Here is a 72089-nt window from a genome sequence, read left to right as displayed (position 1 = left end):
TGAATGCAGTGAGGAACTCTGGAAGGCAGGAAGCCGTGGGAAGACTTGGTGGGTTGTGCATTTAGAAGGACCTCAGTGCTGCTGCATGGCGTGCGGGTGCATCTGGGAGGATGGAGCCAGGAACAGAGAAAGGCAAGGGCTCTTGCATTAATTCGGACTAGACAAATGGTTCCCTGGACTGTGATGGGCACAGCTGGGATGAAGGGAGAGGCTGTGCTTGGAGGAAAAGCTGGGGGCAGCCTGAAGAGGTACGGTTTACTTATCACTGGATGTGGGGGTGAGGATGCGATGGCCAATCACCAGTCTTGGAGCGGGGACAGTGAGGCCACCCGGAGGCCCCTTAACTAGAGCACCATTCGTCTCTTAAAGTGGTCCAGTCTGGGGACCGGGAGCCACAGTACAGTCCAAGTGATTTTCATCCCAAGATGACCCCGGCAGGCCATCCTGACAAATAAGGCAGACAATGGCCACCGCAGAAGCCTGGAAATTGTCCAGGTCCCCCGTGGCTCCCTCCTTCCTCCCACCCCCACAAAGCAAAGAAAAATTCCTTTGAAAATGAAAGTTTGGCTTGAAGTAAACAGATTAGTAATGGTGATAATGCTAGCACTGTATTAATTACATGTCCTCAATTCATTTAAACCTAGGCCTTTAATTTAGATTTATAGGGATAATTTAGATTTATAAGACTAGTTATTATGCATTAAGTAGAGAAAATGCCAATTGGTTTTCACAGGCAATATTTATTGAAGTAGAAAAGTGAAAATATGTAAAATCTAATTGCCCTTGAGTTTGGCTTCAGAACTGACAGGGGAGTCTAGGGGTGGGGTGGATACACCTCAGCTCACAAGGCATTCTCATCTCTCCTGGGTCATAATTCTGTCCTCCCCACGCTGTTCATTTAAATAAGAACCAGACATCACACCATGACTGAGACACATACCTGCCCAAGATGGAAGATGCCATCTGGGGCTGCGCCTACACCTGCCTGAGAGCAGTGACAGATGGGGAAAAGGGGAGGCATGGTGGGAGGAATCCTGGATGGGGAGTCCAGGGGAGGAGGCTGGATGGGGAGTCCAGGGGAGGAGGCTGGATGGGGAGTTCAGGGGAGGAGGCTGGATGGGGAGTCCAGGGGTGGAGCCCCAGATGTGGAGTCCAGGAGAGGAGGCTGGATGGGGAGTCTGGGGGAGGAGCCCTGGATGGGGAGTCCAGGGGAGGAGCCCTGGATGGATGGTGAGTCTAGGGGGAGGAGACCTGGATGGATGGGGAGTCTAGGGGGAGGAGGTTGGATGGGGAGTCCAGGGGAGAAGCTCTGGATGGATGGGGAATCCAGGGGAGGAGCCCTGGGTGGGGAGTCCAAGGGAGGAGCCCCAGATGGATGCAGAGCCCAGGGGAGGAGGCTGGATGGGGAGTCCAGGGGCAGGAGACCTGGATGGATGGGGAGTCTTTGGGAGGAACCCCAGATGGATGGAAAATACAGGAGAGGAGGCTGGATGGGTCCAGGAGAGGAGTCCCGGATGCAGAGTCAAGGAAAGGAGGCTGGATAAGGAGTCCAGGGGAGGAGTCCTGGATGGAGAATCCAGGGGAGGAGCCCCAGATGGATGGGGAGTCCAGGGAAGGTGTCTCAGATGGAGAGCCAGAGGAGGAGCCCTGGGTGGGGAGTCCAGGGGAGGAGCCCAGGCGGATGCAGAGCCCAGGGGAGGAGTCCTGGATGGGGAGTTCAGGAGAGGAGGCTGAATGGGGAGTCCAGGGGAGGAGGCCTGGATGGATGGGAAGTCCATGGGAGGAGGCCTGGATGGATGGGAAGTCCAGAGGAGGAGCCCCGGGTGGATGGGGAGTCCAACGGGAGGAGTCCTGGATGAGGAGTCTAGGGGAGGAGCCCCGGATGGATGGGGAGTCCGGGGGAGGAGCCCCAGATGGAAGGGAAGTCCAGGGGAGGAGCCCCAGGCCGATGGGGAGTCCAAGGGGAGGAGTCATGGATGAGGAGTCTGGGGGAGGAACCTCGGATGGATAGGGAGTCTGGGGGAGGAGCCCTGGATGGATGGGGAGTCCACGGGGAGGAGCTCTGATGGATGGGAAATCCAGGGGAGGAGCCCCTGATGGATGGGAAGTCCAGGGGAGGAGCCCCAGATGGATGGGGAGTCCAGGGGAGGAGACCCTGATGGATGAGGAGCCCAGGGGAGGAGCCCTTGATGGATGGGAAGTCCAGGAGAGGAGCCCCAGATGATGGGGAGTCTAGGGGAGTCCTGGATGGATGGGGAATCCAGAGGAGGAGCCCTGGATGGTGAGTTCAGGAGAGGGCCCCGGATGGATGGGGAGTCCAGGGGAGGAGCCCCAGATGGAAGGGAAGTCCAGGGGAGGAGCCCCAGGCCGATGGGGAGTCCAAGGGGAGGAGTCATGGATGAGGAGTCTGGGGGAGGAACCTCGGATGGATAGGGAGTCTGGGGGAGGAGCCCTGGATGGATGGGGAGTCCGGGGGAGGAGCCCCAGGTGGATGGGAAGTCCAGGGAAAGAGCCCTGGATGGATGGGGAGTCCACGGGGAGGAGCTCCGATGGATGGGAAGTCCAGGGGAGGAGCCCCTGATGGATAGGAAGTCCATGGGAGGAGCCCCAGATGGATGGGGAGTCCAGGGGAGGAGCCCCTGATGGATGGGGAGTCTAGGGGAGTCCTGGATGGATGGGGAATCCAGAGGAGGAGCCCCAGATGGATGGGAAGTCCAGGGGAGGAGCCCCTGATGGATGGGGAGTCTAGGGGAGTCCTGGATGGATGGGGAATCCAGAGGAGGAGCCCCAGATGGATGGGAAGTCCAGGGGAGGAGCCCCAGATGGATGGGGAGTCTAGGGGAGTCCTGGATGGATGGGGAATCCAGAGAAGGAGCCCTGGATGGTGAGTTCAGGAGAGGAGCCCCGGATGGATGGGGAGTCCAGGGGAGGAGCCCCAGTTGGATGGAGAGTCCAAGGGAGGAATCCCAGATGGATGGGGAGTCCAGGGGAGGAGCCCTGGATGGATGGGAAGTCGGGAAGGAGCCCCAGATGGATGGAGAGTACAGGGGAGGAGTCCAGGATGGGGAGTCCAGAGGAAAGAGCCCCGGATGGGGGGTCCTGAGCCCTGGGCTCTAGTCCTGGCTCCGACACTGACTTCTTTGGGTACCTGCATAAAGTGGTTGCCTGGGGCTGGGGCCCTGCTGTCCTTTCCAGCTCTGAAGTTTGAAAATGTGGTCTCACCTCCAGATGGGGGATGGTCACTCATTCCTGCCAGCTGCTGGCTGCCGTGGCTCTGGCTTCCCCAGCGTCTCTCCCCCACACCCCCAGTTCTGGAACCATGGCTTTTATGAACCTGCAGGGTCACACTACATGGCCAGGTGGCCCAGTGGGCACTGTCTGGCAGGCTTCCCTCCAAGTGGGATTAGGTCCAGGCCACTGGGCAGTGTGGAGGCAGAGGAGTGAGAGCTGTGAAGGCCAGGACAGGGGTGTTCATGGTCCCAGTGGTGAGACAGGACTCCTGGCTCCTAGGAGTTGGATCGGTGCCCTGTGAGGGATGCCTAAGAAGCTTCTAGTAAAAGAGCAGTCCTCCACTCCAACCCCCTGATGTTCCAGAGGACATTTTCACAAGGTCCCAGAGCCAGCAGTGACAGGTGGAGAAGACTGGGGTCCCTTGTCAGCCCTACTGCCTGAAGGTAATATGACAAGTCCCTTGAAGGTTTAAGTCCTTCTCTCAGCAACTTCTGTCCCTGGGGTCTCTCCTGGGGTCCAGGACAGTCATGCAAATCAGCCTTTGATCTTTCCTTCTTTGGTCTTCAGGAACCAACTCTCCTGCTCTGTCCATTTTTCAGGATTCATAAATTGACCAGTCCAGCATGTCGACCCGCAAGGAGCACACAGCTGGAGTGGAGGTCTGCCCCTGCCGAGCTGTTCTCATTGCATTAATAGTAATGGCCTCGTTCTCCACAACCACTGAGAACCAAACACCTTAATACATGATGTAGATTAGCTCTTCTAATCCTCCCAACAGCTCTCAGAGGAGGGTATTGTGATCCCTGGGAGACTGATGAGGAAGGCTCAGAGAGGTTAAGCGCCTGTCCAAGGTCACACAGCTATAAAGAAGCAGACCAGGAATGGACAAGTGAAGCTCTTCCTCCTGCCCCTGACTGCCTTTCTAACTGCTCTCCTGCTCTTTGTCACATCCCCTGGCAATTCCTTCATTCGGTAGCCAAAGTCCCCTTCCCTAAATATCCTCTATTCCCTAGAGCAGTGTCTCTCTGCTACCCCAGCATGAGTCTCACCCCTACCTTTGGGTGCTGAAGTCCCTTTCCAGACTGGCTTCTTTCAGCTCTTCCTCACCTCTCACTCCACACTAAACAAACCATCTCAGACTAGCCGTGGGGTTCATGGCTCTAGGCCTTTGTGGAGCTGTTTCCTCTGCCTGGAAGCTGTTCCTTCCCACCGGAAATGGTCTTCCCTTCCTCTACCCTCCAGCAGGGCTCAGTACATGCTCCAGGGGCTCTCACCTCACTCCCTGCCTCACTCTGTCTTACCCTCTGTGTCAGGGATAGGCAAACTTTTTTGATAGCAGACCAGACAGCAAATAACTTAGGCTTTAAATAGTCTTATCTTGCTTGCAATTTCTCAGCTCTGCTAGCCTGGTTGTGCTCCAAAAAAAAAAAAACCCAAAACTTTATTTATAGACACTAAAATATAAACTTCATGTAGTTCTCATGTGTTACAAAATATTCTTCTGTTGACTTTTTTTTGGTCAATAATTTACAACTTTAAAAATGACTCTCAGCTTGCAGCCCATGCGTAACGTGGGCAGGCCTGACTTGGCTGGTGGACTATAGTTTTCTAATCTTTCTCTAAACTGAGAGCTCCTTACAGGCGGAAAGCGTGTTCCATTCAGTGCTGTATCTCAGTGAGTACGTGTTGAGTGAACGAATTAATTTACCGTAAGTCTGCTGGAACACATCTGTTGAGTCCATAGTCACCCTCCACTGCAGAGAAACCTCCAGAAAGAGAATGGAAGAGCAATGGCCTCCCTCCTCCTTCCACCTGCCCCTCTCCATTGACACCTCCCACTGAATGATATAACAGGAAGGCTGCTAGCAAAGGATGGTGGGCAATGTAGTTTCCAAAGTCCATCCCTCCAATCTGGAGAGAGGAAAGAATGGGAATAGAGTTGATGGTAAACATGAAGATATTCTGTTTGTCAGTCCTTGACCACTCAACATACACGCTCACCCTTCCACCCACATCCATGAATAGCTACTGCAGCTTCATGCTTCCACCCAGTATGGTTAACTCTCCTATAAGAGAATGTATCCTCTGTTCTTTCCTGGAGAAGGAAGACACTAAGCTCCATCAGCAGCTTTCTTCAACTCTGGGTAATGAGAATTCTTCCAACTTTATCACAGTCTCACCTGGATATTCACTTTATGGAAAAACTACAATTATCTAAATCCTTGTTGTTGTTGTTGTTCAGTTGCTCAGTCATGTCTAACTCTTTGTGACCCCGTGAACTGCAGCACGCCAAGCTTTCCTGTCCTTCACCATCTCTAGGACTTTGCTCAAACTCATGTCCATCGAGTCATTGATGCCATCCAACCATCTTGTCCTCTGTTTCCTCCTTCTCCTGTCTTGAATCTTTCCCAGCATCAGGGTCTTTTCCAGTGAGCCAGCTCTTTGCATCAGATAGCCAAAGGATTGGAGCTTCAGCTTCAGCATCAATCTTTCCAATGAATATTCAGGGTTAATTTCCTTTAGGATTGACTGGTTTGATCTTGAAGACCAAGGGACTCTTTAATATAAAATAGCAGAAAAAAAGAACGGCAAAAAACAAATGATATCTTAATCCTTTTGACTTGCTGTAACAAAATTACCCTAGACGGGGTGTCTTAAAAACAAAAGAAGTTTATTCATCACAATTCTAGAAGCAGAGAAGTCCAAGAATCAAGGCACCAGCAGATTCCGTATCTAGTGAAGACCACTTCCTAATTCATACAAGATTGTCTTCTCTGTGTCCTCATATGGTATAAAGGGCATGGAGCTCTTGGGGGGTCCTTTTTATAAGGACACTAATCTCATTTATGAGGGTTCCATCCTCATGACCTAAGTCACCCCCCCCCCAAAGTCCAACCCCCTAATACCATCACACTGGGGATCAGGTTTCAGCATGTGAATCTTGAGGAAACACAAGCATTCCATCTATAGTAAATTGCTAATATAAATAAATATCAGGAAATAAAAGATTCATAACTGCTACCATCATAACTGTTCAACAGGCTGTAGTTAATATTTACAACTCTTTTCTCCTCCTACCCTTTTCCTGATCCTTTGGCCCTCAAATGGTGCCCTGCTTGGTCAGTTCTATTTAATGCATGGGTAATTTAAACCTTTTCTCATAAAAGGTTTAAGTTTCTGGTGGGTCTGCCTTTATAGGGTTGATCTGTAGTCTTCTACTACATTTCACTATTAGGCACAGCCAGAGAAACCCCTGGGTTTCTGCCCCCTTTTGTTGGCTGCTACCAGTTTAATCTTGATAATCAGGACCAATCCCCCAACCAGTTCAGAACCCTCTTCTTTTCCTGGTGTTTCAGGAAAATGAAGAACCCAGGCTGACCGAGTGGCCTTCTCAGCTCCTGGTTCAAAGGAGCCATTGTGGCATTCCCTGGTGAGACCGTCTCTCCTTGGGAACTACTATATTTTAATCATCAGAGCACAGAAATCAAATTTTTTGTGAGTTCTTAGGTATGACAGTGGGAACAAACAAACATTCCTGCTTCTAATCCTTGATTCCTGGAGCCATGAGTCCCAGCTAAGAGAAGGACAGGCCACATATGGGTACCCCATCCTGTAGGACCCACACAGATTTTGCAGGATACTCTTTCCTGGGTGGCCCTATATTGAGTCATCAGTGGGCCATTCTCCCATTCAATCACTGTAGGCCCTTCACATAGATGTGAGGCATACTGTGAATTTCACAGGCATGAGCCCCTTGCCCATAACTTGTTCTAGAAAATCTGTTCTTTAGATAGAAGCAATGTTACATGAGACATCATGATAGTAGTGAGATATTCTGTAGATCCATAGTTAGAGGAACTGATAGAAATATGAGGGTGTATTCCTCAAAGATAATGCCTGCCCCCTCTTGATGGAAGGGATATAAAGTAACCAACCTGTCACCAAGTGGCTACTTGGTCATCCCATGAAATGTTGCCATATTAAAGGCTCTGATGTTGAAATATTGGGCATTCATTAGTGGCTATGTCTAGATTAGGCTTGGGTAACAGAAAGCTCATGTTGTTAAGACCATGCATAGTATCTATTCGTGTCACCATGGCAATGATGCCCAGGAGCATCACAAGCACTTGAGCGTTCAGGGACACAGGCCAGCTCACATGCACAGGATGGATCTCTTTTCAACTGGTTATTTACGGTGCCTTCTGCAGTGCTTCTCTTGGTACACTCTGCCATCCCAAGAGGTCTCAAAGCCTATCTTTTCCCCAAATCTCTTGTCACCAGCACTCCCATCTTATGATTTTCCTAATCACCATGTCATGTTTTGGACCCAGCCCATGAACTAAGGGAAATATTTGTCTCTGGCCATCTCTCCCCTCAAGCCAAGTGAGCAGACAGAGGTGTTACTTGATGTTCTGTTCCCTGACAGACTTTTCCTTCATCTCTGCCCTTCAGGGATGCCCTCTCCTGCAGAGTGTCCCCTACTACTCCCAAGAAGGACTAGTGCTACTGCATTTCATTTCCATATCCACTGGTGCCAGCACAGCATGAAGAACCATGCGTAAGCCAAGCTCAAGTGTTCTCTGCTATTTCTACCCTATCTTGGGGAACCTCTCCTGAGACCACCCATGTGAGTTGAGGGAAAACTAAGAAATCATTAGGAGTACATGCCGTGGGATGAATCACTTGCTTGCATAACTTATTTGTGTCCTTGACTCTCTCTTGAACTTAAACTTGCACAGACTCCTTTCATCTGATGATGGATCTGTTTCGTATAAGGCCATCCTTCTGACCTGTTTGTCATGAGTATTCAGATGCGATCACTTTTTCCACAGTTAGGTGTCCAGTCTCCACTGGGGCCCTAAAGCAAGCCAAGAGAATACTTGTCAAATAGGGGACACTCTGCAGAAGAGGGAATGTTTATACTTCAGATAAGTAAGGCTCTTCACTCTGAATCCCTACTGGCAATAGCCAGACTTGTTAAAGCATCCGTGTTTGTCACATAAACTCTGGTGACCATCAGATCCCCTGGGTCGAAAGGTCCTGTGGCAAAGCATTTCCCACTGCAGCCTGGACCTGCTGCGGATGCTTTTCTTGCTCTGGGCTCGCTCTACTCTAAACTGGCAGCTTTACATGCTATCTGGTAATTTTGATTGGAGGTAGGTGGTGCAAGGCACTTTTTTCATTATGGATGATATATCCCCCAGTTGTCTATACTGCTGAACTCATTGACCAAAGTAACAAGCCACTGATTACTCATGGGGTTTATTTCCATTTCCCACCCATCTGACATGCACGCGCTATAGGAAGGCACTTATCATACTTCTATCTCCTGATTAACACTTCCAGTCAGCATGCTGTCATCAAACTGATGAATCAGGGTGATGCTTCATGAGACAGTAAAATGACCAAGGTGCCTTAGACTAGATTATGGCAGATCAGGAGAGCCAAGAGAGCCTTACTTCAAGCTAAGGTGTATTGGCATGCCTTCCAGGATAAAGTTAACTGCTTCTGGTGGTCATTGCAAATTACTATAGAGAAGGAAAGCATTTGCCAGCTCAATAACTGTAAACAGTGCCTGAAACGATGTTTATTTTCCACCGTGCCAGGGGTGGTGTTGATCTCAATAGCAGCTGCAATTGGCTTCACTCCCTGATTCATTTTATGATAATCCACAATCATTTTCTAAGATATGACTGCTTTCTACACAGGCCAATAAGGCAAGTCAGATGGGGTTGTAATTGGAATTACCACCCCTGAGTTTTTATTATTATAATATCTTCAAGAAATGAATGTTAGTTTCTTTAGACCAGGGAAGGACAACTGTTTCTGATGACAAAGGGAGTCTCAGAGAAATGCCGAAGAAAAAGACATTTTCATTCATCTGAGCTCTCATGCCCATTCTCAGGGTCCCTCTACTAACCGAGCAAATGCCTTAACTTTCACATGTGAGAACTGACATAAAGCTTTCACATACAGCCCTGGGTTCAGCTTCGATGGTAATTCTGGAACTCGTGTGAGTGAGTTTGGCATCAGATTTTCAGCCACATCTGTCCCGTGGCTACCAAAGATAAGGGATCCTTCGAGTCATGGCACAGTTCTGTAATCGTGCGTTGGGCTGATGGTTTAAAGCTCTGAGCTCCTGAATTTCTTTCTGTAAACGATCTGAAACAGACATCAGTCGTAAGTAATCATCACATCCCATGACCCTTGTAAACAGTCATCGATATTACCATGACGGTCAAATTAGCAGCCATGGGGCTGGCAAAATTTTGCCTTCAGTTGGCACTGTATTGCTCACAACCACATCATTTAAGCAGCTGTGATCTTTTTTTTTCATCATTATTTATGATTATCATTAGTATGATGTCATTGTATCTAGGGAGTCCCAAGACTCCGCTGTTCACTGATAATGAGGTCACCCCCACTTACCAGACAGCCAAAACCCAAGTCCCATTCTTTTTTTGAAGTGTAGCTGATTTACAATGTTGTATTAGTTTCAGGTGTACAGAACAGTGATTCACTTTATACATATATATATATACATTTTTTTTTTCAGTCTCTTTTCCTTTGGTGATTTCCATGGTGGCTCTGAGAATATAGAATCTGCCTGCAGTTCTGGAGACCTGGGTTTGATCCAGGGTCAGGAAGGTCTCCTGGAGAATGGAATGTCTACCCAATCCAGTGTTCTTCCCTGATAGAAGTTATTTAAAATATTGAGTATAATTTCCTGTGCTATATAGTAGGTCCTTGTTGGTTATCTATTTCACACACAGTAGTGTGTATATGTTAATCCCAGCCTTCTAATTTACCCCCAAGTTCCATTCTTGATGGCTTGTTTCCTGCGGTCACTCCTGGGGACAAGTGCTGTAACTTCCAGGGTTCACTTAGGGAAGCCACAGAAAATTTTCAAATTTAGAGATTTGATTTGGGGAACTGCCTATCACTGTATTAAGAGAGCGGCATGAATAAACACTGAAGGTGAGATAATCAAGAAGTCAGTAATTTCAGGAAGTTGCTACCACCGCTAGGAACAAGGTACTGTTAGCAGAGCTGGGGGCCACACTTCTGGCTGGCTCTGGAGGTGCCAGTGACGCTGCTGCTACTGCCGTGATCACTGACCCCACAGCTGCCAGAGCCACTTAACGTGGAAAGAAGCCAGTGCACACGGAAAGAAGCACCAAAGAGGCAGGAAAGCCTTCCTTTTGGATATGCCAGGGAAAAAGAAAGAAAGAACACCCAACCGCACCCCTCCTTGCACCCGCCAACTTTCCTCTGGAGCCTCCCTTTGAGGATGGCAGGCAGTGCAAGCCAGGTGACAAGGGGTCTGTAGAGGTCAAAATGGACACGGAAGGCCAGGGCTGGGGAGAAGAGAGACTGCAAATTTACAAATGGTGTGCACAGTGGCTCATGGCTTGAACTTTGATGTGTCGTACGTGCTTGTGTTTTAGTCGCCAAGTTTTGTCCGACTCTTGCAATCCCACGGACTGTGCCTGTCAGGCTCCTCTGTCCATGGGATTCTCCAGGGAAGAATACTGGAGTGGGTTATCATTTCCACCCCTAGGGGGTCTTCCCGACCCAGGAATCGAACCCAGGTCTCCTGCATTGCAGGCAGAAGATTTATCATCTGAGCCATGTAACAACAATAAATAAGTTTAAAAATCAACTCTGTCACTTTACAAGTTATGTGAGCTTGAGCAGGTACCTAACCTCTCTGAGAATCAGTTTCCCCAGAAGAAAGCTGGGAGACAGTAACACTTCACAGGTTATTATGGAAGGATTAAATGTGATAAGCTCCATGGACGTGCTTACCGTAGAGCCTGGCATATAATATACCCCATTGTTTACTTGTTGACTTGAACCAGTGCCCAGCCTCTCCAGGGCTCTGTTTTCTCATCTGTTAAATGAGCAAGGTTGGACTGGAGGCTCCCTAAGGTCCTTCCAGATTTGATGAGCTGTATGGCTATGAATCACCCCTTAAATGAAATTTACCAGATTGAGCCTGGCAGAAGAGGTAAAAAGAGGATGTCGCTGCTGGGAAGGAGCCCAGGGGACAACCAAGAGCAGGAAGAGAGACTACAATTGTGTCTGACTGTTGGGGGCTGTGTGCTTTGCTGTTTCAAAAGCATGTTCAAATGACAAACAGATCACGCTCCAGTGCCCTTCATGTATTTTCCAGCTCTTGGCTAATGTCGCCTCTGGCAATAACAACCGTGGTCTCTATTCCCTTTGATACACTCACTCTCAGCACTGCTTAGACAACAAGAGACAGTCTGTTGCTGCCGTGTGTTCACACCCCGTGGAAAGGGAAGCAAAGCAACTCCACATTAAAGCCATCGTGAAGACTAGGTTTGCAAACTCTGGAGTCTTGCGGGCGCCTGTGCAGCTGAGCTTTGAAAGTCTTCCTGTTTGGGTTGGAATCATGAGTTGAAGTCTGTTGGGACTCAGGGTTAAGGGCTGGTTGAATGGTTTATCGCCTGATATTTAGGAGTGTGGAACTTTTGAGTCAGGCAGAGATGGAGTTGACGTTTTGTTTTGCCACTGGCTCAGACGGTAAAGAGTCTGCCTGCAATGTGGGAGACCTAAGTTTGACCCCTGGGTTGGAAAGATCCCCTGGAGAAGGAAATGGCAACCCACTCCAATATTCTTGCCTGGAAAATCCCATGGACAGAGGAGCCTGGCGGGCTACAGTCCATAGGGTCGCAAAGAGTCAGACACAACTGAGCGACTTCACTTTCACCACTTGCTAACGAATATCATTTATTCTCTGAGACTCATCTTTCTTACTTGTTAAGCTGGCATAATAATAAAAAAAACCATATATATATATATACTCATATTTAATAAAAATAATTTTAAAACTACTGTTTGTGTCTACTCAGTATCTCCTCCTTTTTTTTCTGATAACTGAACCCCCTCTACTCTATTTTTAGGGACATTTTCATCACTGCTACCTACATTCTAGATCCTAGAGCACACAATTCTGATAGGACTATCTGTCACAGTCCTCAACCTATGTATGCAGGTAGAGTGAAAGGCCCAGACTGGACCAATCCATGATAGGCTAGGAGAATGAGCAGGAGATTTAGGATTATATATGTGGATGCTGAGGGAGCACTCTCTCTTCCCTCCTGAGCACCCAAGTGGGATGACGGGAGCTTGGAGCTGCTGACAGTTGTGATCCTCACATCTCCTTCCTCTGCCCCCTCTGGAGAAAGTTCAGCCACAAAGGGAGAGAGGGCCCCACAGAAAAAGAAGTCAAATGAGCAGTGGCAGAGAGAGAGGGGGACCCTACTGGCCTGAGCATAGCTCCTGAATAGGGCTCTGCCTAAAGCTACTGTGCTCTTTTCCCACCTCTACGAGTCACTCAGCTTCCCCTTTTGTGAAGCCAGTTTGAGTCGGGTTTCTGTAATTTTCAACCCAAAGAATTCCCCCTAACGCACCTACTTCCTCTTTGGTGTGTCAAGATAGAACTGATCATTTTAGCAAGAGGTTAAAAACAGCTCCTAGCACATGCTTGGGAAGCGCTGGCTTTCATTGCTGTTCCTACAGTCATCCGTATGCCTCTTCCGCCTCTGGTTGGTGAGTCCCTGTGACACAGGACCTTTGCACCTGCTGCTGCTTCTACCGCAAGCACTCGCCTCAGCTCTTCCCCTCAGTCTCTTCTCATCATGCAGGTCTCAGCACACAGGTCCTCTCCTCCAGCGACTCTCCCTGACCACCAAAGTTGGCCTCCTCTTCCCTCTCTGGGACACTTCCCAGGATATTTCCCTCATTTTAGGTTTTATGACTAATCCACTGGAGGTTTGTTCACTGCCTGTGTCCCAACCAGACTATGAGCTCCAAAAGGGTAGGAAATATGTGAATCCTGTCACCTCCAGGATACCTGTGCTAAGCCCAGTGCCTAATATATGCTAGGCACTTGTATCAGTCAGCCATTGCTGTGTAACAAGCTATCCCCATAGAGTGTTTAAACAACAATGAACTCTCATTCATTTCTTACAGTCTGGCTAGAGGTCAGCTTGCCTGGGTGGATATGGTTCAGGATGCAGGTCTGGCTATGTTTACCTCCTTGCTATATACTGGGCATAGGACTCTCACAGTGTTGCTAAGGCAGGGCTCATGGAAACTCCACTGTAGTACCAGCCAACCTGGAGCTTCTTCCCTGGCTCAGCAGTAAAGAATCTGCCTACAATGCAGGAGGTTCAGAAGATGCAGGTTCAATTCCTGGGTTAGGAAGGTCCCCCGGAGAAGGGCATGGCAACCCACTCCAGTATTTTTACCTGGAGAATCTCTTGGACAGAGGAGCCTGGCAGGCTACAGTCCATAGGGTTGCAAAGAGTTGGACATAGCTGAGGTGACTTACCATTCACACATGCACCAGCATTGTGGGTGGACCACATCAGCTGCTTGAACGCCCTCTGGACCTGAACCAGGCTGCCGTCTGCACACCCACACTAGCTCAGGCTCTGTTTCCCTGAGCCCTACCATCAGTTCCTTCCCCCGGCACAGGGCCAGCATGCACAGTAGGCCTGCAGAAGGCACTGCTGGGTGCTTCCTTGTCTGCTGAGTTCTCACGTGGTGTTGGGTGGGTGGGGGTGTGGCGGGGGAGCCAAGCCAGCAGGAGCCCAGAGGCCGTTTTAAGGTCAGGGAAGCACACTACACTCCAAGCAGCTCTCTTCTTGGGTGAAACAGGGAGGCTGCTGGGGAACGGCCCTTTCTGCTCATTTCAGAGTGATCCCTGCACTTTCTGGGGCTGTGATTATGTGTTCTCTGAATGCATTTGCTTTTGAAGAGATCTGGAAGCAGGGTTCCGTGCCTGATCCCCAGAGCTCAGAGATCCCTGCTGCTCCAGCCTCTTTCCCACAGCATCTGTCTGTTGCACAGTCTCCTCTGAAGCTCCCCCTCCCCATCTCCACCCTCTGAGCTTCCTCTGGCTCCTCTCATCCTGGCCTCTCTCCTCACCTCCTCCTCTTTCAGATCTATGTTGAGAACCATCTGGTTGCTGTGCAAAGACAAAGATTTTTCTGAGAACTTGCCAAAAAAAGGCACTGAAAACCCCAGCCGTTGATTCAATTCACTCCTCTCAGGGTGATTTGCAAAGACGGCTTGGCAGGAGCCCAAATGAGTCTGGGTTCTAGGCCTCCTTATTTGCAGATGAAGAGATTGAGGAGGAGAAATCATGATAAACAGTCTCTAACATCTGAGCTTCTCTATTCACCTTCCAAAGATTCCTCCATCTGTCAGTATCCAATACTACCTAGGACCTATGAGAACCCCGTAAGGCTGGGTGGGTCTCCTCTCCTAAAACGTTGCAGCAGAGGCTGTTGTCCCCTCGGTTCATGTCCCCTGGCCCATCCCGAGTCATTCTGCAGCCATGGGCAGCTCCCAGAACACTAACAGCCTCCTGCCTCGAATGGCTGCCCCTCTTCACTTCCTCTCTGCTTGTGGGCTTTCTCCAACATCACGACGTCCAAGTGAAGGGGACTTAACACATCCTGGGAGCACCCTGCACACTGAGGATGAGGGTCAGTGGATAATGACCCCAGAGTCGCCAGCCACCATGAGGATGTTCTCAGGGGTCTCCGTGTGGTTCCTCAGAGGGCCCCAGAGGGACTGGGCCCTGGTGGCTCACAGAGGTGCCCGCTCAGTGATGCTCCTTGTTGCTGGTTTCACTCCCTTCCCTGCTTCATTCTCTATACTCTCACTTGTGTGCCCTGAAATCACTCCCAAATCAACCACCGGAGCCCAAATGCCTATCCTAGGTCTGGTTTGGGGCACCCACTCTAAGGCAGGTGTCCTCCTTCCCTTCCCCTCCCCAAGGGCATTAAGTGCCCTGATGTCTATAAAGACAAGATATGTAGCATGACAGAGCCTCTCTCCTGTGCAAGACGGAGGGTGTGCCCCTGTCATCGCCAAAGAAATGGTCAATATACGTTTCTTGAGTGAGTGAGAGCAGAAGGAAATAAATGAGTGGATGAACAAATCATAACATCTCTAGGCATCTGAGCTGGGTGTCCCCCCAGCGATCTATGCCAATGTGCACGGCCATGCCAAAGTCAGCCTCCTCCCACCACAGCCAAAGGCCTGTCCACTGCATGGCCCACCACCCCCTGAGACCTCCATGTGCCGTCCCAGTCCCTCCCGCACCACCCTCTGTAACACAGTCAGGTCCATGTGACCTGGACATCCTCCTGCTGGGGGAAGTCCTCAGACACAGCAGAAAGTTCCAACCCCCATTAAATCAAGGTTAAAGAACAGAGTGAAGTGCTCTTATAATACAATGCCATGGTAGGCTTGTCTCAGCTGGACTCCGGGGCTCGTTCAAAAGCACCCAGGCAACTGCCCATTCATAGCTGCCGAGAACAGCCCTAAGGAAGCGCAATTCTGGCGCATCAATTTGTTGAGACCACACACATGGGACAGGAGGAATTAAATTGGTGTTGGGGAACTAAAATGGCAGCGGCCAAGCTGAGATCAGCTAAGTTGCAAAGGCCGCATCTGGCTCTGATGTCCTTTGATGGCAGGATGTGGTGAGATATCGTAAGCACATCCAGAATACCCTGGGGACTCAAACTCAGCACCCTGGTCCAGGGAAGAACATTCTCCAGATGAGAAAACTGAGGTGCCACGCATAGTGAATTGATGACAGACCCAGGACTCTGAGTCTGAATCCACAGAACTCCTATCCCACTCACGGTTTCTCTGAAGAGCAGGCTAAGTGAGAAATTATGCTGAAAGGCAAACAAATGGACAAACAAAACCCTGGACCTGTTCACAGGCTGTTTTACTGATGGAGACTGACCATCCAGGGCCCTAAGATCTGGTGCTGGCCACCTTGCCAAGTCACTTTCCTTCTTAATCTATTTCCTCACCTGCACAAGGAAGTTGACGATTTCCAAGGTTTCTTTCACTTTCAAAAATATGTCACTCTGGCCTCAATTTTCTGTCTTTCAACTGGGCATAATATTCTCCTTCCCAAAATGCTTGAGGATTGTCTGAAATCGAGAAACTCTTTAGCACAGTTGTGTGAAATAAATCCTGCCAGAATGCCATACCTCACACATCTGCAGCCAAGTGATGCATCCGAGCTGTTGGCAGGGGCAAAGGGGAAAGGAACATGTTAGTTCCAAGATTAAGAAGGTCTAGATTCAGAGGAGGGGTCTCAGGCTGGGCTATAGGGTTTACAATCCCTGGAACGCTCCCTATGTAAAGGGATGTTTTCTCTGTCACAGAAGGTTAGAAGGAATCACAGATTTCAGGCTCTCTATCTAAAGGAAGCTCATGAGCAAAGAGCACAGTGAGAAAGGAATACGGAGGAAGTAGGAGAGGACAGGACAGGCACAGGACAGCCTCCTTTTGCAGTGCGTGCATGCTAAATCACTTCAGTCATGTCCGACTGGGCGACCCTGGGACTGTAGCCCATCAGGCTCCTCCATCCATAGGATTCTCCAGGCAACAATACTGGAGTGAGTTGCCATGCCCTCCTCCAGGGGATCTTCCTGACCCAGGGATAGAACCCATGTGTCTTGCATCTCCTGCATTTGAGGCAAGTTCTTTACCACTAGCACCACCTTGGAAGCCCCATTTCTGTAGTAAGTGATTCCAAAAGTTTGGGCTCAAGGATCAGAAACTCCTGAAATCAAACACTCAATCCATCCCTCATTCGTCAAATGTTTGAAGGAAATTGGCTCAACCTTTCTAAACCTCAGTTTCCATATCCACAAAATGGGCAGTGAGGATGGCAACTGTCTCGTAGGACGATGCCGGCAAATTCCTTAGCACCACACCTAGCCTACGTCATTTCTAGCAGTAGCATCAATAGCAGCAGCAGTAGTTGCTGCAAATCTACAGAGATGGGTTCTCTAAGGAGTAGACACAGAACTGACTGCGGCAACTGGGAGAGAAAAGGCTGTGCTTTTTGGAGAGGAGCAGATGGATTGGCCTAAGCTGAGCAAAATCCGGTCAAGCACAGAGATCCAGACCATGCAAGCGAAGGAAGGCAGTGAACAACTTCTGATTATGGTAATGATAGGAGAAATTATTCATATCAGTCTAACAGCAATTATATTAGTTGGAAGAACAGCTATGAATCCATGTTCTAATGGTGGCTGTAATGAGTATTGTAATAAGAAGCTGAAGGCAAATTTCATCTAGTAGATCAATCAAGAAAAGACTTAAATGGAGAATTACGAGTGAATCATTATCCCATGAACAATTGCAAAACAATGGGTACAAATGTTAGAGCAATGAGAAAGATGAATTTACTGGCTCAGCCTGACTGTGAATGACTACTCAGTCAGACAAATATTCTATCATGTGAGGCTCAGAAAATGAAATTATGTTTCTCAAATTCCACAGAGGGTGAGTAGTGCAGTCCAGACCCCAATTCAGTTTGGTCTGACGTCAAAATTTCAGCCATCAGTCAAAGTGGACCATATTTGAGTCTTTATCCATGACTGTTTCTGACTTGCCTTGCCCAGTGGGACTGGGTGCCAGAATGGTTCAGGACAGAGGGATGTGAACATCAAGGATGAGAGGGGAGGTTGCCTGTAGTGCTGAGGGGCTGTATATGCTGTATAACCAGGAACTAGGGTTTGCAAGGGCTTCCCTGGTGGCTCAGGGGTAAAGAATACACCTGCCAACGCAGGGGATGTGGGTTCAGTCTCTGTGTTGGGAAGATCCCCTGGAGATAAAACTGGCAACCTACTACAGTATTCTTGCCTGGGAAACCCCATGGACAGAGAAAGCCTAGTGGGCCACAGTCCTTGGGGTTGCAAGAAGTGTCAGACGTGACTTAGTGACTAAACAACAACTACAAGTGGCTTACAAAGCTAGAAGGCAGGATTATCTGTACAATAGCGGGGGAAACCCACATATATTGTCACAATGAAGTTGTAAAGTCCTTATTATGGGAGTCATTACTAGAAGGGCCCTTACAAATAGTAAAGTGCAGCCCCTCACTTTAAACACTGAGGATGCCCAGATGGGGAAGATGATTGGCCAAAGGTCATGGTATGAGCAAGCATCATGGCACAGTAAGGGCAGAGACTAGACAGGGTTTTCTAGACTTCCCCCATCGCTTTCCCCATCATGGTTTGATGACATTCTCTGGATGTTTGTAAATGTGCATGTGGTTCAGATAACATACTGAGTAGATGCAATGAGTTGGACCAGATGACCTGCCATGACCTGGATTCCCATTTCCCACGTCTTCACACCATTAGCCAGAAGATATCAGGCTACCCTTCCTGGTCCTGTACAATGCAGACACCCCTCAGCCCTTCTTCACTGGGGTAGCCTCTGTCTATGCTACTGTAACAGGATTAACATTTCAATAGATGAAAGTAAGTGAAAAGTGTCAAAGTGTTAGTTGCTCAGTTGTGTCCAACTCTATGACCCCATGGACTTTAGCCCACCAGGCTCCTCTATCCATGGAATTCTCCAGGCAAGAATACTGGAGTGCGTAGTTTTTCCCTTCTCCGAGGGGTTATCCCCAACCCAGGGATCGAACTCTGGTCTCCCATACTGCAGGCAGATTCTTTAGCATCTGAACCACCAGGGAAGCCTGATGATTTCTCACCAAAAGTTTTTGAAACCGGGAAGGGGATGTGAGGATCAGAGAAGTCTTCTTGGAGAAAATAAGCTTTAACCCAATGTGACCAGGTGTTAGTCAAGTAAAAAAGTGGTGGAGAAGAGAACTTCAGGTCTGTATTTTAAGTTGACATCACTTGTGTGTCTAACTATTTTTAGCTTTGTGGCTTTGGAGGAGAACATTGCTCTAGAATTACATCTCACTGAGATGATATTATCTTCAAGCCATCCAAGCCCACAGCTTTGTCCATGAGAATAACAATAATCTCTTCTTTCCAAGGACCATGATTTTCTTTTTGAGTGGCTATATCAGTGAGAAAAAGGACAAAAGCAACTCCATCTACCCTCCACCTGGGGAAACAGGATTAAATTGGTCTGCTGAAAAGTTGAGAAATTAACAGTTGCCACTATAGATCCTAGGAAGTCTTTTGGAAAAAGACACAGAGTGGCTTCTGAGAAATTTAGAAGGGTGGTAGATACATAAGTACAAATATGTATACACCAGAACATACATATAGGAACACACTGACAAGATTACCCATACAGTACAACATATTCCCACATTCATAAATGGCCACACACACAGATGTACATATGTACAACTTTCATTTCACACCAAGCGGATAAACAGGTGGAGCATTTCATAATGAGCTCCAGCTCTTTCAAACCCATAAACTTCCATGTAGAAATAAACCATAAGAACTCAATAAAGTCGCCAATTTTGAGTTTGGGCAGCCGCTGTTGGGATTCCCTGATGGCTCAATGGTAAAGAATCTGCCTGCAATGTAGGAGACACAGAAGATGCAGGTTTGATCCCTGGGTCAGGAAGCTCCCCTGGAGGAGGAAATGGCAACTCACTCCAGCATTTTTACTGGGAAAATCCCACGGACAGAGGAGCCTGGTGGGCTACAGTCCAAAGGGTCCAAAAAGACACAGCTGAGCGCAGCACAGCACAGCCACTGATTGAGGGCCCCTTACCTTACCTATAAAACAGAAGTGGCAGTGGAAGTGCGTCAGGTTAGGCATTGGATTGGTTGATTCCCTAAGAATTTCCCAGGTCTCAAAATGTAAGGATTAGGACTTTCTCACTTGTCAAAAAAAAAATAATAATAGAATCTTCCTTGGTAAGTTGCTAGAGGATATCATGTAAAATTCTTAGGGCAAGATATGATCAGTCCTTCTCAACCACTCTAACAGGCAAATTTTAATATCTCACTGTGGTTTTAATATACATTTTCCTAATGACTACTATTGTTGAACCTACTTTCATGTGCTTATTTGCCATCTTCTTGGATGAGGTATTTTAAAAAAATTTTTTTGACCTTCTTAAAACTGTTTGTTTTCTTACCTTGAGGTTTGAGCATCTTTATATATTATGGATATATATCTTTTAGCATACATATGAATTGCAAATATTTTGTTTCAATCTGTGGCTTATCTTTTTGTTCTCTTTAAAGGTGTCTTTCAAAGAGGAGGCTGTTTTGTTTGTTTTGATGAAGTCTGATTTATCAGTTTGTCCCTTTTAAAGTTGTGTTTTTGATGTTATATCGAAGAAATCTTTGCCTAAGCAACATGATTTTCTATGCTTTCTTCTGAAACTTAATAGTGTTAGATTTTACATTTAATATGGATTAACTTTTTTGCATATAGATATCCAATTGTCCTAGAATATTTGTTTAAATAACTATTGTTTTTCAATGAAGTTGTCAACAATCAGTGTCTGTGTACGTATGGGTCTATTCCTGGACTCTCTTCTGCTCCACTGTTCTATATGTCATTCTTGATGTCAGTATCAGTGTCTTAATTATTATAGCTTTATAATAGGCCATGAAATCAGGCATTGCTAGTTCTCCAACTTTGCTGTTCTCTTTAAGAATTGTTTTCAGTATTCTACGTTATTTACATAGATATTAGAATAAGACTGTCAATATTTGGGAAAAAAAGGGCACTCGGTTTCTGACTGGAATTGCATTGAATCTATAGAGCAACTGGAGGGAGAGTGTTGGTGTTTTGTAGTTTTCCATGCATAGGACTTGCAAATATTTTATCAGACCCATTCCTAAGGATCTCATATTTTCATGCTATTATAAGTAGCATTGTTTTTATAATTTTTATTTCTGATTATTTGTTGCTAGTATATAGAAATATACTCGGTACTTTCATATTGATCTTATACCCCCTAACCATCCTGAGCTCATTTATTCACTCTAATATTCTTTTTGTATTATAAATTCCATCAGGTTTTCTACATAAATGATCACAGTACATGTGAATAAACACAGTTTGTTTTTCTCCGTACTGGGTGACTTAACTTTTGTGTGTGTGATTCCACTGAGCAGAACTTCTAGTTCAGTGTTGAATAGAAGTGGTAAGAGCAGACATCTGCCTTCTTCCTGATTTTAGGAGTAAAGTGGTATCTTTCTCTCAAAAGACAGTTCTATAGGGTTTTGGTAGATACTCATTATTAGACTGAGGAAGTTCACTCCTATTCCTACCTTACAGAGACTCTTTATCAGGAATTAACATTGGATTTTGTCAAATGCTTTCTCTGTATCATTTAAGATAATAGTATAATTTTTCTTTTTGTGAATTTTCATTATAAATTATCATCTTAATATGATGAATTACATTGACTTTCAAATGTTAAACCAACTTTTCACTGCTGACATAAGTCCCATTTAGCCATAATATATTATCCTCTTCATATATTACTGGATTTTATTTATTAAAATTTTACTTAGAAATTTTACACTTAATTTCATAATAAATACAGGTTGTAGGTTTTTTGTTATGTCTTTATCATGTTTTGGTACAAAAGAATTGTTGACCAGAAGGAATGAATTGAGAAATAATCACTTACCTTCATTTTGGGGGAAAACTTTGCATAGAATTTGTATCATTCTTCCTTAAATGATCAATAGATTTGACCAGTGAAGTCATCTGAAACTGGATTTATCTTTTGGGAAATATTTTTAACTACAACATGTACTTAATAGAGGTACAGCTATTCATGCTACATATCTCCTCTTGAGTGAGCTTTGGTGGTTCATATCTTTTAAGCAATTCATCCATTCCTTCCAAGCTGTGAAATTATTGTCATAAAGTTGTTCTCAATATCCTTTTATTATCCTTTCAATATCTGTAGAATCTGCACTGTTGTCACCTCTCTCATTTCTGATCTTTGTGTCTTTTTAATTCCTTATACAGTCTGGCTAGAGGTTTATCAGTTTTTCTGATTGCCCCAAAGAACTGGTTCTTGTTTTATTGGGTTTTGCTTTTATTTTTCAGTTATTTATTTCACTGATTTCCACTCTGATCTTAATCATTTTCTTTCTTTTGTTTACTCTGGATTTCATTTAATCTTTTTTTCCTAATTCTTAAGATTGAATCTGAGACCATTGATTTGAGACCTTTCCTCTTTTATATCATTAGTGTTATGATAAAGATCCTAAAGGGGGCTTCCCTAGTAGCTCAGATGGTAAAGAATCTGCCTGCAATGTGGAATAGTCCTGTTGGATCCCTGGGTCAGGAAGACCCGCTGGAGAAGGGAATGGCTACCCACTCCAGTATTCTTGCCTGGAGAATTCCGTGGACAGAGGAGTCTGGCAGACTACGTATAGTCCATAAAGTTGCAAAGAGTCAGACCGGGCTATAGTCCATAAGGACGCGAAGAGTTGGACATAACCGGAGCAACTGAGCACACAGGCACAGATTTCATTGCGTTGTGTTTAATTCCCATTCAGCTCAAAGTACTTTCTAATTCCTCTTTTGATTTCTTATTTGACCTATAAGCTACTTTAAAATGTTTTATTTCATTTCCAAATAGCGATTTTCTAGAGATTTTTCACAGTTATTAATTTCTAATTCGATTCTATATTGTAGTCAGAGAGTGTACTTCTATTGCTTGAATCCTTTTAAACTCACTGAGACATTTTTATGGTCTCAACTATGATCTAGGTAAATGATCCACATGCATTTGAAAGGATATGTATTCTGCTGTTAAGTTGATTGTGTTGTTCAAACCTGAATTCTTACTGCTTTTTGTGTACTTTTCTATTAATTTTGAAAGAGGAATATTGAAATCTCTTCCTATAATTTGAATTTATCTCCCTTGTAGCTCCATCAGTTTTCGTTTCACGTGTTTTGAAGTTCTGTTAGTCTCATAAACGTTTAGGATTGGATGTCTTCCTAGTGAAGTGGCTTCTTTGTCATCACAGAATTACCTTCTTTATCTCTAGTCATAGCATTTTCTCTGAAACATACTTTGATGCTAATATATAGCCACTTTAGCTTTCTTTTGATTGATGCTAACACAGTACATCTTTTTCCAACCTTTTACTTTTAACCTATATGTCTTTGTATTTGAAGTGCTTTTCTTGTGTAGATGGCATGTAGTTGTGTCCATTTTGATCCAACCTGACAATCTCTGCTTCTTAATTGACATGTTTAAATTGCTGACCTGCTGGGTTATTGTGAGGATTAGGATACTGGCAAAGATGAGTGTCAGTTAACACTTTCTCCAACCCCACCTCTTCAGCCACCTCTGTTACACTTCTTTTAATCATTTACAATTGACTCATCACACCTTCTTTGTAACCCTTATTATAATATATAATATAAAATAATATAATTCGATGTAATCTATTACATTTGTGTAATTCCATGTTATCCACTTCCCTGACTAGTAACTACAAATCCCAGGATTAAAAACACTAATGAATGAATGAATGAATGAGTAAGTGATGTCTTGTGATGACTCTTCTTTAACATAACTCTCTCAAGGTCAATGCGCCCCATCCCAGGCTCTCACTCTCTGTATTCCTCTTCTTCCTATCCGCCCTCAAGAGAGAAGCCCCAGTCCTAGGAAGGCTGGACACAGGCATGAGATTGCAAGTCCAGTCCTCGGGCACCTGACCCACCTCCAGGGGGTCTCCTCCAACCTGCCTTCTCTGCTCCTGCCATGAATATAGACATGGGTCCTCTCCCTCCAAGGACTCTAAGGTGTGGTCCACACCACCAAAGCTGAGCAGCAGCTCTGAGGTAGCCCCCATTGGTTCACTCCATCCTTTGAGTCTGTCCTCTGGCAGGGGCCCATTTGACCACTGTCCTCTCTCCTGGCCTCAACACACACACACACACACACACACACACACACACACACACACACCCCAATACACAGGTTGAGGAGAAAGCCCCAGAGCTTAACTACCCATGTCAACTGCAGCTGGAAAGTAAATGGCTGAGCTTTGGGGTGACTTTGATAGCTCAGTTGGTCAAGAATCTGCCTGCAATGCAAGAGACCGCAGTTAGACTCCAGTCTAACTGTGGTTGTACTAGAAGTTCCGCATAGGCTGACACCTCCAACATACTGTCTGGATGCTCAGTCTCTTTCTCCTGCCTTAACATGGGGCTAAGGTCTCCACTGCCCTAACATGGGGCTAAGGTCTCCACCAGGCTTTTGGAATTGACAAAAGAACTGTTCACATCAGCATCACACATTGCCCTGACCTGGGGAGGTTAGAACAGGAAGTGCACCTCCCACACTGATTGGTCAATAGCCCCATAGACACCTGTTCTAGGCTAGGCTTGTCCTGGGCTCTGGAACTATAGGGCTGGCTTGCCCACCATGTCTGCTCTTGGGGAGCTCAGTCTGGGAGCCGGTGGATGAGTCAAACAGAAGCCCAGAGAAAGGATGCAACTGCCCTGGGATCCACAGTCAGGTAGGGGGCTGGGTTGGAATAGAACCCAGTCATTTCACCAGGACTTACCATGCAGGAGCCAGGGCAAGTGTAAGGGTCAGAGGGTGTTTTCTGAAGAAAGATCTCAACTCATAAGAACTTTGCATGGAGATGAAACCAAAAGCGAAGGGACTTGACCACTGCATCCCACCCCAGGTCAGGGCACCCTGGCTGCTCCTACTCAATTCTGTCCTCCAGAAATGCCCTGCCCCAGCTAGGAAATTTTCATTTGAAAGTAACAATAAACCAGTTAAGCGAAAGTGTTAGTCGCTCAGTCATGTCCAGCTCTTTGCGACCCCATGGGCTGTAGCCTGCCAGGCTCCTCTCTCCATGGGATTCTCCAGGCAAGAATACTTGAGTGGGTTGTCATTTCCTTCTCCAGAAAAGCAAAGGTGATATGCATATGTATCTACATGTGAATCACTGTGTTGTTTACAACAGCAAACATTTGGAAAGATCTGATTGATTTGATTTAAAAGTCCCTCAGTCTGACTTTCAAAGAGTGTTCGACTCTTTGCGACCCCATGGACTGTATAGTCCATGGAATTCTCCAGGCCAGAATATTGGAATGGGTCGCCTTTCCCTTCTCGAGGGGATCTTCTCAACCCAGGGATCAAACCGAGGTCTTCCGCATTGCAGGAAGATTCTTTACGAACGGAGCTATGAGGGGAAACCCAAAAAGCCAGTTAAACAACTACGGAAATTTGTTGACTCAGGAAACTGAGACCCTCAAATGTTGGTCCTGCCACGTTCCATTTCGCTGACATTTTCTCCTCCACTTTTGCCTTCAACCCTGGTCCCTCACACCCTCACTCCCTGGAGCCAAAATACAAGTATGAGTGCCTTATGGGAGCTCTCTCAGAGGAGACAAGATCCTTCCTCCAGACCCACCCCCTCAACTCCTTGGCAAACACTTTACATCCCATTGGCCTGAGCTGGGTCTTGTGACCCGCCCTGAGCCAATCACGTACTGGCAGGATGAAGGGCCGATGGCTTAAGCCAATCAGTTCCCACCTCCGGAGCTGAGTGTGGCAGTTTCCCAGAGGACAATGTGGCGGCCGTGGGGGGAGGAGGTGAGGTGGAAGCTGGGGCGGCAGCAGAGAACTCTGACAGACGCCGTGCCACCTGAGATGAGTAATTTCCTCCATCAGTGAGGAGCCCTCCCTGCTGCGCCTGTCCCATCTGCCACGTTCTATCTGGTGTCCCAGGCTGCTAAGAAGGTTGGAATCCCCAGTACCCCACCACCCTGGTTCATGACTCCATCCATTTGCTTTGGTTGTGCCCCCCTCCGCCTCGGCTGGAATTCTTTTCTTCCACGACATGTTAGATTCCTAGTATAACCCTGAGTGGGCTTCCCAGGTGGCACTAGTCGTAAAGAACCCACCTGCCAATGCAGGAGACTTAAGAGACGCACGTTTCATCCCTGAGTCAGAATGATCCTCTGGAGGAGGGCACTGCAACCCACTCCTGTATTCTTACCTGGAGAATCCCATAAACAGAGGAGCCTGATGGGCTACAGTCCATAGAAGCGCAAAGAGTTGGACATGACTCCATTCTAAAGATCAGCCCTGGGTGTTCTTTGGAAGGAATGATGCTAAAGCTGAAGCTCCAGTACTTTGGCCACCTCATGCGAAGAGTTGACTCATTGGAAAAGACTCTGATGCTGGGAGGGATTGGGGGCAGGAGGAGAAGGGGACGACAGAGGATGAGATGGCTGGATGGCATCGCCGACACGATGGACGTGAGTCTGAGTGAACTCCGGGAGTTGGTGATGAACAGGGAAGCCTGGCGTGCTGCGATTCATGGGGTCGCAAAGTCGGACACGACTGAGCGACTGAACTGAACTCAACTGAAGCCGCTCAGCAGATAGCACATAACCCTGAGCAGCACATAATTGGGTCATGCGTACTGTGGATTCCCTGGAATCTTTTACCCACTACCATCATATCACTTGAAGACTGTTATAGTTAGATTGCCACGTCTGCCCTGCCCAAATATAGACACACACACACACACACACACACACACACACAGCTTGTGAGTTCCTTGAAAGTATGGACTGAGTCTTAATTAATTTCTCTGTTTGCAGCCTGTAGCCCCTGCCTGGTTTAGAGAAGGGACTCGGTAAATATTTGTGGAGTGAATGAACAGAAGTTATTTATGTTGAATACCTCTTGCTGTGCAGGCATTTGCATTTTTACAAAGGACAAAACTGCAAGCCAAAGAAATGACGCTCCAGTGATGGAATTTCAGGCACCAGTGAGCTGGGCCTGGAAGCTTCTTCTATTGTTTAGTGCCTGAGGGAGGGAGAGGCTGTCACAGCAGGTGAAATCTTCCATTCATTGCTTTCCAGAGCAAAATTAGGAAAACAATCACATTGTGTCTTGAAAAGTATGAATGTGTCATGGAAACAAATGTGTCTCCCTTCGGCTTTCTGGAAGAGCAAACTCCTCTAGTCCTGTCAGGTTTCTCTGCAGAGGTTGCACTCAACAGAACACTGCTTCCTGACATTCCTGTGGCCTATGAGGGGGGATATTCAGCTGACTGTCAAGGCAGTGGCACCCCACTCCAGTACTCTTGTCTGGAAAAATCCCATGGATGGAGGAGCCTGGTAGGCTGCAGTCCATGGGGTCGCTAAGAGTCAGATACAACTGGGCGACTTCACTTTCCCTTTTCACTTTGATGCATTGGAGAAGGAAATGGCAACCCACTCCAGAATTCTTGCGTGGAGAATCCCAGGGACGGGGGAGCCTAGTGGGCTGCTGTCTATGGCGTCGCACAGAGTCGGCCATGACTGAAGCGACTTAGCAGCAGCAGCAGCAGCATTCAGCTGACTGTAGGGTTATCTTCGCTCTCTGACCTCACAAGTCACTGTCATCCCAGCTCTGGCCACGTGGGAGGACCTGATATTATGCAGGAGTTGAAGGAGCAGAATTCTGCAGCTCAGACACTTCCACGTGAAGCCCACTGGCCTGGCTGCTTCTCCTGAGCTGACCTGGGCCTCATCCTCACCTCTGGGCTCTTCCCTGGTCCTCTGGCTGACCGCCACCCCCTCATGCCCCAGCTCTGTGCACTGACAGTCTCTCTGCCCTCAAGCACCTCCTCTCCAGCCTGCCCTCCACTCTGCCCTGGAGTGATCCTCCACAGCATAAAATTGACCGGGTCCCTCCTGCTGGAAATCCTTCCCAGGCTCCGTGCTGTTCCTGGATCATGATCCAAACCCCTTGGCCCTTCACTAGCCATGCAGAGTAATGGACATGGGCCAAGAACACGCCATGCAAGAAAACCCCCCTCCCCATTTTTGCAGTGCCTTCCCTCCCTGTCAGCCTCTTACTCGCTCCTCAAGACCCAGCCATCAAAACACTCTTCTCTGTGAAACTGATCCTTCGTAACCTTATGTCTCTCCCAATGAGCCCATCTCTGTCTCCATACATGGCCCCTTATTCTTTATCTCCCCAGTCTTCCCTCTACTTTCCTGTGACCCTTTCCAGGCCTGACTGTGTTCTAAGCATCTGAAAGCAGATGTGTCAGTATGGGTTTATGGACATGGACGGGGACCATGGACCAATGAATGAATAGACACTATCACTGCATGCAGACCCCTTCCTTGCTACTGTTACAACAACAGGAGCAGTAACTCTCATCTCTGGAGTGTATCCTACGTGCCAGGCCCCATAGTTGGCCCCTTGCTGCATCCACTCTGGTAACTTCACAACCCCCATGTGAGCTGGCATGGTTATTTGGTCGCTTTTACACATGAAGCACAGTGAGCTTACAGAGGACAACGATCCAGGCACACCGCAAGAGAGTGCAGCGGCCAGGATTCGAACTCGGGGAGGTCTGGCTCCAACTTCTTCATTTACTGAAGAAGTTACTTGCTCACTGTCCTGTCTGAGGACACAGCAGGGGACAGAACAGTCTGTGTCCCTCCCCTTGTGGAGCTCCTGTTGTAGTGTGTAAGGTGGGGAGGGGACAAATGGTAAACAAATACATTTCTAAATAATGTCAGGGCTGACAAGTGCTCTGCAGAAAAATGAAACAGGGTGGGGCAGAGAGTGACAGGCTGGGGTGGGTGACATTTTAGGGGACATCTGAGCAGAGGCCTGAATGAAGTGAAGGGACAAGCCCTGGTTATAGCAGAGGGAAGCATGTTCCTGGCGGTGCATGCAGGTTCGGTCGCTTCAGTCATCCAGGCAAAAACACTGGAGTGGGTCGCCATGCCCTCCTCCAGGGGATCTTCCCGACCCAGGGGTCGAACCAGCATCTCCTGCATCTCCTTTGCACTGCAGGTGGATTCTTTATCCACTGAGCCACTTGGGAAGCCCTGTTCCGGGCAGACGGGACAGCCAAGGGCAAAGGCCCTGAAGCCAGATTGGACTTAGCTTGTATGAGCAACAGCAGGAGCTCAGTGTGTCTGGAGCTTGGTGAGCGAGGCAGGAAGTAGGGGGACAAGGTCACAGGATGGTCAGGGGGGTAGTTGGGTACATGATGAGTGGCATGTGGACTATGCTTGGAGAGCCTCCAGCTTTTCCTCTGAGTGTAAAGGGGGGCCCTGGAGGGCTGGGAGCTGAGGGAGTTTAAAGGCCACCTCTAGCCTCTGGGAGTACCATTGTCAAAGTGGGCAAGGCCAAGGGGAAGCCGGAGACTGGTTGGGAAGACCTAGAAACTACAGTTTCTAGGACTGTTTGCCTGCCAGCCCCACCAGCTTTCTCCCTGGTCCTGCTGCCTCACCTCCCAGCATGCCCCACATACTTGAGCTGATCCTGCAGGCAAACTCTGTGTCCACCCTTTCCCTGAGTTACTCGACCCCCTGAGTCTCCAAGCCGCCCCTGCCTTCTCACTACCCAGTCTGTGTTTTCTTTGAGTGGAGGATAATTACTTTACAATATTGTGATGGTTTTTGCCATACATCAACATGTGTCCCCTCCCTCTCTATCCCCCTCCCACATCCATCTCCACTCCATTGCTCTAGGTTGTCACAGAGCACCAGCTTTGGGTTCCCTGCATCATATATCAAACTCCCACTGTCACTGACCAATCTTGAGCTGAACCCTCTGGCCACAAGTCACAGGGGGCCTAACTGTGAGGGGGGCAACGCCCCCTCTTCCCGGGTATCCTTCTCTGGCTGTTGGCCTAAGAACACTTTGTGGTTGGCCACTAGATGTACCCCACCATCAGCTCAGCCTTCCTCCAGCAGGTGGGAATGAACTAAACCCCCAAAGCAGCCTATGAAGGGTAAAAAAAAAAAAAAAATCAGAAGGACCTGGGCTTGAATCCTGTTTTTGCGACAAACTTGCTGTGTGATATTAAGCAAGTGTCTAAACCTCTCAGGGCAGCAGTTTCTTTGCCTGTAACAAGGCGATAACAAGCTCCAGGGGAATATCCTGAGGATGCAAGACCACATGTTAGGACACCAGCAGCTCCTGGCCACAGAAAGCCTCAATCATTTCTATTTCCATTTTCCCCACTTCCTTCCTTGACCACCCCTAAGGTCATCCGGGCTTCCCTGGTGGCTTGGATGGTAAAGAAGCTGCCTGCAAGGCTGGAGATCCTGGGTTTGGTCCTTGGGTCAGGAAGATCCCCTAGAGAAGGGAGTGGCAACCCACTCCAGTATTCTTGAGCAGATTTCATGGGCAGAGGAGCCTGATGGGCTACAGTCCATGGGGGTAGCAAACAGTCAGACACAACTGAACCACTAACACAAAGTCATCCAAGAAATCAAGGGTCCAGATCTGTCACTATCTCCTAGGACAGTGTTCTGGCCACAACATACCTCCCTATGCCTCAGTTTCCATCTCAGGAAATGGGGATAGTGTCCATCTCAGGTTGCTGGTGTGGGGACTGTCTGACTGGATCTGCATGGACCACTTAGGATGATGCCTATCTCCCTGTGACCATCTGTGAGCTGTGGTTCAACAATGACCCACTCTGCTCATCCTCCCCTCCCCATTTTTCCTCAGTCCCTGAACATTCCAGCAAGGTTAAGGGCTTAAAGTGCATCCCTGATGCATCCCTCTAAGCATCAGGTTTAACACTCACATTTTGCCAGTGGGGAAGCTGAGGCCCAGGACAGGGAAGACCATGCCAATGTCACAAAGAGGAACAGGAGGCACTGCTTTCAGATTCCTCCTTTGGGATCCCCCCATCTTGGCGGAGGGCCAGAGGCCCCACAGGCAGTTGATGCTGATTTAGAGTTATCAGAAAGAATGAAGGGATGGAGCCAAAGTAAAAACAACATCCAACTGTGGATGTGACTGGTGATGGAAGCAAGGTCTGATGCTGTAAAGAGCAATATTGCATAGGAACCTGGAATGTTAGGTCCATAAATCAAGCCAAATTGGAAGTGGTCAAACAGGAGATGCAAGAGTGAAAGTCAGCATTTTAGGAATCAGTGAACTAGAATGAACTGGAATGGGTGAATTTAACTCAGGTGACCATTATATCTATTACTGTGCACAGGAATCCTTTAGAAGAAATGGGTTAGCCATCATAGTCAACAAAAGAGTCCAAAATGCAGTACTTGGATGCAGTCTCAAAAATGACAGAATGATCTCTGTTCATTTCCAAGGCAAACCATTCAGTATCACAGTAATCCAAGTCTATGCCCCAACCACTAACGCTGAAGAAGCTGAAGCTGAATGGTTCTATGAAGACCTACAAGACCTTTTAGAACTAACACCCAAAAAAGATGTCCTTTTCATTATAGGGGACTGGAATGCAAAAGTAGGAAGTCAAGAAACACCTGGAGTAACAGGCAAATTTAGCCTTGGAATATGGAATGAAGCAGGGCAAAAGCTAACAGAGTTTTGCCAACAGAACGCACTGATCGTAGCAAACACCCTCTTCCAACAATACAAAAGAAGACTCTACACATGGACATCACCAGATGGCCGACACTGAAATCAGATTGACTATATTCTTTGCAGCTAAAGATGGAGAAACTCTATGCAGTCAGCAAACACAAGACCGGGAGTTGACTGTGGCTCAGATCATGAACTCCTTATTGCCAAATTCAGACTTAAATTGAAGAAAGTGGGGAAAACCACTAGACCAGGTATGACCTAAATCAAGTCCCTTATGATTATACAGTGAAACTGACAAATAGATTTAAGGGATTAGATCTGATAGACAGAGTGCCTGATGAACTATGGACAGAGGTTCCTGACATTGTACAGGAGACAGGGATCAAGATCATCCCCAAGAAAAAGAAATACAAAAAAGCAGAATGGTTGTCTGAGGAGGGCTCACAAATAGCTGTGAAAAGAAGAGATGTAAAAGGCAAAGGAGAAGAGGAAAGATATACCCATTTGAATGCAGAGTTCCAAAGAATAGCAAGGAGAGATAAGAAAGCCTTCCTCAGTGATCAGTGCAAAGAAATAGAGGAAAACAATAGAATGGGAAAGACTAGAGATCTCTTCAAGAAAAATAGAGATACCAAGGGAATATTTCATGCAAAGATGGGCTCAATAAAGGACAGAAATGGCATGGACCTCACAGAAGCAGAAGATATTAAGAAAAGATGGCAAGAATGCACAGAAGAACTACACAAAAAAGATCATCATGACCCAGATAATCACAATAGTGTGATAACTCACCTAGAGCCAGACACTCTGGAGTGCAAAGTCAAGTGGGCCTTAGGAAGAGTCACTATGAACAAAGCTAGTGGAGGTGATGAAATTCCAGTTGAGCTATTTCAAATCCTAAAAGATGATGCTGTGAGAGTGCTGCATTCAACATGCCAGCAAATTTGGAAAACTCAGCAGTGGCCACAGGACTGGAAAAGGTGAGTTTTCATTCCAACCCCAAAGAAAGGCAATGCCAAAGACTGCTCAAACAACCGCACAGTTGTATTCATCTCACATACTAGCAAAGTAATGCTCAAAATTTTCCAAGCCAGGCTTCAATAGTATGTGAACCAAGTGCTTTCAGATGTTCAAGCTGGATTTAGAAAAGGCAGAGGAACCAGAGAACAAATTGCCAACATCCCTTGGATCATAGAAAAAGCAAGAGAATTCCAGAAAAACATCTACTTCCACTTCATTGACTATGCTAAATCCTCTGACTATGTGGATCACAACGAACTGCGGAAAATTCTTAAATAGACGGGAATACCAGACTACCTTACCTACCTCCTGAGAAAACCTGTTTGCAGGTCAAAAAGCAACAGTTAGGACTGGACATGGAACAACAGGCTGGTTCAAAATTAGGAAAGGAGTACATCAAGGCTGTATATTGTTATCCTGTTTATTTAACTAATACATAGAGTACAGCATGCAAAATGTGGGGCTGGATGAAGCACAAGCTGGAGTCAAGATGCCCAGGAGAAACATCAATAACCTCAGATATGCAGATGACACCATCCTTATGGCAGAAAGCAAAGAGGAACTAAAGAGCCTCTTGATGAAAGTGAAGCAGGAGAGTGAAAAAGCTGGCTTAAAACTCAAGATCCAGAAAACTAAGATCATGGCATCTGGTCCCATCATTTCATTGCAAATAGATGGGGAAACAACGGAAACATTGACAGATTTTGTTGGGTTTCAAAATCACTGCAGATGTTGACTTCAGCCATGAAATTAAAAGACTCCTGCTCCTTGGAAGAAAAGTTATGACCAACCTAGATAGCATATTAAAAAGCAGAGACATTACTTTGCCATCAAAGGTCTGTCTTGTCAAGGCTATGGTTTTTCCAGTGGTCATGTATGGATGTGAGATTTGCACTATAAAGAAAGTTGAGTGCTGAAGAATTGGTGCTTTTGAACTGTGGTGTTGGAGAAGACTCTTGAGAGTCCCTTGGACTGCAAGGAGATCCAACCAGTCCATCCTAAAGGAAATCAGTCTTGAATATTCATTGGAAGGACTGATGCTGAAGCTGAAGCTCCAATACTTTGGCCACCTGATGAGAAGAACTGACTCATTGGAAAGGACCCTGATGCTGGGCAAGACTGAAGGCAGGAGAGAAGGGGATGACAGAGGATGAAATGGCTGGATGGCATCACCGACTCGATGGACATGACTTTCAGCAAGCTCTGGGAGCTGGTGATGGACAGGGAAACCTGGTGTGCTGCCATCCATGGGATTGCAAAGAATCAGACACAATTGAGAGACTGAACTGAATTTAAAAAAAAAAAAAGAAAAAAAAGACACTCAGCCAGCAAGTGGGGGAAGAGGTGTGAACCCATGCCACAGTGCTCCAGAGAAAGCCAACACTCACCACCCACCATCCTCAGTCTCCTGGTCATTCTCTGTCACTTGCCTCCCTTGGTCAAATCACTTCCTCTCCCGGGACCTCCATTTTCACATCTGCAAAATGGAAGAAACACGCCCACCTCTCAGGGATGCTGTGGTGCCTTGTCAGCAGTGGGGAGGTGGGTTCATGCTGACCTGGCAACAGCACTGAGGCCTCAGCTGCATACAGCACTTGGAAGGACTCCAAGGTAAATGCTATGGAGTGAGGGTCTCAACCCTGTTTCACGAGGAGGGAGAAGAGGCTCAGAGAGGCTCAGGAAGCTGCTCAAGGGCACACAGCTGACAAGAACAGGGCCCTAACGACACAAATCCCCTCCCTCATCTCAAGCACCTCCCCCATCTCAAGCACCTCCCCCTCCCTCCATGCGCCCCCTTCCCCACCCCCATCCTGGCTGGTCCTGGAACGAGTCCTGCTCTCTCTTCCTGGAACGTTCTTCTCTATTGCCTCTCCTTCCCTAGTCCACTCTCCACAGAGCAGATGAAAGAACTGTAAAACCACCAGCCTGGTGGCATCACAACCCAGCCTAAAGGTCTCCCGTTGCCCCTACTGCCCTGGGATGAGCCATTAGACCTTGGCATGGCCCATGTGGTCCTGCTCGACCCAGTCCTCGTTGGCTTCCAGCCCCTTTCCAGTCATGCTGGTGGCTCTGTTCCCAGAAAACCCCTTCCTGCCTCAGTTTCATAAGCAGTTCCTGTCACCAGGAGAGCTCTTCCTTTTCCTTTTACAAACTCTCCTGGAATCAGTTTAAACTGCGTTTCTTAAGTGAGACCCTCCCTGGGTTCCCATCCAAATAAGGCTCTAGTTTTTTTTTCCTGATGTTGTCTCATTCTCTCCCTGTCTAACAAGTATTCCAGTTTTCAGAATATATTCATTTATCTGTACACATATAGCTGATTCACTTCGTTGCATAGCAGAAACTAACATAATACGGTAAAAGAATTATACCCCAATAAAAATTATTTAAAATTAAGTTTAAAAAAATTTTAAAATTGAAAAACAAAATTAAAACATTAATAAAATAAAAAGATATATTCATTTGTTTGGTTATCTGTTTATGCCTGCCACTCCCCTGGACATCAGAGGAGGGTGGGAGCATGCTGCTTTAATTTTTGTGTCTAGAACATAGCAGGCACTAAGCAAATAATATCTGATGAATGAGTGAAAGAATGGCTGAACATCTTAATTCCAGACATTCTACCCTGGCTGCCAAGTTTTCTACAGACTATTTAGGGGAATAAATTGTGTTTTATGTATTAGCATTATACAGGTCAAAAAATGTTGACCTGTTATCCTTAAAAGAATTTTCCTCTGAAAAAAAAAAATGGATGGACAAAATTGAAAGTTTTTGTTATGATGCAAATTATAATAGAAACAAATCAATAAATTAGACTTCATCAAAATTAAAAATGTTATCACACAAAAGATACTTTCCTAAATGGAAAGGTGGAGTATGAACTGAGAAAATATGTCCAAAACATATATCTGGTAAAAGATTATTATATAGAACACATCAAGAACTCCTAAAACTTGATAATATAGAGTAAAATATTTCGGTTTAAAAAATGGTCACAAGATTTGAATATTTTATTTTAAAAGATGTATGAGTAGCAAATAAGTTCATGAAATACTTCTCCACATCAGTAATCATTAGGGAAATAGAAATTATAGTTGAACACCCATTAAATGGCTGAAGCCTGGGTCTGACAATGCCAAGTTCTGGCAAGGATGTGGAGAACAAGATCTCTCGTATACCTCAGGTGGGATGTAAAACTATACAATCACTTTGGAGAACATTTGGACAGTTACCTTGAAAGTCAGACATATACCTGCCATTTGACCTAATCATTCCTCTCCTAGGTGTTTCCCTGAGATAAAAGGAAGCATTTGCTTTTGCAAAGTTGCTTACAAAAATGTTCAATACATCTTTATTTGTGATAGCCCCACATGTCCATCAACAGGTGAATGGATAAAAGAAAAATGAGGTGTGTCTATACTGTGGAATATTACTCAGCCATAAACAGGAGCAAGCTATCAACACACATGCACACCAACACGGACAAACTTCCAAATTATTATGCTGAGTGACTCTAGGACTCTATATATGATTCTAGAAAAGGCACGCTAGCCTGTCATGACAGAAAGCAGTTTGGTGGCTGCTGGAGGGTGGGATGGGGGCCTGACAAAGCCTGAAGAGGGATACATACATTGATTGTGGTGATGATTTCATGAGTGTAGACATTGGCCCAAACTCTCCAGACTGTAAATTTTCAATATGTCCAGATTTTTGTACAGCAATTTTAGTGCAATAAAGCTGTTAAAAAACAGTTGAGTTCCCCTAGAGGCCCTGAAAGAGCCTGACAGTTCAGGACAGGCTCCTTTTCCCCAACCCACGTTTCACCCATTGATGACCCTGTGGAAAGGGTGGGGATGTCTCCTGAGTATGTCACTCAGGAACCTGACAAATATTTAACCCCACCTGATTCCACTCATCCCTTCTCTTTCTAATCATAACATTTTGACACCTCTGACGAGCTTGATGACCCAAGTATATATCAAAGTGACACAGAGATGCCAGCAGGATCCCACCTGTGTGCCTTGAGCTGGGGGTATTATGGGAAGCCATTTTGTCCTGAGACTGTTGGAGAAGCTCTTCCCCACGTAGAAAGGTGAGGAGATCCCTGGAGGTAATGGAGAATCTGGACCACCACCAATTCTGCCCACCCCAACTCTTAACAGGTGTATTTATTGCTTTTCAGTGTGTGATTGGCTGAACAAATTCATCTGATTGGTCCAGCTCACTGGAGGTAGATGCTGATTGGCTCCTCCTATGATTTACCTGCTGCAACTACAGACAGCTGCCTGACTGACCTGACAAACACCTTCATTTCCAAATCTAGGTTATTCGACGGCATCCACCATCTTATTGTTTATTCATCGTGTCTGCAGCCCACGAGGCAGCCTAGTAGAGACACAGAGACTTAGACAATGCCTGCGGTGTTACCTCTTTCAGGAGGCCTGGCAACTGTGGTGGGCGATTGGACCCTGAGTGATCTGACCCAGTCTGGCCCTGGCCACTTGTCCCTCCTTCTCTTCCCACCACCACACAGAGAGCCCAAGAAGCTGATGAGGCAGATTCAGGTTTTTCTGAAAGGCCTGTCTTCCAGCCCTTTAAGGGCTTCTCCATCTTTGCCAAAGGTGCTTGGACAGAGGAGAGCTGATCTACCAGCTCCGGGATCTCACTGTCACCCTCTGTGACTGGGAGGGACTGCAGTCACACCAGGGAGATCTTTGTTTCCTCCATATCATGTAGAGGACATCTGAGTGTTTGACTTTCTACTACCCCCACCTGCAGCCCTGGGGCAGAATCCTCTTTGTGAAGAGGAAACAATTCTGCTGATGGAGCTGGCCCTGCCCACATAGGTCACATGACCTAGCTTCAGCCAATCAGAGTGTTCCCTGAGATTGGACATGTGGACGCTTAGAGAGAGAGAGAGGGTTGTTCTTTCCCTAGGATCCTAAGCTGTAAGGACTGTGGAGTCCTGGGGTGACTGCATCTTCCTTGCAATGAGGTGGAAGCCTGCCTGAGAAGAGGGTCAATACAGAAGGAGGCAGCGTGAAGAAAAGAGAAATGAACTTCCCTGGTGATCCAGTGGTTAGGAATCTGCCTGCCAGTGCAGGGGACATGGGTTCAATCCCTACTCCAGGAAGATGCCACATGCCGCTGGGCAGCTAAGTCTGTGCACCACAACTACTGAAGTCCATGTGCCCTAGAGCCCATGCTTGGCAACAAGAGAAGCCACTGCAATTAGAAGCCTTCCTTCTACAAGTAGAGAATGGCCCTCACTCTCCACAACTAGAGAAAGTCTATACGCAGCAACAGAGACCTAGTGCAGCCCAAACACTTAGAAAGCGAATAAACAAATAATTTTCTTTAAAAAAAATAAAAGGGGAAGGAACATAGAGCCCCGAGTAGATGGTTTGAGCCCCTGTCTTCACCAGTCCCTGATGCCAGGTCCCCTCCCTATATTTTCCAGTTCTGTGGGTCAACAGATCATTACATCTTTTGCTCAGAGTCTTTCGTGCTCTGCTCCTTGCAAGGAAAGTTTCTGCTTAAAACAAGCTGCAACAAAAGAGAAGAACCAGCCTCCAGAAAGGAAGCGAGGACTGGGTTGGAGAAGCCTCAAAGCTGAAATGCCATAACAGTATCACCAGTGGGGGCTGCCGGCTCTCAGTGTGGCCAGATGCAAGACCCCAGCTGGGCCAGTCTATGAGGCTTGCATGAGCCCTTCCCCACTGGGCCTGAGGAACTGAGCATTTGCACCTCCATCTGGCTAATCCAGCTATTTCTCTTATACAGGTTCCCTGACCAGCCCCTGTTGGCATTTGTTGTGGGAGATCCGTGGTAAAATGTAATAGCAATTCAGAATTCTTGAATCATAGAGACATTCAATCCTAGAATCATAGACACTTAGAATTATAGGATTTTAGAATTCATCACTTCATTCAGTAAATATTTCCCTAATGTCATCTCTGTGCTGGGCACTGAGCTGGGTACTGGAAATACAGGGCTGAACAAGGCATGTATGATTTCTACCTTCATGGATGGTCCATTCTGGAACTACAGAAACTCAGAGTTAAAGGGACTCACTGGAATTTCTTAGCTTCATCTTTTTAACTTCTCAGAGGAGGAAAGAAAGTTCAGGGTTATGGAGGGACTGGTCTGGGAGAAGTTAGAAGGTAGGTGAACTTAGTAGATTGTTTTGATTCTGGGAAGAAATTGCGGCACAGGAGAGAGCATGGTCCATCCCGCCACTGCAAGACTGTGGTCCCCATATCCTTCTCACTATCTGCCTTTGCCTCAAGCATCTGCCCCAGTATGAGCTGATACCCAAAGGCCACTTTGGAAGAAGGAGAGAGGAGGGAATAGGATGAACCCTAACATTGATGCTGGGAACAGACTTCCCCAGGCAGTGAGGGGTCTGGCCACTGCCCTACTCACCACTGCTGCCTCCTCCACCTCTGGGACACTCACCTGTGAGTTCAAGTCACCCAGGTTTGGGCACTGATGGGTCTCTGTGTGAGTCATGGAAGGAGACTCCAGGCAGTGGATGTCTTGGATGATCCTCATGGGGGCCAAGCGCAGCCCCTACTGCCCATCCTGTTTTCTCCAGGAAGACGACTGAGTCCACCCCTGTCCAAGCCATCTTTTCTTTAAACATTAGAGAGAAAGTTATCCCAGGTTCTATTTTTAAAACTTAATTACACAATCCCTTCAGCAAAATAAATGATGCGGGTTTTAATGTTTACTGTCTTAGCTATAAGTGTGAGAGTTTATTTTTATAAAACAAAAAGTGAATGGGCTCTTTCAGCCGAATCAGCTTTAAGGAACTGCGATTATGTAATGTGCCAAACTTATTTTTGTATATTTCATTTTGGAGAATGTTTCATGCATATGGTTGAAAAAAATAGTATCGAGAGGTTGATAATGAAAAGTAGTGGCCTCTTGAACTTCTCACCCTGAGTTCTGCTTGTCAGAGGTAAACCAATTTTAACTTGTTTAGCTGTTTCTCTTACCGGTTTCCTCATAAAGCTAAATGATATGTTTGTACCACCATCTTCTGGCTTCCTGCTATGATGAGTGGGGCTTTAGCTCATTCTACCAGCCGGTCTCCCCTTCTGCCAACATTACTATATTTTTAGTTCTTATTTTGGTTACCTTGGAAACTTTAAGTAATGATCTCATACATTTCTTTCTGTAAAAATAATGCTATAAGTTTTAAGGTAAAGTCATTAATATTTATTGGCCTGCAGAACCAGAAAATATAGAGGAAGAGCTCATTTCATTGGTGGCTGGATCTGGGGCTCTATCTCCTGCCTTCAGTCTCCTATCTCTATGTCCTTTGTGCTGACCTCATTCTCAAGCAGGCTTTCTGCAACCTGTGGGGGAAATGGCTTAAGCCATTTGGCCTTTACAATGAAATGTGCTGCCTAAACACAACATTGTACACCAATTATTATTGCTGTTCAGTCACTAAGTTATGTCAAATTCTTTGTGACCCCCATGGACAATAGCATGCCAGGCCCCCCTGTCCTCCACTATCTCCCAGAGTTTTTTCAAATTCATGTCCATTGAGTCCATGATGCTATCTAACCATCTCATCCTCTGCTGCCCTCTTCTCCTTTTGCCTTCAGTCTTTTCTAACATCAAAGTCTTTTCCAATGATTTGCTGTTCACATCAGGTGGCCAAAGTATTGGAGCTTCAGTATCAGTCCTTCCAATGAATATTCAAGGTTGATTTCCTTTAGGTTTGACTGGTTTGATCTCTGCAGTCCAAGGAACTCTCAAGAGTCTTTTCTAGCACCACAATTGGAAAGCATCACTTCTTTGGCACATCTGATCATGACCACTGGAAAAACCATAGCTTTGACTATATGGGCCTTTGTCTGAAAATTGAGTTCTCTGCTTTTTAACATGCTGTCTAGGTTTGTCATAGCCTTTCTTGCAAACAGCAACCATCTTTTAATTTCACGGCTGAAGTCACCATCTGCAGTGATTTTGGAGCCCAAGAAAAAAAACCTGTCACTGCTTCCACTTTATCCTCTTCTATTTGCCATGAAGTGATGGGACCAGAGGCCATAAACCAATTATGTGTTCAGTCACTTCAGACATGTCTGACCCTTGTTGACCCCATGGACCATAGCCCACTGGACTGCTCTGTCCATGTAATTTTCCTGGCGAGAATACTGGAGGGTGTTGCCATGCTCTGCTCCAGGGGATCATCCTGACCCAGGGATCAAACCTGCATCTCCTGCATTGCAGGTGAATTTTTTTTTTTTTTTTAACCACTGAGCCACTGGGGAAACATAAATCAACTATACTCCAATATTTTTTTTTTAAAGAAAACTTCTCCCTGAAATAAGTCACACTCAAGAGTCAAAACCATAATCCTAATGGGAAGTGAGCCCTAGAACTGAGATACGCAGTGTGATTTCCAAGGCCAACCTCCTAAGCACACAACCTTGTGACACTTTTCTATCAAGCTGTTACTTTGTCCCAGGACCCAGGGACTACAGTGCAATCCAAGGTTACCACAGTCTCTGACCTTATGGAGCTCATAGTCTAGTTTGGCAAACAGATACTAATTATGTCATAAATTAATGTGTATCCACTACTATAATAGATACTATACGAGTGATGGGTGGAGAGATGGAGTGCTATGAAGACGTATAGATAGGGAGTTTGACTTTGTCACAGAAAGTCAGAGAGGGCATCCCTGAGGGGCTGATGGGTGAGCTGGGGTTAAAGGATGAAGGGTATGTTGTGGAAAGGGGGATCAAGAGAGCACTGCAAGCACAAGGATCAGCCTGTGAAAAGGTCTGTAGCAGGAAGAAGAGTGTCACTCACAGGGGATGAAGATGCCCCAAGATATGAGGGGAAAGAAGCTGTTAGATACCATCCCAGGAAGGGAGGGGTCTGGCTGATCGGTGTCTCTCAGGCCAAGAGTGGGTCTGTTCCTTTTCCTAAAAGAAGGGGAGCCATGGAGCAGGGCAGGGAGGGCCAGAGGAAGGAAAGAAAGTGACCAGCCATGTGTTCTGAGAACATTCCTCTCCTACCATGTTGGGAAAACATTGCAGTAGGGAAGTAATGGAACCTGGGGGCCCAAGCTAAGTAAGAAGCTCCTGTCTGCACTGGCTGCATTTGCCCCCGGAGCCAGCAGACACAAATCACTATTGTTTGGAAGAATTCAAAATGTCTATAAAAGAACTTTTAATATTGCCCAAGATATAGGAAATTTCCTGGCGATCCAGAGGTTAGGACTCCACACTCTCACTGTTGAGGACCCAGGTTCAGCCCCTGGTTAGAGAATTAAGAACCCACAAGTCATTTGCGTAGTACAGCCCAAAATAAAAAATAAAATATTTTCCAAGATAAAATTCACAATTACTAGAAATATAGCAATGCAAACTAAAATCAGGGAAAGGGAAGGTAGTGGAGAATAATCTCAGGATGATCCAGATGTTAGAACTATAAACAAGTGCTATAATTAAACTCATGATGGTTAAAAAAAAAAAACTGTTCAGAATAATGAATAAGAAGATTTTTTTAAACTCCAGCAGGGAAATAAAACTATAAAAATGAACTAAGTGGAAATTATAGAACTAAAATATGCATATTTAAAAAATCAGTAGACGGATTAACAGAAAAGTGAAGACAGAAGAAAGAACCAAGAAATTGAAAATGCATCAATAGAAATTTCTAATATAAAAGATACAGAAAGAGGATTTTTTTTAAGACTCAGGAATCTATGGAATAATATTGAAAGAAAAACATAATGTACATGGAACTTCAGCCCTAGCAAGATGTGTGTGTTTGCACACATATGCGTGTGTTTGAGAGGTAGAAGAAACTATTTGAATAAATGTTGGCTGGAATTGCCTCACGTTTGGTGAAAGACAAATATTTACAGGTTTATAAAGCTTAACAAACCCCAAGCAGAATGAACTCAAAGGTAATTACATCTAAGTGTATCATAGTCAAACTTATGGAAGTCAAAGTTGAGAAGATCTTGAAGGCAGTTAGAGAAAAAGGACACATTACATAGAGAAAAACAATTTTACTGGCTGCTGATTTCTAGTGAGAAGCAATGGAGGTCATATGACAATCCAATCACATCTTCAAAGCACGGTCAATCCAGAATTGTATATCCAGCACAAATATCACTCACGAACAAAAGTGAAATAAGGACATTCTCAGATAAAAGAAAACTAAGGGGATTTGTTACCAGCAGAACTGAACTATGAGAAATACTAAATAAAGTTATTTAAGCTGAAGGAAAGTGGTGCCAGATGGAAATTTAAATATTCAAGAAAATATTGAAGAACAGCAGAAATGCAAAATGTGTGAGTATAAAAGACTATTTTTTAAATTTTATTTTCTTAAAATACATTAGATTATTTAAAGCAAAAATACATCATACTGCATTGTGGAATTTATAATGTATGTAGATGTAATACATAAGGCAAGTATTTCACAAAGGATGAGGAAGGACAGAAAATGGACTTACACGGATGCAAGGCTGGCAGTTACCGATGTGTTTTGTAATCTTTAGATCAATCACTTAAAAAAATACAAATAGGTATAGCTAAAATGTCACTACATGCGCATGTAAAAAATATCAATGTGTGTGCATGTCAAATCATTGCAGTCATGTCTGACTCTTTGCGACCCTATGAACTGTAGCCTCTCAGGCTCCTCTGTCCATGGGATTCTCCAGGCAAGAATACTGGAGTGGGTTTCCATGCTCTCCTCCAGGGGATCTTCCTGACCCAGAGATCGAACTCAGGTCTCCTGCATTGCAGTGCTGCCTGGGAAGCCCGAAAATGTCAATAGATAAATAAAAATGAAACTCTTAAAGATAGATTTAACTGATTCAAAAGAAGACAGGAAAGGAGAAACAGAGGAACAAACCGCAGTGAACCTAGAAGAGAGGCACATACAGCCAGGAGTGAAATGCTGACCCTTGGCCCAGCCACATCACAGTTATGGCCAGTGTTAATATGCCAGTCACACTAAACAGCAGAGCCCACCTGTCCTCTTTCCTTCCATTTGTTTCTTACAACCCTCCCTAGAAGGCAACCAAAGATAAAATTCTGTCCCTTTTCACTGATAAGAAAAATCCATGGCTCAGACAGAGTCAGTGACCTGCCTGAGGTCGCACAGGAGGTCATAGGCAGAGTCCAGGTGGGAAGCTCAGGCTCACACTGGCTTCCACTGGGCTTTGCTGCACCCCTACCCCCAGCTCTGATATGAAGGAGATTTGGAGGGTGGTCAGAGGCTTCATGCTTCTGCCCTTAATCTCTCCCTTGATGGGACACAACACTGAGCTGCTCATGTTCCAACTCTTAACAAATAGAAAAGAATGAACCTCAATCAGAGAAGGACAAAACTTTCTTGAGGGGGATTCAAGAGTCCAGACAGGGGAGCATCATGAGAACAGGGACCTACTTCCAGAGGATGAACTCCCGGCTCCAAGAGAACCTACAGCGGTGACAGTGGGGTAGAAGTTAACAAGGCTGACAGCAGTCACAGAACATGGCAGGGGGCACAGTGCAGGGGGTTACAGGCATCTTTGATGTGTATATGTCCCCCAACAAGCCCAAGACATAGGGGCAACAATCCCATTGTACAATAAGAGTGAGGCCAGAGGGGGAAGAAGCTCCAGGATGTAGTGACAGGATGATGGGGGTGGGGTGGGGGGAGTGGCGGGTAGGGTAGGGATGCAGGACCAGGTCTCTGCCCAGTGACCCATCCTTCCCACCTGCAGGCAGTGGCTCAGAAGATGGGCAGGTCCTGTCCTGGGGCCTGGAGAACTTGGTGTGTAGGTCTGTTTCTTTCAACACAGAACCACCCTGAGATGTGCTGGCTGATGCAGGAGGTGGTGAGCACACTGCTGTGAAGGGGTGGAGCAGAGCCTGGGAAACCAGCCCCTAGGGCTGCTGGGATTGATAGTGTGTCCAGGAAAGGGATCAGGAGGTCCTGGGTTCATTCTTGGCTCTGACTTCCTCCTGGGTGATTTGGGGCAGGTTGTTCTACGCACATGAACTCACTAAATCTTCAAAACAATCCTGCGAGGAAGGCACCACCATCCTCCCCATATTACAGATGCAGAAACTGAGGTCCAGCATAGTTAAGAAGCTTGCCTGGTCATATATAGGGGAGGGGTGGACCCCAAATTCACACCCAGCCAGGCTAACTCCAGGCTCCAAACCTGTCACTGCCCCCACCCTGCTGCTCCTGTGATAGTGACAACAGCTAACACATGCTGAGCTCCTCCTACACGGAGGGGTGGGTGAGGCCAAGCGCTTACAGGCCTGATCTCATCAGATCTTCTCCTCCACACTCCTAGCTGACTACTCTTTCCAAAAAAGTTTTTTTTACATGTACAAACTGCTATATTTGTTTTTATTTATTTTTGGCTGTTCTGGGTCTTCACTGCTGCGTGCACGCTTCTCTTGTGGAGCACAGGCTCTAGGCATGCGGGCTTCAGTGGTTGTAGCAAGCGGGCTCAGTAGTTGCAACTTACTGGCTCTCAGGTGTGAAGACTTCAGTAGTTGCTGCACAGAGGCTCATCAGTTATGACTCGAAGGCCCAAGAGCGTGCAGGCTTCAGCAGTTTTGGCTCCCAGGGTCTAGAGCACAGGCTCAGTAGTTGTGGCACACAGGCTTAGTTGCTCCACAGCATATGGAATCTTCCCAGACCAGGGATCAAACCTGTGTCCCCTGCATTGGTAGGCAGACGCATCCACTGTACCAGCAGGGAAGTCTCCCATGTGACTACTTTTTGCTGCATCTTTTTGCTCGCATCTTTTGCCCTAAGATCAGACAGGAGGCTGAGGTTCAGAGTGATCAAGGGCCGCTCAGGGTGAGAGAGGCAGAGATAGGACTGGAACTCAGGCCCAGCTGAATCCAGAGTCTGTTCTGCCAGTGGCATCAGGTCCTGATCCCCGTGACTCCAGGGCTCAGCACCCTGGTTGTTGGGAGGGAAGCTGGAGAACACTGAGAGTGTGATGTGCTTCCTTTCATGGGGAATATGCATTTCAGAAGAGCTCTCTGACAAGAGCGATGCTTCCTCCATGACTCCCCCATGCTCACGGTGGAGACCCAGGGGTCTGGCGGGTGGTGGCTGCCAAAACACTCCCCCTCCCAGAGATGCTGAGTGTGACCCTTGAGTCCTGCGGAGCTCTCTCACACTGACACAAGTGTGGACAGTGTGCCCAGAGCCAGGTCCTCAGAACTGGGTCCACCTGCTCCAAGGGAGGCCCTGAAGGTTGGCTCCAGGCTGACCCCTCAGGGGGAAACTGGGTTCAGTAGATTTGGTGCTATGCTGGCTGATCCTAATACAGAGCCCACACTTGGAGAAGCTCTGGAATTTTCTTGGCACCTCCATAAACTGCAGGAGTTTGGCCAGCCTTGGGAAGGCCTTTCTGCTTTCCCTGGCTGGGATTGGCCAGGCCCGAGCATTTCTGAAGGAATGGTAGCCAAAATCATTCTGTGTGGAGGACACAGAGGCCCTAGGATCCAGAATAAGCAAATTGTCCTTAAACATAGCTTTTGTGGGCCAAGGTCCCAGATTCCTGCTGAGTGGGCAGAGACTATTCTTGGAAGCAGAGTGGAGGGGGTGGCTGAGAACACAGGCATGATGACAAACCTCATTCTTATCACAGCAGATTCTCAATCAATGCCTAGACCAATGTCTCTGCAGCTCTGAGATACTGTGAGTCAATGAACTCTGAAATTTAGAACTTGATACTGGTCTGACTTTGAGGGATCAGGGACAGTATCCTCCTGGTAACTCTCAGTTCCCTAATGGTTCCAGCGGCCTCCGGACACTTTCACCCCTGGCATGGCAGAAACCCGCCTGAAACAGAAGGGTCTCAGCCAATGAGCCCTCTTATGAGGGATGTGGATCCTGCTTCCTCTTCACTGTAATTCTATCTCTGATGGTTGATCTGGGTCGGGGAATGGGCTTCAGGCCACCTAGGCAGGGAATTCTGGGGTCCCAGACACCAGAAAGTGGTCTAGACTGGTGACGTGTCAGGCAACGTCCAGATAGGCCCATCACCCTTTTGGTTCCAGTGATTCCTGATGCCATAGGGAGCAGGGTCCTCTACAGTGTGGGACCCATGGCACAAACTCTTGCCCAGGCCTGAGGATGGTATAAAGCCTAACTCTGTTTCATCTGCCAGGTCATCTGTTTAGTTCTGCAGTGGGAAGGATCCAAGAGGCTGGAGTTAGACATTAGGGAGAGCGACACACACAGACCTCGTGCCAAGGTCACAGACAAAGGTCCAGAGTTAGGATCTGGAACCCCAAAGTGGAGTTGGCTGGAGAAGGGGTCTGGGCTCAAGGGGGCTGTACAGGTGACAGGTGCAGGTGGGGCCCTACCTGGCTGCATCATGGGGCTGTGGCAGAGTGGGACGATCACATTTGCTGCATCGCTTTCTCTGATTTCTCCATTTGAAACTGAGGCCATGGGCAATGGCAGGTAAGAGGCAGGTAATTATAGATAGCTCTACAGCAAAACAATTCAAGCCCCCACCTTCCTGGCCTCGTGAAATTGCCTGGGTTTACACACATGCAGAGCCATATTTCATGCTTTAAATGAGTATGTTTTTAGGAGCCTCAACTTCCCAGGAGTTCATGAATTTCCTAGAATTGCCACTCTTTTGAGATCTTCCATGAGACAGAATAATGAGCAAGAGAGACTCATTTAATGGAAAACAAAAGGAAGGAAAAAAAGAAATAGTTCATACGGTATAAATTCTGCTTTTTACATGAAGTGTCTTTTTTTTTTAATTTTTATTTTTACTTTATTTTACTTTACAATACTGTATTGGTTTTGCCATACATTGATATGAATCCAGCATGGGTGTACATAAAGAATTGGCTGCATTTCCCCAAATTGCTGGTAAGGAGGGAGTGGCAGAGAGTGTGTACAGTCTGAATGGTTCATAGTTGCCCCCAGCAACACTGTACTCTGGCCATTAGCCAGGTGGAAAAGACTTGCAGTCTCAGCGGGATACTTAGGGAAAATGGATGGCTTTGTAACCACCCATCACCAGAGATGAAGTTCAGGCTAGACTGGCCCTGCCACACCTAGACAGCACATAACCAAGGGGCAGAAGGAGGACATCCATGGGTCCCATGAGGGTTCTAGAAAGAACACCTGGAGCAAATGATCATTGTAGGAGCAACAGCTCTCCTATGGGTTCAGGGCTTCACTAAGAGGCCCCTGCAGAGCCCCCAGCTCAGGGTGACACCAACTGCCTTTAATCGAGGATGTCTTCTGTGCAGGCCCTGAGCCAGGCACATTACAAGGACTATCTCACTGAGTCCTCATCTCAACTTGAAGGAAGGGGCTATTATTATGCACATTTTGCAGCTGAAGAAGCTGAGGCTCAGGAGGGCTTGTCCAAGGTCAGAGCCGGGAGCCAGTGGAGCAGGACACATGTCCTGAGTGATGGTGTTGTCCTAGTCCAGAGTGAGTGGAGAAGGAGCTCTGTCAGGGATCTTCCACCTGCCAGACTCTGGGCTTGATCTGTTGCCTATCTCAGATTATATTACTCCCCACTGCAGTCTTAGGTGGATACTATTACCCCTGCTAGAGACTAAATGTTCCCCCAAAATTCATATGCTGAAACCTAGCATCCCCTGTGGTGGTATTAGGAGATGGGGCCTTTGGGAGGTGCTTAGGTCATGAGGGTGGGGCCCTATTCATGGGGTTAGTGTCCTTATAAAAGGGAACCAAGACCTCCCTCACTCCCTCCATCATGTAAGGTTATAGCAAGAAGGAAACTCTATGAACCAGACACTGGGTCTCCTGGTGCCTTGACCTTGAACTTCCCAATCTCCACAACTGTGAGAAATAAATGCTGTTTATAAGTCATCCAGTCTATGATAACTCGTTATAGCAGCAGAACTTGGGGGTCAGGGAACCAACCAATCCAGGATCCTGTGCCTTTGAGGTGCCAGCACTGCCACCCCCTCATCTGCTTACACAGGGAGCATCTCATACTTGCCCCTCCCCACTTACAGTTTTATCCTCCAAAGCCCCCTGCCCTGATGGACCCATCTGCACTTCCCACTAGTTCTGACTCACCCACCCACTCACTGTTGCCTTACCTGTTCAACTTTTTGCAGCTCTAGTCCTTCCTACCTTTGGTGCTGACTCAGCTCCACCTTCTCCTTCATTCTAAGAAAACTACCTCTCTTTGTCCAACCTGAACCCCAGGACATGCCTCCCTCCAACCCAAATTCAGCTCCAACACCAGGCCTCACATAAAGATCACATTATGTTCAGTTTAGACTCAATAACAAAGGAAATTTAAAACCAGACCCCACACTGTAAGGTTCAGTTCTCAGGCTGTCAGCAACTGTGGGACATTACTCTTTTCTTCTCCGTGGGCCAGCAACACATCTTGACTAGGGATCACTCATTTCACATGAATAGAAACCCAGATGTGTTCCTGATGTAGTTACATCTCAATGGATCCTCCCCACACATTTTCATCTATCTCTTTTCCAGCTTCCAGCCTCCCACTACTTTGGCCTATGAGTTCTCTCTTTCTTTGCATCCCTTGTATTTCTGCACATTGCTTTCATTCCAGCAAAGTAGATTGTCTCTATTCCCTCCTTCAGCTTCTTCCAGCCTGAGACTAATTCCCCATTTTTCTAAACTCTAAGAGAAGATAGCATAACACTTTTTTTGGCAGAGAAATTTCTTCCTCTGTGATCATTGTTGAAAAAAAAATTGCTCAGTGTGAGAATTGCGAGTAAAGTTTTATGTGGGACAAAAGGACTGCAGCCCAGGAGACAGTATTTCAGGTAGCTCTGAGAAACTACTCCAAAGAGGCAATGAAAAGAGCCAGGTTATATAGAAGTTTTGCAACAAAAGACAGGTAGTCGGAACATGACAAGATTATTGTTTATTAAAGAAAACAGATAGCCCAAGTTAAACAATTTAGCTGTGTTCTATGCATTTTTTTTTGGTTCAGTCACTAAGTCATGTCCGACTCTTTGTGACACTATGAACTACAGCACGCCAAGCTTCCTTGTCTCTCACTGTCTCCAGGAGCTTGCGCAAACTCATGTCCATTGAGTCAGTGACACTACCCAACCATCTCATCCTCTATTGCTCTCTTCTGCTCTGCCCAAATCTGTCACTGTTTCCACTTTTCCCCGTCTGTTTGCCACGAAGTGATGGTACTGGATATCATAGTCTTAGATTTTTGCATGTTGAGTTTTAAGCCAGTTTTTTCACTCTCCTCTTTCACCTTCATCAAGAGCCTCTTTAGTTCCTCTTCATTTTCTTCCATTAGAGTGGTATCATCTGCATGTCTGAGGTTGCTGATATTTCACCAGGCAATCTTGATTCCAGCTTGTGGTTCACCCAGCCTGGGATTTCACATCATGCACCTTGCATATAAGTTAAATAAACAGGGTGACAGTGTACAGCCTTGATGTCCTCCTTTCCCAATATTGGACCTGTCCATTGTTCCCTGTCTGGTTCTTTGAGGCCCTTTGGATTGTAGCCTGTCAGGCTCCTCTGTTCATGGGATTCTCCAAGCAAGAATGCCGGAATGGGTTGCCATGTCTTCCTCCAGAGGATCTTCCTGACCCAGAAATCCAGCCCATATCTCCCGTGTCTCCTGCACTGCAGGCGGATTCTTCGTCTGCTGAGCCATCAGGGAAACCCTGTTCTATGTACGGGGAGATACAAGAGTGTGGGCTCACTGACACCACTCCTTTCATATGTGCCTCAGCTATCTGGGGCCTGAATCCTGTGTTTTCGCATCCTGAATTTCCTCTCTGTTCACAATCTCACCCTCTGTGGTAGCTGCAGTTGCTGGTGACTGTCACATTCTTGTTTATTAATATGGCAAGAAACATTCCATTTTTCATCATCAGCGTGGTTCTCCATGAAAAGGGGTGTTGCAATGAAAAAGAAAAAAAAAGAGGAATGGGTTTTCCTTTTCTTTTCCTGAGAACAAAGAAGATAAAGAGAACAGTGAATAAGCCTGAACATTCCTGGTTTTTACTGTAACTGTTCCTAATCTGTAATCTATAACTAAAAAATGCTTTTCTGTCCCCAAATTCCGCATGAGCTACATCTTGCACCCATTATCCTTTGACTCTGTGCTAATTACATCCGGTATCTGGTGCTTACTTTACAGCACTCTCTCTGCGAATCATCTCTTGTAGCTTTTTTTTTTTTTTCTTTTTATATATCAGAAAGAAGGGGCAGGGCCACCAGGCTGCCAGACTCAATTACTGGGCTGCTGACACCAGCCTATGACTGCTTTTGAAACAGTGCAAGAGGAAGAAGAATGCAAGATTCTTATACCGTTCTTCCTCATCACAGACCCCTGACTGCAAGCCCTCATCTTATATATGCCCCTAGACCCCCTCCTTGCCTGGAAAATCCCACAGACGGAGGGGCCTGGTAGGCTGCAGTCCATGGGGTTGCTAGGAGTCGGACATGACTGAGCCACTTCACTTTCACTTTTCACTTTCATGCATTGGAGAAGGAGATGGCAACCCACTCCTGTGTTCTTGCCTGGAGAACCCCAGGGACGGTGGGGCTTGGTGGGCTGCTGTCTATGAGGTCGCAGAGTCAGACACGACTGAAGTGACTTAGCAGCAGCAGCAGACCCCTCATTGAGGCCAGGTGTGTGGGTGTGGGGGAGGGTTCTTTCAGCATTAGCCTACTATGTTCCCCTCTCTGCTGGCTGAGAATTAAAGCAACCTTTCTATTTCCTTCAAACTCTGTTTCCATATTTTTTATTTGGCTTCGGTGGGCAGAGAAACCCAAGATTTTGATCAACAACAGGGGCCCACTTGCCATAAACATACTTCTCATGTGGACTGGTGGGTGAGGTTGCATGTTAACCATTATAGTAACAGTGATGAGTACTAACATCACTGGGTCTGGCCCCTGGGCTGACTTCTGTTCAGACACTGTCTGTTTCTTCCAACAGCTCTAGGAGGTGTGTGATGACTTTCTAGTGTGCCAACCTGGGCACAGCTTTGCTTCCAGAATTCCCTTCCACCTGCATTTCCTATTAGGATGGGTACAAAGGAGGTTCCCTCATGAAAGCTGGCAGAGCAGGGACAGGAGCCACACTGTAGCACCTCACACGTTGCTGCCAATTTGCTGATTGTCAGCGGGAAGCAAGTTGAGCCTGCGATTTCTATTCTCCTCAGATCTTCCTTCAGTTCTCTGACTCATGGGTCAGGTGTATGTGTGTGTTCAGCTCCATGACAAAGGGTCCCAGTTTCTGTAGATATGCTTGTCACCAAGATCAGAGTCAACAAAAATAGACACGGTTTCAGCCCATCCTCACGGGCTTCCATCCTGCTTGTGATGTTCCCTTCCCGACTGCCTGCTTATGGACCCTGAGCTCCAGAATCAGACGTGCAGATAGCCTTTCTTAGCCAGCTTCACTGTTACTGCAGAAGTCGCTTCCCTCTGATAAATTTCTTAGTACACACATACACGTACACACACACACATAAACACTACATATGTGATTGGCTACTGGTTCTGCCTCTGCCTGCAATGCGAGAAACCTGGGTTCAATCACTAGGTTGGGAACATACTCTGGAGAAGGAAATGGCAATCCACTCCAGTATTCTTGCCTGGAGAATTCCATGGACAGAGGAGCCTAGTGGGCTGCAGTCCTTGGGGCTGCAAAGAATTGGACTCTACTGGAGCAACTCACATACACTGATTTTCTGGGTGAACTCTGATACAAAGTGGTATTGTCTTAACAAATATTCACAACCTAAAAGTTGAGAGTTATGTTTTATTAGATGGGAATTTTTAGGACTTCAAGATGGCATCACAAATAACCCCCAGAGAACTGCTCTGAGGAGGCCAGGGAGGAGCCATGTTATATAGTAGTTTTGCAACCAAGAGCAGGTATATAGTGCTTTTCTATGTGTGGTAAGATGCAAGAGTCTGGGATTTCTGAAATCATTCCTTTGATAGGCTCCTCAGCTATCTGGGGCCAATTTCCTGAGTTTCACAGGGCTCACCCTAGGGAGTGGCTATAGTCTGATGGCTGCTAGATAGCAAATATTCTTCTCCTTCCTGAGTTCCCTTAGGGCTCACTGGTTCACACCAGAGGGGTACAATCACTGATGACTATAACATCCTTGTTGATTGATTTGGCAGGAAATATTCCATTTATCAGTGGCAGCTATTAATATCCCTGTTCTACAGATGGTGACACTGAGGCATTTAATTCTAGTTTCACAGGTCCATAAGTGGAGAGGAATTTTGTCCCAAAGTGTATCATACTCAGAATCTCACCAGATATCTGATTTCAATTATTTTGATCCTGATATTTGGGGCTTTGGAGTTGATGAGATTTAGATGAGATTTGTCACTCTCTGTTGATACTATAAATTGATTGAGACTTTTGGGGATGTTGGAAGGGAGTGAATGGCTTTAGCATGTAGAGTAGACGTGAATCTTTGGGGGGCAGGGGACAGACTGCAGTAGGCAGAATAAGAGCTGGCCAAAGATACCCCCATTCAAATGCCTGAAACCCATAAATATGTTACCTTATGTGCCTAAAAGGACTTTGCAGATGTTATTAAACTCGGGATCTTGGGATGGGGAGACTATCCAGGATTTTCAAGATTGGCCCAAAGTAATCACAAGGTCTTTACAGGTGTGAGAGAGAGAGAGGCAAGTGAGTCAGAGGAGATGGGATGACAGAATTAGATTGAATGATGCAGGGCCATGAGTCAAGACATGTGAGAAGCCTGTAGAAGATGGAAAAGGCAAGGAAAGGCCGACTTAAAAATAGTCAAAACCTAAAAGCTGAAAGCTACACTTTATTTGGCAGAAAATTTTAGGACTTAAGCATGGGAGGCAGCATCTCAAGTAGCCCTGAGAGAACTCCTCTGAGGAAGCCAAGGGAGGAGCCAGGTTATATAGAAGCTTTATAGCAAAGAGCAGGTAACCTGCTCATCAAAAGGTTATTGTTAATTAAAGAAACCAAATATCTCATGTTAAGGAATTTAGTGCTTTTCTATGTATGGAAAGATGCAAAAGTCCAGGCTCACTGAAATCATTAGTTTCATATGCATCTCAGCTATCTGGGGCCAGTATCCTGCATTTTTCTCATCCTAAGTTCCTCAATGTTCACCATAGGGAGTGGCTGCAGCCTAATGGCTGCCAGATTGTGCAGACACTTTTCTCCTTCTTGAGTGCCCTTAGGGCTCAGGAATTCACATTTGGAGGGCCAGAATCACTGAAGACTATGGCATCCTTGTTTACAGATATGGCAGGAAATATTCCAAGTTCTAGGCCCTCTAGGAACTCTATTCACCTATTTTGGACTTCTGATCTCCAGAACATTAAAATAATAAATTTGTTGGTTTTTCAAAAGAATTTATTTTTTAAGAGCAGTTTTAGGCCTACAAAAAATTTGGAGGGAGGAATAAAGATTTGTCCCCTACTCCTACACATTCCCCTACTCCACCGTTATCAGCATCATTTAGGAGAATGGTACATTTGTTACCAAATTTTGGACCTAAGCGGACATGATAGTCACCCAAAGTCCAGAGTTTACTTTAGGGTTCACCCTTGGTGGTGTACATTCTATGGATTTGGACAAATCATACCCATCATTGAAATATCATACACAGTATCATTCGTTGCCCTAAGAATGCCCTGTGCTCCACCTTTTCATCTCTACCAGTTCTCCACCCAGTCACTTTCAGCTACTGATTGTTTTCATTGCCTGTAGTATTATCTTTTCTAGAATGTCATGTAGCTGAAAAAAATCAGTAAGGACCATTTCTGCTGTTTGTACTTTTAATTGAACAATTTATGTAATTCCATTTCCTTTTTTTACTTATCAGTTATACTTCTCTTTGTACTTTTGAAAATGGCTTTCCTAGAGTTTACAATTTATATTTACAGCTAGTCCATGCCTACTTTTAAATAACACTGTATCACTCTTTGGATAGTGTGAGTACCTATAATAATAAAATAACCCTAATTCCTTCCTCTTGTTCCTTGAATCAGTGCTGTGATTCATTTCACTTACATACAAGCATACATAAACAGATATATTTACATGTATGTACAGTTGACCCTTGAAAAACACTGGTTTGTTTGAACCATGCAGGTCCACTTATATGTGGATTTTTTCAATAAATACTATTCAGTTCAGTTCAGTTCAGTCACTCAGCTGTGTCCAACTCTTTGCAACCCCATGGACTGTAGCATGCCAGGATTCCCTGTCCATCACCAACTCCCATAGCTTACTCAAACTCATGTCCATAGAGTTGGTGATGCCATCCAACCATCTCATCCTCTGTCATCCCCTTCTCCTGCCTTCAATCTTGCCCAGTATCAGGGTCTTTTCCATTGAGTCAGTTCTTCACATCTGGTGGCCAAACTATTAGAGTTTCAGCTTCAGCATCAGTCCTTCCAATGAATATTCAGGACTGATCTCCTTCAGGATGGACTGGTTGGATCTCCTTGCAGTACAAGGGACGCTCAAGAGTCTTCTCCAACACCACAGTTCAAATGCATCAATTCTTTGGCATTCAGCTTTCTTTACAGTCCAATTCTCACATCCATACATGACCACTGGAAAAACCATACCTTTGACTAGAGGGACCAGTGTTGGCAAAGTAATGTCTCTGCTTTTTAATATGCTATCTAGGTTGGTCATAGCTTTTCTTCCATAGAGCAAGCATCTTTTAATTTCATGGCTGCAGTCGCCATCTGCAGTGACCTTGGAGCCCCCCCAAAAAAACAAAGTCTGTCACTGTCTCCATCGTTCCCCCATCTATTTGCCATGAAGGGATGGGACCGGATGCCATGATCTTAGTTTGCTGAATGGTGCGCTTGAAGCCAGCTTTCTCACTCTCCTCTTTCACTTTCATTAAGAAGCTCTTTAATTCCTCTTCACTTTCTGCCGTAAGGGTGGTGTCATCTGCATATCTGAGGTTATTGATATTTCTCCAAACAGTTTTGATTCCCGCTTGTGCTTCATCCAGCCCAGCATTTCTCAGGATGTACTCTGCATATGTTAAATAAGCAGAGTGACAATATACAGCCTTGACATAATCCTTTCCAGATTTGGAACCAGTCTGTTGTTCCATGTCCAGTTGTAGCTGTTGCTTCTTGACCTGCATACAGATTTCTCAGGAGGCAGGTCAGGTGGTCTGGTATTTCCATCTCTTTCAGAATTTTCCACAGTTTGTTGTGATACACACAGGCAAAGGCTTTGGCATAGTCAATAAAGCAGAAGTAGAATTTTTTTGGAACTCTTGCTTTTTTGATGATCCAACAGATGTTGGAAATTTGATCTCTGGTTCCTCTGCCTTTTCTAAAACCAGCTTGAACATCATGGTTCATGTACATTGAAGCTTGGCTTAGAGAACTTTGAGCATTCCCTTGCTAGTGTGTGAGATGAGTGAAATTGTGCAGTAGTTTGAGCATTCTTTGGCATTGCCTTTCTTTGGGACTGGAATGAAAACTGACCTTTTCCAGTCCTGTGGCCACTGCTAAGTTTTCCAAATTTGCTGGCATATTTAGTGCAGCACTTTCACAACATCATCATTTAGGATTTGAAACAGCTCAATTAGAAATCCACCACTTTCACTAACTTTGTTTGTAGTGATGCTTCTTAAGGCCCCCTTGTCTTCACATTCCAGGATGTCTGGTTCTAAGTGAGTGATCACACTACCTTGGTTATCTGGGTCATGAAGATTTTTTTTGTATAGTTCTTTTGTGTATTCATGCCACCTCTTTTTAATATCTTCTGATTCTGTTAGGCTCATACCATTTCTGTCTTTTATTGAGCCCATCTTTGCATGAAATGTTCCCTTGGTATCTATAATTTTCTTGAAGAGATCTCTAGTCTTTCCCATTCTGTTGTTTTCCTCTATTTCTTTGCATTATCATGAGGAAGGCTTTCTTATCTCTCCTTGCTATTCTTTGGAACTCTGAATTCAAATGGGTGTATATTTCCTTTTCTCTTTTGCCTTTCACGTCTCTTCTCAGCTATTTGTAAGGCTTCCTGAGGCAACCATTTTGCCCTTCTGCATTTCTTTTTCTTGGGGATGGTCTTGGTCACTGCCTCTTGTACAATGTCACAAACCTCTGTCCATAGTTCACCAGGCAGTCTGTTTATCATATCTAATCCCATGAATCTATTTGTCACTTCCACTGTATAATCATAAGGGATTTGACTCAGGTCATACCTGAAAGGTCTAGTGGTTTTCCTCACTTTTCCTCAGTTTAAGTCTGAATTTGGCAATAAGGAGTTCATGATCTGAGCCACAGTCAGCTCCCAGTCTTGTTTTTGCTGACTGTATAGAGCTTCTCCATCTTTGGCTATAAAGATATAATCAGTTTGATTTCAGTATTGACCATCTGGTGATGTCCATGTGTAGAGTCTTCTCTTGTGTGGTTGGAAGAGGTTATTTGCTATGACCAGTGCATTCTCGGCAAAACTCTGTTAGCCTTTGATCTGCTTCATTTTGTACTCCAAGGTCAAATCTGCCTGTTACTCCAGGTAGCTCTTGAAATCCTACTTTTGCATTCTAGTCCCCTGTAATGAAAAGGACATCTTTTTGGGGTGTTAGTTCTAGAAGGTCTTGTAGATCTTCATAGAACCATTCAGCTTCAGCTTCTTTGGCATTAGTGGTTGGGGCATAGACTTGGATTACTGTGATATTGAATGGTTTGCCTTGGAAATGGACAGAGATCATTCAGGTTTTTTTTGAGATTGCATCCAAGTACTGCATTTTGGACTCTTTTGTTGACTATGATGGCGAACCCATTTCTTCTAAGGGATTCTTGCCCACAGTAGTAGATATAATGGTCATCTGAGTTAAATTCACCTATTCCAGTCCATTTTAGGTCACTGATTCCTAAAATGTTGATGTTCACTCTTGCCATCTCCTGTTTGACCACTTCTAATTTGCCTTGATTCATGGACCTAATATTTCAGGTTCCTATGCAATATTGCTCTTTACAGCATTGGACTTTACTTCCATCACCAGTCACATCCACAACTGGGTGTTGTTTTTGCTCTGACTCCATCTCTTCATTCTTTCTGGAGTTATTTCTCCACTGATCTCCAGCAGCATATTGGGCACCTACCGACCTGGGGAGTTCATCTTTCAGTGTCCTACCTTTTTTCTTTTCATTCTGTTCATGGGGTTCTCCAGGCAAGAATACTGAAGTGATTTGCCATTTCCTTCCAGGGGACCACATTTTGTCAGAACTCTACCATGACCCATCCGTCTTAGGTGGCCCTACATGGCTTGGCTCATAATTTCATTGAGCCATGTGCACCAGCCAGCCATGGGTACTTAAACATGCATGGCTGAATCTTTGAGAGAAGCATATGCTACTGGCAGGATCAGCCAGGTAGGTAAAGGAGCACAAGGAGCCTGGCGTTCTGGGAGCCAGGCCAGGGGCAACATGTGGACATGAGATGGCAAGCCCAAAACCCAGGAGGTGAGGAAGTGGGCAAGAAAGCACTTACTGGTTGTCTGATAGACCCACCCTGCCCATGGTGAGGATGCCTGACCTTGCAGGCTCAGTCCATGAGGGGAGGGGTGCAGCATGCTACCATGGCAGAGGGGAAGAATGGGAGTGGGGGGGGGGATGAAACAACCCTCCCCCCACCCCCACCCCCACCCCCACCCCCGTCGCAGGCCCACCGCCTTGGCAGCCCCAGCAATTGGGCCCGGGACACCAGATGGGCTATGTCAGGGACAGCTGACATACCCTTGCATCCATCCACCTGGCCAGGTGACGGGTGGGGTGGGCACTGCAGCTAGTCCACGGCGGTCAGCTGGGGACCAGACTCTGTGCTCAGGCAAGGGCACCGGAACTGGGTGCAATGGGAAGGGGGCCACGGGTACTCCCCCTTGTCCAGCAAGCAATGACATCAGGGGATACTCAGCAGCAATGGGCAACAGAGTGGGTCTGCAGGGGGCACCAGAAGAGAGAAACACCAGGGCACAGCCCCAGGGATCAGCAGAAGGGGAAAAGATGAGGTGGAAGGGTGGATGAAGAAGGGCACCAGTGGGGTGTGGCCGCATGAGGCCAACGTTGCAGAAGACGCGGCTGTGGCACAGAACCGGCAGTGCAGGTTGGGTGGCCCCTCGCCACCTCAAGGGGCACCGGGGCAGGTTCACAACAGCCCAGAAGCAAGGGCAATAAATGTAGTACTACGTGATTCACAGTTGGTTGAATTTGCAGATGCCAAAGTAAGAAGGCTATAGAGGGCTGACTGTGAGACTTGAGCATCCGTGGATTTGGGTATCTATTGTGGGTCCCGAAACAAATCACCCTCGGATACTGAAGGAGGAGTGTACACATGAGATATATACATAAACGAGTATGATCTAATACTTTCTTGCTATTATTCTGTGTCCACCTACTAATTAGCCCATCATTTTGGCTACATTGTTTTCTATCTCTGGCATTTCTTTTTGATTCTTTCTTAGGATTTCCAATTCTCTGCTTCATTGCCCTGTGTGCTTATATGCTGTCTACTTTATCCTTTGGAGCCCTTAGCATATTAATCATAATTCAATTCCCAGTTTGATAATTTCAACAAATTTGCCATGCATGTTTTTGATACTTCCTCTGTCTCTTCACATTCTAGGATTTCTTTTCTTTCTTTCTTTTTTTTTTTTTTTTTTTTTTTGCCTTTTAGTACACCTTGTAAGTTTCTTTTGGTGGTCAGTCATGATATATGGATAAAAGAAACTACTGATATAGGCCTTTAGTAATGTGATGGTGGGATGAGAGTGTTACGGGGAAGGGATTGTTCCACAGACCTACGATTAGATGTCAGTCTTTTTGTAAGCCTGTGCCTCTGGACTGTCAACTTCACAAATGTTTCTAAGTACTTTTTCTCCACTCTTAAGTGGGACAGGATGGCTAGACTGAATTTCCCTTTCCCAGGTCAGTTAGTCTCTGATAATACACTAGAAGGTTCCTGCTGCTGCTGCTGCTGCTGCTGCTGCTGCTGCTGCTGCTGCTGCTGCTGCTGCTAAGTCACTTCAGTCGTGTCCGACTCTGTGCGACCCCATAGACGGCAGCCCACCAGGCTCCCCCGTCCCTGGGATTCTCCAGGCAAGAACACTGGAGTGGGTTGCCATTTCCTTCTCCAATGCATGAAAGTGAAAAGGGAAAGTGAAGTCGCTCAGTTGTGTCCGACTCTTCGCGACCCAATGGACCACAGCCCACCAGGCTCCTCTGTCCATGGGATTCTCCAGGCAAGAGTACTGGAGTGGGGTGCCATTGCCTTCTCCACACTAGAAGGTTAGAGACCTGTTAACTAGTTTCCCCAGAGGGAAAACCTTGTTAAGTAGAATAGAATAGAGTGCTCTGGATATTTCAGAATAATTCCTTTTCCCTTCTCCTTACTGGAGGAAAGAGGGGATTTTTCTCCAATATTTACTGTGGGAACCTAATCAAGCTCCTGAAGGCAAATCTTAGAAAATAGCAGGGATGCCATATGACTGGGCCCTCTATGTTTTTTAACTCAGATTTATCAACACTGAGCCTCCAGGAATTCTTCAATTATGGTTCAAGTCTTCTTAATCTGGCACTGGTTATAATATAGTGTCCACCTGTGAGTCTCTGCTCTGATAAGCCATACTCTCTGTGTTTACACGTCTCTAATTTTGGCTTAGAGAGGTAGCTACCATATCTAATCATAGGGTAGCAAACACTTGTCTCCCCTGGATCCTCCTCTCTCTTAAGGAAAATCATTGATTTTTCAGTCTGTTCAGTTTTCAACTTATTGTTGGGATCAGTTCAGGACTCCGAAGCTCTTTACCTGTGGAACCAATTTGGAACACCTTCCAGTCCTCTTAATCACATCAGTGGGGGTCACACAGATGCTCCTGCACCAAAGAGGATCCCCTGTGGACACTACAAACACAGTCTTCATTTCATTAATAAACACACGTTCCTTGTGCACTGGCAATAGACCTTCACGTGTGCATGGATGTGTATACCCCTGTGGACACCACTGACGCCCTCCTCCCACACAGTGGCCCCTGACTCCCACGTGTTCTGGATCTAGCCTCACTGGGCTGCTTGTTGCCAGCTCAGTGGCGAACTCATTCAGAAAACCTGTGAACCCTCTTCTGAGAGACCCTGTTCCATGCCCAGAAGTGCTTTTGGTGAAATGCTCACTCATAAATATATTTTTCAGGTCTCCCCCACCACCACCAACAGTGGGGTTCTGTAGGAACCAGCAAGACACGAGTTTTGCCTTTTCTTCCTTTTAATCTGATTTGCCCATTTACAAAGACCATAATAGAGAGAGGTCCTAGCCCCACAACTCCCACACACAAAAAAGAAAAGGAAGAAAAAGAAAGCCCTGACCCACTAATTTCTGTGGTGCAAATATTCCCACCATGAGCAATTTCAAGTTACTGATGGTTTAACAACAGCTCACAAAATTCCTGACTATTTAACATTCAGTTCTCAATGGACTCTATGAACCAGTCCAAGCCAGTCCTGTCTGCCACCCGCCTAGAGGATCCAGCCTCACTCCAGCAACAGAAATCAACTCCCAACACAGGGAAGGCTATCATGATGGAAGGAGCCCCAGGTTTCAGAGGATGTGAATGATGTCCTTCTGGAGCTTCATTGCTCTAAGTTGCTATCGTATCTGTCTAATTCATTCTGGCAAATTAAGTCAGCGCTGGTTTTCCAATCCTATTCTCCTGGCAGAATTAAACAGCAGAGGCAAAAAGAAAACTGGCCATAATGGGGGTGTTTAGAACACTTTTGGACCCTGCTTCCAGAGTCTTAACATTCCCCGACACTGAAAAACGCCAGAGAAGTACACCCTCTGGGGACGTGGTTTGGGGTACTGAAGCTGGAGGCAGTAGCTCTTATCCCCAAAGAGGAGAAGAGTCTACAGTGCACGGTCCAGTAGTGGTCTCCCAGCTACTCGTGCATTCTGTCTCCACTGCTGCACCCGTGAAGTCGGCTAAAACTGGAATGAGTCTTGAATATGAATAAGGACTGCCCTCACACACGATGCTAGGATATAGGTGATTTCCCAACCTGGCAGGATGGAGGACAGTGTAGACAGAGGACAGCAGGTCAGCTGGAGAGGCCAGACATCTCATAGCCCTCTGGTTTGAAGACCCTCCACTCCAGAGGTTGCCCATGAATGAAGTTAGGAAGGTCCCCGGGGCACTGGCCAGGCAAGAGGAAGGAGGCCAGTTCCTGCTTGTGGATTCTGTGGTGGCCAGTGCTGGGGTTGATTATACCACCCCCACCAAGGATGAAAAACAAGGTGAGGAGCTGACCTCTGACTTCCCTGGGCTCAGCCAGAGCTGTCTCCATCCTCTGGGAGAATGACCCAACTGAAAGTTTCTCTTATACTGGCCACTCGCTTCATTATTAAAAGCACTAAATCTCTGAGCTTCCCTGTCACTGACTGGGGAGGGTTAGTAAAGTAATAACAGAGAATCTTGGGCAAAGGTTCACCAAGCCCTGCAGTGGTAAAACTTCAGCTTCTAACATCCCTTTCAACAACTCATGCTGCCTGCATTTAGAGGTTCAGTAACTTTCCTTCTCAAGGTCATGGAGTCCTCCAGATGCCTCTGGTCCAGCCGCATATGGTGCAAAACTCACTTCTATACTTATAGATGGGCCCAACACCCACTAGACCCCCATGCAGATTTCTGCTTTGAGGCATGGCAGGGGAAGGATAGGGAGGGTCTTAGAGTGGGGATACATAGGCTGTGTGGAGAAAGGCAAAATCCTTCACTCCCTGACAGGCCCTGCTGTGAGGGCAGAGGCTCAGGATGAGGGTCCTGGGTGAGCTTCCATTGCTCCAGGTTCAAGGCCAACTTCTCCTTTGACCAGCTCTGTGACTTCAGTTAAGATACTCCACCTCTTTGAGCCTGTTGCTTCATCTGGTAGAGGAAATCATGATGGTGCCTACTCCAATGGGCTGTTGTCCAGATGTAATGAGACAATGACTGGACTAGTGTTTCATCTAGTACTTAATAAATGTTCATCTTTGCTGTAAATAGCCTCACAGCTCTACTCCTGACCCAGTTTCCTCTTCCATGATAATCTCAACAACTCTGTGAGTAGATGGCAATGCCCCAGCTGATAAATGAGGAACCCAGGCTTCTTGGAGAGGAGAATGAAGTTGCCTGAGGCCACACTCAACAACATGGCAGAAGACAGAGATTTCAGCCTCAGGCTGACACCATCCCACTCAGAATTGCCAGTTTTTCCCCCATGCTGAGAAAGCTTGCTATCTCACAGTAGTTTTCAGCATTTTCTTCTCCTGTGGCATTTGACAAATATCCCTGAAGTCACACATCAGCAAGGGAAACTTATAGTCAGGGCCTGGCCCCATCAGACCAGGTGAACCTGCTGCAAGCCAGGAGGAAGCTGGGCTTGGAAGAGGCCCAGGGTGTCCAGGTGGCTTGAGAAGCCTCCAAGGACTCCAAGTTGAGACCTGGCCCTGGCCTGTCTCTAACATCTGTCCTTGAACCTTAACATGATTCCAGAGGACAGGGTTTTGGGACACAAATAAGTAGGGTCACTCTAGGCTCCAGATATCTTTGCAGTGCAAAGGCCAGAAAGAAACCACGCCAGGGAGAACCAACATGACTCTGCCTGTGTGTCGAGAATGATGCTATCACCAGGTGCTAACTTCTGTAAAGCCGGTGCTCTGTGTGCCAGCTGCTCTGCTGAATACTCAGCCTCTGTCGTTCTGCTGTGACAGCTCACTGCGGTGGGCTCTACCTTTATACTCATTTAACAGATGAGGGGGCTTCCCTGGTGGCTCAGATGGTAAAAAATCCGCCTGTAATGCAGGAGACCTGGGTTCCGTCCCTGGGTGGGGAAGATCTCCTGGAGGAGGGCATGGCAACCGACTCCAGTATTCTTGCCCGGAGAATCCCATGGACAGAGAGAGGAGTCTGGTGGCTATAGTCTATGGGGTCGCAAAGAGTCAGACATGACTGAGTGACTTCAGCACAGAGCAATAGATGAGGAACCTGAGGCTGCCTCAGGTCTCAGATACATGAAAGCTGGGACTGAAGCCCAGGTGTGTCACCTGAAGCTGCTCTGTCACCTTCTCATCCAATAAGGGAAATGCCAAGCTGAGATCTCTCAGGGTGAGGACCAGCCAATTGAACCTAGAATCCCCTTGGAGGACACTTGTCTTCTGGTGAGGATTGTCTAAGTCTTGACAATGATCTGAGATGGGCCAGAGGGATGAAGAGGTCAGGGATCCTCCCCTTCCTTATACCTTCCCCCAGCCCCCAGAAGCTCTACTTCCATCTTTAAGGGGCAGGAGCTGAGCCCAACACCTGAGGTGGCCTCTGCCGGCAGCCCTGTGTGCCCCTATCAGGCAGGTGCTAGTGTGACAGGCAGGGTCTAGAGCATATTCCACTAGTGCCAGGTAGCATAGCAGTTAGAACCACTGACATTAGGGTCACATGGAGTGGAGTTTAAGCCCCAGCTCTGCAGCTCACTAGCTGTGTGTCCTTAAACAAATTACCTCTCTGTGCCCACCTTTGTTCACCTGTGACATGGGGAGATAGTGGAAACAGTGAGAGACTTTATTTTCTTGGGCTCCAAAATCACTGCAGATGGTGACTGCAGCCATGAAATTAAAAGATGCTTACTCCTTGGAAGAAAAGTGTGACCAACCTAGATAGCATATTAAAAAGCAGAGACATTACTTTGCCAACAAATGTGCGTCTAGTTAAGGCTATGGTTTTTCCAGTAGTCATGTATGGATGTGAGAGTTGGACTATAAAGAAAGCTGAGCACCAAAGAATTGATACTTTTGAAATGTGGTGTTGGAGAAGACTCTTGAGAGTCCCTCGGACTGCAAGAAGATCCAACCAGTCCATCTTAAAGGAAATCAGTCCTGAATATTCATTGGAAGGACTGATGTTGAAGCTGAAACTCCAATACTTTGGCCACCTCATGTGAAGAGCTGACTCATTTGAAAAGACCCTGATGCTGGGAAAGATTGAAGGTGGGAGGAGAAGGGGACAACAGACATCACTGACTCAATGGACATGAGTTTGAGTAAACTCCAGGAGTTGGTGATGAACAGGGAGGCCTGGCATGCTGCCATCCATAGGGGTGCAAAGAGTCGGACATGACTGAGCAACTGAACTGAACTGAAATGGGACTGAGGATAGCTAGGTTTTAAGACTGTTTTGACTATTATAAGAAAATAATAACAAACAGAGCTAATATTATAAAATATGTACTTTGTACCAGACACTATTCTGAATGCTTTAACCCAAAGTGCTGAAATTGGGTTGCAATGCAGGTAGGTTGGATCCAGAATCTATGCTCTGAAAAGCTGGGTGAAAATGAATGTGAAGTCCTTAGAACAAGTTCTTAGAACAAGACCTGGAAATTCCTAAAACCAGGACTTCTCCTGGTTTGCTTTGCATGCAGACTGGCATCAGGATCACCTTGGGCTGGGAAGAGGAGAGCAGGAGTAAGTGAGGGTACATGTTTGAGTTACAGATTCTCTAGCCTTATCTGATACTTACTGAGTCAGAATCACTGGGGCCTGGGATGAGCATTTTGAACAGATACCTCTGCTCCTAACTAGGTAATTCTTAGGCCCCATAAAGAATTAGCATCAGGGATAAAATGTGCCATTAAAGCAGCTATGAATTTATTTCACAAGTTTTAAGACTAAAAATCTAAAGCCCTATATTCTAGAGCAAAAGCCCTGGCATAGACAAGCCACTGTACCTCAGATGAGTCAATTTCTTGTCTCAGGTTCCCCATATGTCTAACTGATATCCTTGACCCCATGCTGCCCACCTCAGGTGACCCGTGTGAGCATGAAGGGATGGTGACTGCAGAGACTGCAGAGACTGCAGGCAGGTCCAGAGTCATACTTCCTGCCCCAAGAGCAACTCCTAGCTCTGCCAGTGATGTCATTTTAATTTCCTTCAGTTCAGTTCAGTTCAATTCAGTCGCTCAGTCATATCCAACTCTTTGCAACCCCATGAACTGCAGCACTCGAGGCCTCCCTCTCCATTACCAGCTCCCGGAGTTCACCCAAACCCATGTCCATTGAGTCAGTGATGCCATCCAACCATCTTATACTCTGTTGTCCCCTTCTCCTCCCACCTTCAATCTTCCCCAGCATCAGGGTCTTTTCCAATGAGTCAGCTCTTCACATCAGGTGGCCAAAGTATTGGAGTTTCAGCTTCAACATCAGTCCTTTCAATGAACACCCAGGACTGATCTCCTTTAAGATGGACTGGTTGGATCTCCTTGCAGTCCAAGGGGCTCTCAAGAGTCTTCTCCAACACCACAGTTCAAAAGCATCAATTCTTCTGCACTCAGCTTTCTTTTCTTTTTTCTTTTTTTTTTTTTGAGGTTTACCCATGCTGTTTTTTTTTTTTTTTGTAAATTTTAAAATCTTTAATTCTTACATGCGTTCCCAAACATGACCCCCCCTCCCACCTCCCTCCCCACAACATCTCTCTGGGTCATCCCCATGCACCTGGTCCAACTCTCACATCCATACATGACCACTGGAAAAATCATAGCCATGACTAGACAGACCTTTGTTGGTAAAGTAATGTCTCTTCTTTTTAGTATGCTGTCTAGGTTGGTCATAATTTTCCTTCCAAGGAGTAAGCATCTTTTAATTTCATGGCTGCAGTCACCATCTGCAGTGATTTTGGAGCCCAAAAAAATAAAGTCTGACACTGTTTCCACTGTTTCCCCATCTATTTGCCATGAAGTGATGGGACCAGATGCCATGATCTTTGTTTTCTCAATGTTGAGCTTTAAGCCAGCTTTCACTCTCCTCTTTCAATTTCATCAAGAGGCTTTTTAGTTCTTCTTCATTTTCTGCCATAAGGGTGATGTCATCTGCATATCTGAGGTTATTGATATTTCTCCTGGCAATCTTGATTCCAGCTTTTGCTTCATCCAGCCCAACGTTTCTCATGATGTACTCTGCATAGAAGTTAAATAAGCAGGGTGACAATATACAGCCTTGACGTCCTCCTTCTCCTATTTGGAACCAGTCTGTTGTTCCATGTCCAGTTCTAACTGTTGCTTCCTGACTTGCATATAGATTTCTCAAGAGGCAGGTCAGGTGGTCTGGGATTCCCATCTCTTTCAGAATTTTCCACAGTTTATTGTGATCCACACAGTCAAAGGCTTTGGCATAGTTAATAACACAGAAATAGATGTTTTTCTGGAACTCTCTTGCTTTTTCCATGATCCAGCGGATGTTGGCAATTTGATCTCTGGCTCCTCTGCCTTTTCTAAATCCAGGTTGAACATCAGGAAGTTCACGGTTCACATATTCTTGAAGACTGGCTTGGAGAATTTTAAGCACTACTTTACTGGTGTGTGAAATGAGTGCAATTGTGCGGTAGTTTGAGCATTCTTTTGCATTGCCCTTCTTTGGGATTGGAATGAGAACTGAACTTTGCCAGTCCTGTGGACACTGCTGAGTTTTCCAAATTTGCTGGCATATTGAGTGCAGCACTTTCACAGCATCATCTTTCAGGATTTGAAATAGCTCAACTGGAATTCCATCACTTCCACTAGTTTTGTTCATAGTCATGTTTCCTAAGGCCCACTTGACTTCACATTCCAGGGTGTCTGGCTCTAGGTGAGTGGTCACACTATCGTGATTATCTGGGTCGTGAAGATCTTTTTTGTATAGTTCTTCCATGTATTCTTGCCACCTCTTCTTAATATCTTCTGCTTCTGTTAGGTCACTACCATTTCTGTCCTTTATTGAGCCCATCTTTGCATAAAATTTTCCCTTGGTATCTCTAATTTTCTTGTTGTTTTCCTTATTATTTCCTTTACTATATTTTAAAATTATTTTCTAAGTGGTTGCCCCAGGGATTACCATTAATGTTAATTTAAAACAATCTATTATTCAAAATAATGCCAATTTAATTTCAAAAGTATAAAAAAACTTTGTTCCAATAAAGTTCTATTACCTCCCCTTCTCTGTGCTATTATTGTTATGCAAATTACCTTCATATGTTCTAAGTTCATCAGCACATATTTATAATTCCCTTGTGCTGTTGTCTTTGAATCAGATATGAGAAGAAAATGGTTACAAAAATTGCATTTATGCTGCTTTCTACTATTTACCTGTTTAGATACCTTGACACTGCTCTTCATTTCTTCATTTGGGTTAAAGCTGTCATCCAATGTCTTTTTTATCTCAACCTGTAGGGCAGCTCTGCCAGTAATAGATATTCGGTTTGGGTTTTTTTCTTTTGCATATCTGATAATATTTTAATTGCTCCTTCAGTTTTGAAGAATATTCTGCATCTGTATGAATTCCTTGGTTGACGATTTTTATTTGAGACCTTCCCTTTGAATATGTCATCCCACTGCCCTTGGGTTTCCATGGTGGCTGATGAGGAGTCAGCTGTTAATATTACTGATATTTCCTCAGCTGTCATGAGTCACTTTTCTCTTGATGCTTTCAAGATACCCTTTGTCTTTGGCTTTTTGATAGTTTGGCTATTCTATGTCTTGTGTGTGGCTTGTGTGTGTGTCTTGTGTGTATCTCTTTGCATTTGTCTTACTTGGAGGTTGTTGTGCTTCCTGAATGTGTAGATTAATGTTGTCTATCAAATTTGGAAATTGTTCAGGCATTGCTTCTTCAAATACTCTTTCTGCCCCTTCTCTTTCCTCTCCTTCTAGAAGTCCATCTTGTATACGTTGATATACTTGATAGTGTCCTGTAAGTCTCTGAGGCTTCTTCTTCATTCTTTTTTCTAGCTGTTCCATAGACTGCTGTTGCTGCTGCTAAGTCACTTCAGTCGTGTCCGACTCTGTGAGACCCCATAGAGTGCAGCCCACCAGGCTCCCCCATCCCTGGGATTCTCCAGGAAAGAACACTGGAGTGGGTTGCCACTTCCTTCTCCAATGCATGAAAGTGAAAAGTGAAAGTGAAGTCACTCAGTCATGTCCGACTCTGTGCGACCCCATGGACTGCAGCCCACGAGGCTCCTCCGTCCATGGGATTTTCCAGGCAAGAGTGCTGGAGTGGGGTGCCATTGCCCATTGCCCTCTCCTTTCCTTAGACTAGACAATCCCAATTGATCTATCTTAAGTTTCATTGATTTTTTCTGCAAATTCATATCTTTTTTTGTCATTATTGAAATTTTTATTTCAATAGTTATTATAGTTCTAAAATTCAGAGTTTTTTGTTTGATTCTTTTTAAATGTTTCCACTTCCATTGCTATTCACTATTTGCTGAGACATAATCTGCAGGTACTCTCCTTTACTTTTTCAGTCACGATTTCCTTCAGTTACTTAGTATGTTTATAAGAGCTAATGTAAAGTCTTTGTCTACTAAGTCTAGCTAATGCTCCCTCAAGAACGGTAGTTAAACAGTAAAACAGTAGCTTTACTGACTTCTTTTCTTCTCCCCTGTGTATGGGCCACACTTTTCTGTTTTCTGCAAGTCTTGTAATGTTTTTGTAAAAAATTAGACATTAAAATATCTAATGGGACAACTTAACAAATTAGATTCCCCCTGCCCTCCTTTGAGTTTGATGTTGTCAGTGGTTTTGTTATTGCTGTTGTTTTTATTAATTCCTGCTGCTCCTTCCTTGTTTAGTGAATTTACTGAACTAATTCAATAAACTCTGTATCTCCTGTTATATGTGGTCACTGAAGTCTCTGCTTGATCATTTCAGTTCAGTTCAGTTCATTTCAGTCGCTCAGTCATGTCTGACTCATTGTAACCCCATGGATTGCAGAACCCCAGGATTCCCTGTCCATCACCAACTCCCAGAGCGTACTCAAACTCATGTTCATTGAGTCAGTGATGCCATCCAACCATCTTATCTGCTGTCGTCCTCTTCTGCTCCCATCTTCAATCTTTCCCAGCATCAGGGTCTTTTCAAATGAGTCAGTTCTTTGCATCAGGTGGCCAAAGTATTGGAGTTTCAGCTTCAACATCAGTTCTTCCAGTGAATATTTAGGACTGATTTCCTTTAAGATGGACTGGTTGGATCTTCTTGCAGTCCAAGGGACTCTCAAGAGTCTTCTCCAACACCACAGTTCAAAAGCATCAATTCTTTGGCACTCAGCTTTCTTTATAGTCCAGCTCTCACATCTATGCATGACTACTGGAAAAAGCATAGCTTTAACTAGATGGACCTTTGTTGGCAAAGTCATGTCTCTACTTTTTAATATGCTATCTAGGTTGGTCATAGCTTTTCTTCCATGGAGCAAGCATCTTTTAATTTCATGGCTGCAGTCACCATCTGCAGTGACTTTGGAGCACAATAAAACAAAGTCTTTCACTGTCTCCACTGTCTCCCCATCTGTTTGCCATGAAGTGATGGGACCAGATGCCATGATCTTAGTTTTCTGAATCTTGAGCTTTAAGCCAGCTTTTTCACTCTCCTCTTTCACTTTTACTAAAAAGCTCTTTAGTTCTTCTTCACTTTTTGCCGTAAGGGTGGTGTCATCTGCATATGTGAGGTTATTGATATTTCTCCCAGCAATCTTGATTCCAGCTTGTGCTTCATCCAGCCCAGCATTTCTCATGATGTACTCTGCATAGAAGTTAAATAAGCAGGGTGACAATATACATTGACGTACTCCTTTTCCTATTTGGAACCAGTCTGTTGTTCCATGTCCAGTTCTAACTGTTGCTTCCTGACTTGCATGCAGATTTCTCAAGGGGCAGGTTAGGTGGTCTGGTATTCCCATCTCTTTCAGAATTTTCCATAGTTTATTGTGATCCACATAGTCAAAAGCTTTGGCACAGTCAATTAAGCCTTCAGCAACCACTATAGATTTTAATCTTCTTGTCATTTTATTTAATAGAATCACAGTCTTTTGTGACTGGCTTCTTTCACTTAGCATATTTTCAAAGTTCATTTGTGTTATAACACGTGAAAGTGAAAGTTGCTCGCTCTTGTCTGACTCTTTGCAACGCCAGGCCCGAATACTGGAGTGGGTAACCATTCCCTTCTCCAGGAGATCTTCCCAACCAGGGATCAAACCCAGGTCTCCCGTACTGCAAGCAGATTTTTTACCAGCTGAGCCACAAGAGAAGTCCAAGAATACTGGAGTGGGTTAGCCTATCCCTTCTCCCGACCCAGTAGATCTTCCCGACCCAGGAATTGAACTGGGGTCTCCTGCATTGCAGGCAGATTCTTTACCGACTGAGCTATGAGGGAAGCCCATGTGATAACATATATTAGTTTTTATTATTTTTTATGATCCTGTTCTTTAATAATATCCTGTTATTTGGATAAACTACATTTGGTTTATCCATTTATCAATTGATGGATACTTGGTGGTTTTTTTTTTTTTTCAACTTTTTGGCTATTATGAATAATACTGTTATAAACATTTTGTACAAGTTTTTGTGTGAACATATGCCTTTATTTCTTTTGGGTATATACTGAGGAATAGAATTGGTAGGTCATATGATAATTCTGTGCTTCCCTGGTGGCTCAGTTGGTAAAGAATCTGCCTGCAATGCAGGAGACCCGGGTTCGATCCCTCGGTTGGGAAGATCTCCTAGAGAAGAAAACGGCAACCCACTCCAGTATTCTTGCCTGGGGAATCCCAAGGACAGAGAAGCCTGGTGGCTATAGTCCATGAGGTCGCAAGAGTCTGGCACAATTTTGTGGCTAAATCACCACCACCACCGCATGATAACTCTATGCTTAACATTTGAGTAAATGCCAGACTGTTTTCCAAATGACTACACTTCTACATTCCCACCAGCAATGTGTAAGGGTTCCAATTTCCCCTTTATTTCGGTGGGTATGAAGTGGCTTTGATTTGTATTCCCTTGATAACCAATGATATGGAGCATCTTTTACTGTGCTTATTTGCCATTCATATATCATCTCTTGAAAAAAGTACATCTAAATAATCTGTCCACTTTAATTGTATTATTTGTCTCTTGGTTGCTGAGTTTTAGGAGTTTTTAAAATATAGTCTATGATTATTAGACACAGGAGTTTCAAATACATTTTTTCCCCCAATCTTTGGCTTGCCTTTCCACTTTTTTGATAGTGGTCTTTGAACAACAAAAGTTTTTTAAAATTTGTTGAATTCCATTTACCACTCTTCTTCTTTTTTTTTTTTTTTTGGTTACTTGGGCTTTAGGTATTGTTGCCAAGCCCAAGACCGTGCAGTTATATTCCCATGGTTTCTTCTAAGAGTTTTGGAGATTCATATCTTACATTTATGTCTGAACCTTTTTGAGTTATTTTTGCATATAATTTAAGGGAAAATACAACTTAATTCTTTTGCATGTGGCAATCCAGTTGTTGCAGTACCATTGGTTAAAAAAATTGGTTTTTTTCCATTGACTTTCCTTGGCACTTTTGTTGAAAATCAATTGACCACAGAACTATGGGTTCATTTTTGAACTCTCAATTATATCTCATTGATTATATGTCTGTCTTTATGCTGGTTGCCTGTTGTCTTCATTACTACTGCATTCTCATAAGTTTTGAAGTAAAAAAAATGTGAATTATCCTACTTTGTTTCTTTTTTCCAAAATTGTTTTGGCTGTTCTGGGTCACTTATGCCTCCTGTATTTTAGTATCAGTTTGTCAACTTCTAAACCAACTTATCTGAGATATTAATAGGGATTATATTGGATTCTGTAGGTCAATTTTGGGAGTATTTCCATCTTAGCAATACTGGGTCTTCCAA

This window comes from Ovis canadensis, chromosome 2, assembly GCF_042477335.2.
Source record: "Ovis canadensis isolate MfBH-ARS-UI-01 breed Bighorn chromosome 2, ARS-UI_OviCan_v2, whole genome shotgun sequence".
NCBI lineage: Eukaryota > Metazoa > Chordata > Mammalia > Artiodactyla > Bovidae > Ovis > Ovis canadensis.
The sequence above is the reverse complement of the archived record's forward strand: the minus strand, read 5'-3'. Positions refer to the sequence as shown.